This window comes from Onychomys torridus, chromosome 4 (genome assembly GCF_903995425.1).
Source record: "Onychomys torridus chromosome 4, mOncTor1.1, whole genome shotgun sequence".
In the NCBI taxonomy this organism is placed as follows: Eukaryota; Metazoa; Chordata; class Mammalia; order Rodentia; family Cricetidae; genus Onychomys; species Onychomys torridus.
This window is the reverse complement of record NC_050446.1, coordinates 13,933,635-14,002,882: the sequence shown is the minus strand read 5'-3', so window position 1 is coordinate 14,002,882 and position 69,248 is coordinate 13,933,635. Positions and strand designations below refer to the sequence as shown.

Sequence of the window (69,248 nt, the reverse complement as noted above, 5' to 3'; positions counted from 1 at the left end):
TGGATAGAATGATCATGATTAGCACTTATTTAAGGGTTTGGAATATATTGTTCTAGACTTCACTGGCTTTTAAGGCTTCTAATGAGAAGTTTGATGTTATTTTGATGGGTTTCCTTTTGTAAATTGTCATTTTTTTTCTTTCAGCTTTTAATGTTTTTTCTTTGCTCTGTGGACTTAGTATTTTAGCCATAATGTGTTGTGGTAAATTTCTTCTCTGACCACATCTATTTGAGATCCCAAATACCTCTTGTGGTGGTTTGAAAGAAAATGGCCCCAAAAGGAGCAACACTATTAGAGACATGCCTTGTTGGAGGAAGTGTGTCCCTGTGGAGGTGGCCTTTGAGGTCTCCTATGCTCAGGCTATGCTCAGTGTCACAGTTCACTTCCTGTTGCCTGTGGATCTGGATGTAGGACTTTCAGATCCTGCTCCAGCACCATGTCCTCCTGCATGCTGTCATGTCCTACCATGATGATAATGGACTAAATCTCTGAAACTGTAAGCCAGCCCCAATTAAATGTTTTCCTTTATAAAAGTTGTGGTCCTGGTGCCTCTTTACAGCAACTGAAACTTTAACTATGATATCTCCTATGCCAGAATATCCATTTATTTCCCTAACTTGGAAGACTTTTGTGCTATGATTTTTGTTACACTGGTTGATGTTTGTATCTCAGTCCCTTCTTTTTACTCTGGATTCTCAGTCTCTTGATTGTGTCAGAGTTCTTCAGAGAGGTTGGCATGTATAGGAGGAGCACAGCCAGTTAACTTGATAAAACTGCAGCTGTCCTGTCCTGGGTAGTGTGCATAGGCATGTGTGCTAGCTACTTCTCTGGGAGCCAACTTGGAGTCTGCCACTGCACCTGGTGATTGGTGACGCATGACTATCAGAATGCTGGGGCCAATAAGAAAGAGACAACACAGCTAAGAGAGACTCCAGATGCCAATGGGAAATTGGGAGGGGGTATATAGGTTGGCCCCATGTCCACTAGAAACAAGTCCGCTGCTTGCTTCTCACCTGACTCCTGGTATCTGTGTTGTTGACTCTGCACTTTCTCTCCCCCTCTCTCAAGGATGTCCAGATAGAGTGATCCATAACAGCCATACTTATTTATTTTTCCTTTATTTATATCTGGATGGGTATTTCCTCAACCTTATTTTCAAGTTCTGAAGTTATTTCTTCATTCATTTGCTTATTTGTACAGTGTTGAAAGCTACTGACCATTTTTGCAAGTAGAGTTTTGAATTCTCACTTTGGCATTTCAACTATTTTAGTCTCTCTGGACTCTGGGGAACTATCTTCATGTGTGTGTGTGTGTGTGTGTGTGTGTGTGTGTGTGTGTGTGTGAGAGAGAGAGAGAGAGAGAGAGAGAGAGATCTGCTTATTAGTTGAAATGGATAACTCTTCAAGTTTTGTTTGGGGGTCTTCTTGGTGAGCACTCTTCTCTTGAGATTTCAACTGCAAGTATTCCCCAAAGAGGAAAAAGGAACCTTGTCACGATAGCAGCAATAGGAAACTTTCTAGAAATGCACTCAAACCAATTGAAGTCCATTACTATTCCACCGCCAACCACGGAAAAGAGAGTGGGGAAAATGTCACAGAGTAAGCTATGAAGTTAAAATTTATTTAAGGTAAAAAGAGAACCTGCGATTGAATGAAGAAGGGCTGGGGCAGAGCTAGGAGGGTTAGAATACTTGCCCCAGAAGCCTAAGAATATGAGTTCGAATCCCCAGAACACACTTATAAAAAGCCAGGTTAGTAGCACAGAGGTCTATAATCTCAGTGTTCCTATGGGGAGATGGAAGGTGGAGACAGATTCCCAGAAGCTTGTGCGCCAGCTAACCTATTAGCCATATCAGAAACACTACAGAGAAACCCCATGTCACACAGGTTGGAGGCAAGGACACATATGCCACTCAAGGTTGTCCTCAAAACCCCAGACACTGTACATGTGCACACAACCACACACACAATTTATACAAAAGCAAATGGATGATAGATAGATAAATAGATAATTATAAGTAGATAGATAAAAGAAGGAAGGAGAAAATGCTATGAAGTAGGAGAGGAAAACCAGAAGAAATTAAAAATATCTTTTTATACCATAAAGTAAAATGCATAAATAAAATAAAATAAATGTATGAATTAAAAGGAAACCTTGTAAAAAATACACACAGAGAAAGGATAAAAAAAAGGAAAATCAGAAAGGACAAAACCATTTTAATGACAAAAATCGGTGTTCCTTCCTGGATCCCTCACGCTGGAATCTTGCGGGCGGAGGAGCAGTCTGTTGGTGTTGAGAAGTTCATCTTTCACACTGTTCCGTGCTGTGTCTGGACCTATCCCAGGGCAGTTATCTTACAGAGCTACCTTCACACGAGGAGTTTTTGTTGTGTGCCTGAAGCCACTATAGGTGGTGGCCAGGCAAGTTCTCCCTTGCACCAGATACTCCTGTTTGGACATCTGAAGTGGCTGATGTCAAAGCCACATCGTCTTCTGTGTACACTGGAGAGTCAGGGAGGGCAAAAGGGCGCTGAGAGCCATGCTGGAGACCAGGCAGCACTGGACCTCTGCAGAAGGCCGAGGACGCTGTTACTATGCTTTAGAAGCATACTTGATCCCACCCATGGAAAACCATGGAGAAGACAGCTGGCTCCAGAGTGTGAGCCACCTGCTAACTCAGATTCAGGGCTGCAGGCCTTCAAAACTGTCCTAAATTGACAGGGTATGCTCTTTGTCACAGAAGATGGGGTGGGTGCCTGACAACCATGCCCTTCACAGCCTGAGCCTCTGCCCCCTGAACTTACCCACACGTCCACGAGCATTCACCCTCTTCAGAACAACCTCACGCACTGTCCCCCTACCCAGGATCTGAGTCAGGGCACCCTGACCCCTGACTCTATGATGAATTCATGAACTGCAGACTTACCCAATGGCTGGATGGCTGGTCTTCACCTTGCCCGTCTGGCCTCCTCTGCCCGCAAGGAGGCCTGGGCTGGAGCTACAGACCGTTTCCTCACTTTTCAATGCCTAGCCCTGTTCTCTCTGCTTTCCAGCAATCAATCACTTCTCTTGTGATTGCTGGGCCCTTCCTCCATTCCTCACAGCATCACTCAGAGACAGCCTCTGATCTGCCATCTTGAACCCTGAGATACAGAAAACACCGACAGAGATGGGCAGAAAATACTCACTTGAGAGTGATACTGGCTAAGAAACGTAGGCATAATGAACATAAAGAACACTCCGGCTTTACAGCCTCCAGATCAGACCACATGAGCAACGATGAGTGAGTGATGGAGTTTCAGTCTGTTGTCTTCACTTGGCTCCACCGTGTGGTCAGGCTCAGAGGGACTGCCCCTCTCCACAGTGGAAGCTCATTTCTGCAGCATGATTTTGGGTAAGTGATTTCATGCAGGAGGATCTAAGGCTTCATCCAAGGGACTGGAGCCTCTACAGATAGGGTGCCCATCTCCGCAGGTGGGGCCCTGTCTCACCCTCTCACCTAGGAGCTCAGGAAGGCCCTATCTGTGAGGTGCAGCAGGAACTTCTTTTTTCTTGGAGACCCATAAACCAAACACAGGCCACAAACTGAGTGTCATACAATATTCCTCATCAACCACATCTAGGTAACTCACTGCTGACTCAGGACAGGAAGCTTCTGGACAGTTCTCTCAGGAAGGAGGAGAAAACAAAGGAAGAGGAGAGGGAGGCATACAGAAACCTGGTGTCATATTATGTTGTCTGAGAAAACTTGTGTGTATGTGGGGGGGGGGGTGCAACACATGCCAGTTAGGAATCTCACGACAGATCAAAGTACAGATCACACCAAAGGCCAATTTGGTGAACCAAAGAGTTTTGTGGGATTACTTACAGGAGTGTGGTGAGGGGTTACTTACAGGAGTGTGGTGAGGGGTTACTTACAGGAGCAGAAATGACTCAAAGAGAGCTGAATCACGAAGACCCACTCCAGCGTGGGTGACTGCTCATAAAAGCCGGGAACCTGCACAGCCTTCGGGCAGCTCGACAGAACGTGTCCTTTCCTAGTGACTTGGTCTAAACCTCTTCCAAGTGTTGTAGGGTTTGAGACCATAGGGGAAGACAAACAAAATCTAAATTTACAAGATAAACAATTTTATTTTATTGGTAGCAGCTTTGGGATAAGCAGCCTCCTTTGCCAATCTGGGAGCTGCTGCAACAGGGGAAGACGGGCTGGAGTTTTTAAAGGCACAAACCACAATTGTCTCGACTCTGGGGATTTTCTGCTGCATGAGGCATTATCATGTTTTTGTTTGTTTTGTGAGCAGGCAGCTGTTAGGTGAGATTTACAGAAGTGGAATGAGTGTCTGGTTAATATTTTAGGATTACAGCAATGCAATAAAGGGACATTAGACAGGTGGCCCTGAGGTCCTCTTTAGATTGTCGTTAAGCCTCAACTGCTGATGGGGGTTGACCTTGGGGTCGTGGTCTAGACATCCTGCAGTTAACAATCCTTAGGCTAAGCATAAGGTCCTGCCAATTCCCAGGTATTCTTTTTTACACAGGTACTCAGTTTGAAATGGAGCTAGTTTTTAACCATTACATAGGCACCTCTGCTGGTTTCTGCTTCTTCCAGGACCTAGTCTGGTCTCAAAGTCTTCTTGGCCTGTTGGCTTGTCTGAAGACTCTCAGCTTTTATTGCTTACTCTGGCAGACAAGGGCCTAGAAAATCTGGTCAGTTTCAGGGACTTCCTGAAGTGATTTGAGTTGTTGAGCTACTTTGACTTGTTACTCAAGAAGAGATAGCGAGAGAGACCTGGTGCCACCTCTCTGGGCTGCTCTGATCGCCCTTGAAGCTCGGCAGCTGCTCTGTCATCATAGTAAGGCATTCCACACATCTGTCTGCAGCTTCCTCTATCGCCCACACCCTGGCCACTCTGTGCTGTGAATATGGTGTGGGGTGACCAGAGCTCCCAGAAGCCCCCTTCTTCAGGTGAGGGAGCGGCCAGCACCCCCTGAAAGGAATCTCAGGTTTCAACCCACAGCTGCTAGGTGACTGAGCTCCAGGAGCTTGTGTCTTGGCTCATCCTGTAGAATTTACCAGATATGTTCTATGAAGTTGTTCATAATATCAGCCTTTCCTGCCTCTAGACAGAACCTGTGGTAATACCAAGGTCATTTCTCTCCTGGGGCAACACGTTCTCTCTTCTTTGCTCTTACCCTCCCTCCCCCTCCCTTTCTCTCTTTCTCTTTCCCTTCCTTCCACACTCCCTCTCCCTCTCCTTAGCCCCTCTCCCAGTCTTTCTCATCAAAGGACAAATTCTGTGTGCAACATCTCTGCCCGGGAGAGCTCCCGGAAACTGCGTTCTCTTGAGAAGTTCCAAGATGGCTGGATAGAACACCCGACACCAAGAACTGAAGGACAGTGGGACAAGTCTTGGCTGTCAAAGCTCAGACAGGCGATGAAATTCAGACAGGCGAGGGCCTCACAGTGGCCTGGATGTTTGTGCCCACCTACCCTCCATGTGTTGAGAGCTACCTCAAGGAGATGGGGTTAGGAGGCGGCCTTTCAGAGGGGCAGGCCTCACAGGTAGAATTGGTGGTTTTAAACCAGCAGAGGGGACCAGGGTTCTTCCCTTCCACCATGTAAGCACACAGTGGTTCACAGCCATCTGAGAACCAGGAAATGGGCCCTCAGCAAAAGTCAAACCTGCCAGCTCCTTGACCTTGGCTCCCAGGCTCTGAAACTGTGAAATCAGTGTCTCATAGCCAAGTCCACCTCTGAGGAAGCTCTCGAAGAGGGCCCGGCTGACTGCCCTTAGCCAGAGGTCACAGGGCACAAGACCAGGAATGAAACAGACTGGAACTAATTACTAATGGGCAATGTAGAAAAAGTCCACAAAAGGCTCAATGGCACCTACTGTGGTTCTCCAACGTGGTCAAAACCTAAGCCAGAGACTTGCAGATGGATGGAGGCTGAGAAGTGACATCATGGGCCCTGGTGGAGAAGAGTCTGGATAACAAAAATAAATAATATTTAAAAAATATTTATGTACATATATGTATTACATATATATGTACAGAGAGAGAGAGAGAGAGAGAGAGAGAGAGAGAGAGAGAGAGAGAGAGGCAGAAAGAAAGAGATACTATTACAAAGAAAGAAAGGACCCCCTTTAAACATTCATAAAAGCAGAGACAGGACAGCTGGGAATTACGTAGAAACAGGAAGATAAACACATCAAAAGGAAGAAAGCCAAACACAGCTCCAGGGTGAGAGCTTGGGAGGCAGCTATGGAGAGGGGGCAGCTGGTATTGAGAAGTCCAAAGGTCCAACGGACAAGAAGCTGGGCCCAGGCAGTGAAGTGCATGGGGACAGGGACTCCCACCCTGGCTGCCTGGAGCTGACCCGATCAACTGAGAGGACTCTGGAGTTTGTCAGCACTGAGCCTGGGGCCAGCAGGTGTATCAGCGCCTAGCCTTGAGTGTCCCTCTGTGGACTCTGAGAGCCCTGACATCCAGTGGCCACAGTCTGCCTCCAGCCGCAGCCTCCAGTTTAGTGGGCTTTGAATGTACGAGGACAGGTCCACCCATACAGATCGCAGCACTGTGCTCACTTGCCCCATTCCCAACACACCTGGAGACACTGCCCTCCCCTCGGTTAGACCTTTAACTACTCCTGGGTGAAGGAACTGGGGAAGTTCAGGCTGGTAAGGTGAGAGGGCCTGCCCAGCTCACAGGCTGCAAAGCCCAGTGTGGCCAGCAGAGGCCCTTGGTAGGTTGAAGAGAAGACAGCATGGTGGACATTTGTCCCATGCAGGGTCAGCACCAGCCTAAATGATAGGAGACACAAGAGTCCACAGGCTCAGCTGGCCCCATACACCTGCAGCGTATGGATCCCAAATATTCTCACTCTTTTTTTTTTTTTTTTTTTTTTTCCGAGACAGGGTTTCTCTGTGTAGTTTTGGTGCCTGTCCTGGAACTCGCTCTGTAGACTAGGCTGGCCTTGAACTCACAGAGATCCACCTGCCTCTGCCTCTTGCATGCTGGGATTAAAGGTGTGCGCCGGTTTTCATGATTAGCCTTTTCTTCTTTTGTTCCCCCACCCGACCATCCTACTCTCCATGCCCCCGCCCCCAGTATAGTTTGAGCAGTCTTTTGACAGCACTGTGTTGGTTTTAATTTCATTTGTTAAACTGAGGTGTGTGAGGCTGTTTGCACACACGCACACAGTCTGCATGGAGGACATTCTCTCCATTCCCCGCTGGTTTGCACCCATTTGTGCCTTTGACTCTTTTGTTTCTGCTTTCTTTTTGTCTGTATCTAGACAGTTTCGTGCATCTGTAAAATCTAGGGCCCAGCAACGAAATGTGCTGTTTGTCCTTTGTGTCCTCATGTCCGGTTTCATGGATTTCCTTTTGCAGATGACATGTTTGTTCTCTACAGCTGATAAAAATTCCAGTGTTTACCTAAACCGTGTTTCCCTCGTTCACTGTGCTGTTGATGGACACCTTGGTAGCCAACCTTAGCTGTTGCGACATTCCCTGCAGCAAACTTAAACTTTGTTTGAATCACCCTGTGATATTATGGGGGCGGGGTAAATACTCAAGAGCAGATTATCAGGGCCATATGGGAGCATTTTTTGTTGGTTGTTTTCAGCTGTTTGAGGAGCCCCCAGCTGCTGCACTAGTGTCTGTAGCCACCAGCGGAGTCTAAGGACTCCCTTTGAACGTACGCCCAGCTGTTCACTGTTACCGTCTCCTTGGTGACTGCCCGCCTGGCCGGGGGAGAAGGACGCTAATATCATTTTCTTTTGCCTGTTTGCTTGCACTTTCCTGACGGCTGGTGACGCTGAACATTTTCCGTGTGTTTACAGGCCATTTGAACCCCATCTTTTGAGAACTTCTGGTCGTTTTATTAGAACCATTGTTAACTGATTTGTTTGATTCTTTGTTATTTAATATTTTGAGGATTTGGGGTTTTTTGTTTTGTTTTGTTTTTGTTTTTGTTTTTTTTATAGCCCAGACATGGTTCTCAACCTGTGGCTTGCAACCCCCCTCGGAGTCACATATTAGCTATTTACATTATGATTCATAACAGTAGCAAAAATTACTGTTATGAAGTAGCAACAAAATAATTGTGTGGTTGGGGTCAGCACAGCATGAGGAGCTGTGTTAAAGGGTCGCAGCCTTAGGAAGGCTGAGAACTGGCCGAGATATTAGCCCTCTTTTAGATGTATAGCTAGCAAAGAATCTCTCCTGTTGTGCAGGCTGTCTCAGTGAGCTGTGTTTTCTTTGCTTTAAGAACCTTTTAGTAGCCCCAAGTCCCATTTGTCAAGTTTTTGGCCCTGTTTCTTGAGAGACAAGACTCCCGTTCAGAAAGCGTTCGCCTATGCACCTATATAGAAATGCTTCTCCTGCTTTTCCCTGAGATTTCTGGTTTAGAATTTCAGATCTTACATTAAGGTCTTTATTTATTTAGTGCTGCCTTTTTTGTTTGTTTGTTTGTTTTGTTTCTTGTTTTTCGAGACAGGGTTTCTCTGTGTAGCTTTGGAGGCTGTCCTACATCTCACTCTGTAGACCAGGCTGGCCTCGAACTCACAGAGATCCGCCTGCCTCTGCCTCCTGAGAGCTGGGATTTAAGGCGTGCACCACCACTGCCTGGCTTAGTTGACTTTTGCAGGGAGTGAGACATAGGGATTGAACCTTATCCTTCTACACATGAATATCCAGTTTCACCAGGACCATTCATTGAAGAGGCCATCTTCTCCAATGTGTATATTTTTAAGCTTTGTCAAAACTCAGGTGGCTGTAACTGCATAGATTTATATCTGGTTATTCACTTCTGTTTAATTAATTTATGTATTAATACATAGATATAAAAACCATTCTGTTTTTACTGCTATGACAATAAACCTGAAATCAGATATGATGATACTGCAAGCATTGTTTTTTTCCCAAATTATTTTGGCTATCTGGGGTCTTTTGGGGTTCCATATCAAAATTCTATTTTTTTTCTATTCCTGCAAAGAATGTAATTGGAATTTTATGGGGATTGGATTGAATTTGTACATTGCTTTTGGTGGTATAGTCATTTTTACAATATTAGTTTTTCAATGAACATAGAGCGGTGCTTCTATCTTCTAGTATTTGTTTGAGTCAAGGTTCCCCTATGCAGATTAGGCTGGCCTCAAACTCATTAGAAACCTATCAGCTTGTACATTCTGAGTGTTGGGACTAAAGGCATGGAACACCATACCCACCTTTAGTATGTTTAAATTCTTCTTTAATGTTTAAAATTTTAAATTTTCAGGTCTTTTATTTTCTTGCTTAGGTTTATTTCAAGCTAATTTTTTTTTTAGATTTAAAAATTTATGTTGATGAGTGTTTTGCTTGCATGCATGTATGTGCACCATCTGTCTGTCTGGTTCCCCTGAGGTCAGAAGAAGGCATCAGAGCCCCTGGAACTGGAGTTATAGATGGTTGTAAGCCAGTATGTGGGTGCTGGGAACTGAGCCTGCAAGAGCAACAAGTGCTTTTAACTGCCAAGCCATCTATTTGGCTCCCTACAAGGTAATCTCTGAGGAAATTGTGAATGGGATGATTTTGAAATATATTGCAAAAAGATAGACCCACATGACCTACAAAACTAAATTAAGAGGAAACACACTACATTAATAAATCTATAATGGGCAACAACATTGAGGTAGTACTAGTCTCCCAACAAAGAAGAGCCCAGAACAGGATGGATTCACTGCTAAAAATTCTACCAATAGTTAAAAAGAATTGGCATCAGTGCTCCTCAAACTAGACCGGAAATGAGAAGGAATGCTCCCAACTTCATTCTACAAAGCCAATATCATTTTGATAAAATAATATAAAAAGAAAACTGTAAATAAATTTCTCTGTTGACCATAGATGTGAAAATCCTCAATAACATACTTGCAAACTGAACTCAACAACATTGGATTTTATTCTAGGAATGCAAGTGTATACACAAATTAGTAATTGCAATCCAACACCAAACTTTAGGACAGATATCATATGATCATTTCAATAGATGGTGAGAAGATGTTTAACATCTTTTCACGATAAAAGCCTTGAAGAAACTAGGAACAGAAGGAACATACTTCTCCATAATAAAGACTACATGTGAAACACCTGTAGCCAACATTGCACTAATCAAGGAAGAACTGAAATACTCTTATTCAATATAGGATTTGAAGCCTTAGCCATAGCAATAAGACAGGAAAAGAAATAAAAAGTATAAAAACAAGAAAGGAGGAAGTTCAACTATCCTTATATGCATATTACATTATTTTGTATTAAATTCACCAGAACATTCAGATCTGATTAAAAAACTTTTAGCAAAGTAATAGAATATAAAATCAACATGAAAAATTATTAGCTTTTCTACATTGAATAGCAATAAAAACACAAAGTGAAACCATGAAAATGTCCCAATCATATCAGTCAAAAAAAGAAGCAGGAGAAGAGGAAAAGGAAGAGAAAGAAGAAGAGGAAGGAGGAGGAGGAGGAGGAGGAGGAGGAGGAGAAGAAGAAGAAGAAGAAGAAGAAGAAGAGAAATATCCTGAGAAATAAAACTAACAAAAGAGATGTAAAAATTAAATTTCTACAGAAACTATAAAGCATGGAAGAAATTGAAGAACAGAGTAGCAGAAAGAACACCTATGTTCATGGATTGGGGGATTTAATAATGTGAAAGTGGCCATGTTACCAAAAGCAAGCTTCAGCTTCAATACAAGCTTCTGTCAAAAGTCTAATGTCATAGAAACAAAAAAATAATTCCAAAATTCATATGGGAGCACAAAAGGCCCTGTGTGGCCAAGTAATCCTGAGCAGAAAGAACAATGCTGGAGGTGTTGTTAACTCTTGGTTTTAAACTATATTACAGGGCTGCAGTAACAAAAACAGCATGTTACTGGCACAGAAACAGACACACCAATCAGTGTGATAAAATACAGGACACCGACTCAAACACACTCAGCTGCGGCTGCCTCACTTTTGACAAAAGTGCTCAAAACACACAGTGGAGAAAAGACAGACAGTCTGTTCATCAACTGTGCCAGGGAACTGATCCACACATAGAAGAATGAGACTAGACCCTGGTTATTACCCTGTGCAAGTAGCAATCTGAATGGGCCAAAAACCTTATGTATGAGCTGAAACTGCAGAAGGAAAAAAATGGAAAACAAATACTTCAAGATACAGGACATAGGCAGAGGAAAGGACTTTCTGGATAAGACTGAAATTGCACATGAAATAATCCCAAGACAAATGGAACTGTGTGAAATTAAAATTCTTCTTTCTGCACAGCCAAGGGAATAACCATCAGTCAAGAGATGGCTCACTGAAGGGGAGGAAATCTTGGCCAGCAACACATACAAGAGAATGATATACAGAGTACATAAAGTACTTAAAACATTTAACACCAAACAACTCATCCAACGAATAATGAGCAGATGAATCAAACAATGAGCTTCCAACATGACAGAATAAATCATCAACAATATATGAAACAGTATTTTACCTTCTTTGCCATCAGGGAGATACAAATAAAAACAACAGTGAGGTTCCATCTCACTCAATTCATCATGGCAACCATCAAGAAAGCAAGGATGCAGGGAAAATAAATCCTCATACATTGTTGATGGGAATAGAATCTAGGGAAGCCACTATGAAGCATTTTGGAGGCTCCTCAGAAAACTAAAAATAGAACCAGTGAATGACCCAGCTACAGCACTCCCAAGTGCATACCCCAAAGGTTCTAAGTCATTTACTACAAGGATGCCTGCACATCTGTGCTGATTGCTGTGTTGTTCACCACAATCGAGATGCAGAATCAGCCTAGACGCCCACAGACAGACAGATGAACAGAGAGAAAACACCGTGTATGAACAATGGAGTTGTGTTAAGTCATAAAGCAAAAGGCAGATTGCACGGAGAGAAGCAGGAAGAATGAGGCGTGAGCTAATGGGCACCAGGCTTTGTTTTGGAGAGAGGGCAATGATTTAGGCTAGACAAAGACAAGCTGGGCATGGTGCTATATGCCTTTTATCCCAGCACAGCAGAGGCAGGGGCAGGGGCAGAGAGGCAGAGGCAGAGAGGCAGAGGCAGGGGCAGGGGCAGGGGCAGAGGCAGAGGCAGGGGCAGGGGCAGAGAGGCAGAGGCAGGGGTAGAGAGGCAGAGGCAGGGGCAGAGGCAGAGGCAGGGGTAGGGGCAGAGAGGCAGAGGCAGGGGCAGAGAGGCAGGGGCAGGGGCAGAGGCAGAGGCAGGGGCAGGGGCAGAGAGGCAGAGGCAGGGGTAGAGAGGCAGAGGCAGGGGCAGGGGCAGAGAGGCAGAGACAGGGGCAGGGGCAGAGAGCCAGGGGCAGGGGCAGGGGCAGATGGATCTCTTGAGTTCCAGGCCAGAGGTCAACCTCAGGTGTCCTTCCTCAGGATGCTGGTCCACCGTGTTACTTTTGAGACAAGGTTTCTTCTCTGACTTCATACTCAGCAGTTAGGCTAGCTGGCTAGTGAGTCCCTCCGCAGTGTGGGGATTACGAGCATACCTCCATGCCTTGAGTTTTTACATGGTACACACACACATACACATAAAATTTTACTCAGACACACATATATACACACAAAACAAAAAAATTAATTAAAAATAATATTTTATGTTCACTGTTAATTTTTTCAGGTCTTTAAGATGATCACAGATAATTTAAATTACTATTTGGGGTAGATTTTTTAAATTATGATTTCTTTTTTTTGAGATTATACTATAATTACATCATTTTCCCCCTTCACTCCAAACAACTGCCATATAGCAATGCTTGCTCTTTTTCAAATTCATAGCCTCTTTTTTCATTAAGTGTTTATATATATATATATATATATATATATATATATATATATATATATATATATATATACAATATAGATCCATAGGTACAACCTGTTCAGTCTAAATCTGTTGATTGTGTGAATGTTTTCAGGGCTGACCATTGGTATTGAATAACCAGTTGATGACCATAGCATGTCTATTGTTGGCCTTCTTCAATATAAGTTTAGGCAGCCGTGTTGATGATACTTTACAGGGTAGCTTTTGATATTCCTGGGAGACACAATCTCACAACAAGCACCCTGAGTGGCTCTTATAATCCTTTGGGCTGGAATCTCTTTTTTGTTGTTGTTGTTTTGTTTTGGTTTGGTTTTTTTGTTTTGTTTTGTTTTTTTGAGCTGAGGATCGAACCCAGGGCCTTGCGCTTGCTAGGCAAGCACTCTACCACTGAGCTAAATCCCCAACCCTGGGCTGGAATCTTTAATAACTATGTTGAGACATAATTTGAGAACCACCAAAATAGTACATCTAGCTAAAACTAAATAGCAACTCTCCTTTGAGAATTGAGTATGTTTTATTCTTTCCCTGTGTTTATAACATGTCATCTAATAATAAACTGTGACACCCCTTTGAGAAGCCCATGCCCCCAAATCTAGAGTGCCAGTATTTTCTTCTTGAACACCTTCTTTCTCTTTCAACCAATCACCAACTCTGCTTCATACTGGCTCAACCTGTAATTCTCTGCATTGAAGCCAAGAACCTGTGTTTGGCCTGAGTCAAGGCCTCCAGAAAGAGGGACCTCCCACACATACCCCAGGCTGCCTTGGGTGGCAGCTCAGAGCTGGGCTGTGCACCCATCTCTACCATGACACTCTACGTGATTCTAGCCACCTGTAAGTCTTTGCCATCTATAGTTTTGGTCTCTCACATCACCCCAAAGCATTTACAGCCAAGCTGGTGAGAACACCTCTAACGAGCACTTACTTTTAAGAAAGCTAGTTTGCCATTACATGTTTGCTTTTGTGGTTACATTCAGCACGTTTCCTGTAAAGCTTTAGTGTTCCCTGTTGACATTCTGCAGATGTACAATTTCAAACAGGCTGGCACACTGTGCTTGGCTGCTGAACACCATCCACAGGACAGACAGAACTGAAGCACACACTCCAGGCAAACCAGCTGGCTGGGTGGTTCATTCAATTGTCAGCCTGATGGAAATCACCAGGGAGAACAGCTTCTGAGCACGCCTGTGGGGATTGGCTTGATTATGTTAGTTGAGGTGTGTTTAACTGTCCACTGTGGGTGGATCCATTTTCTGGGTTGGGATTCTGGGCTGTCTAGAAAGAAAATATATGCTGAGCACACTCATCAACACACACTTTTATCAACCTATGCTGCTTTAATTTTTATTACATTTTATTATTTACTTATTTTCTGTGCATTAATGTATGTGTGTGTGTGTGTGTGTGTGTGTGTGTGTGTGTGTGTGTGTGTTCAGATAACACAGCCAAAGTGTAGAGGTCAGAGGACAGCTTTCAGGAATCAAGCCTCTCCTTCTGTCATGTGAGTCATGAGGACTGAACTCAGGGTCAGCCTTGGGGACAAGATGGTTTACCCTCTGAGCCATGTGCCTGGCCCAGTCTGTGCTGCTTGACTGTGGATTGGAAGTGACCAGCTCCCTCTAGCTGCTGCCACCATGGCTTCCTCTTCATGAGGGACAGTGAAATGAAACCATGAGCCACACACCCCACTCCTTAGGTTGCTTTTGCCAGAGTATTTTATCAGAGCAACAGAAAACTAACGAAGTAGTCTAAAGACCCCGTCCTTCAGAGCCTCCAGCTGCTTAAATTCAGCGAAGAAAACGCGCTATTGGTACCAGCAGGGCGGTCTGTGAATGAGAAACACACTTGCCATGCACAGCCTGACCGCTTGACTCAATCCCCAGAAGGCTCGTGTAACTGGAAAGAGAGTTGCTGCCATAAAGTTGTACCACGACCTCCACACCTAGGCCGTGGCTTGTGCAGACCTGCATAAACACAGCGGTGTAAGAATAACACTTGAAGGTCCTCTGGCTCTATCTTGCTATCTGCCCAGCCCCTAACATGTGATCAGACCACCTGAAAAGCTCCGTCCAGGTCACAAGGGACCAACAAACCACAGCAAACCACAAGATGGTTTGTCGGTCAGAATGTCTTTAAAGACCATGGGTTCAGAGTTCAAGAAGGGGGAAGTTGTCCCTGCCAAAATGGAGTCCCTGGTGCTTCTCTTCCAGCAGTAATTAAGCCCAAGAAGTTTCAGAAGAGGCTCCAGTGTGGGGGCAGCTGGCAGAAAAGCAGGACGCCTCTTCACTTTGTGTCCAGCTAGGACTCTGCCCATTCCCCCTGGGCAAGACCCTGAGCTTCCACACCAAGTCCACAGTGTCATCCCTGAGTCCCCAGCACTGACACATGGGGGGAGGGGCAGGGGTGGGGGAAGAGAGAGGGAATACTGTAATGTGGTGTCAGATTGCAATCTCTGCGTGTTTGGGCTTGAATTAGAAGTCTTCCTGATGTACTGATTACAAAGGAAAACAATATCAAGTATTTGAATTTGGGGTGGTCCTGGGGCCCACAATTAAAAGCCAAGCATAGTCCCTGTCTTAAGCAAGAAGGCAGCCTGGTATGTATGTGGGATCCAGCCAGGCCCTGCCCTCCAAAGTGTCTGGATGCCTCAGGCCCCACCCACACCAGCAGGGTTGCTCCACCTCAGGAACACCCAGTAGCTCCCAGCAAGAACTAGATCCAGATAGGAGAGGAATTCAAAGAGAACCGTGATCAGGTGGGGGTTAGACGCCTGAGTACCAACAACCCCTCAGCAAAAGGTGACATGTGGGAGCTACACTAGGCTGTAATGATCACCTGGGGTAGGGAGCATCTTAACCCACCCTGTGGCAACCATGTCCCTATTGGACAGAGAAAGCGGGGGGGGGGGGGGGGGGGGTGCTGGAGTGGGGAACAGGGCTGCTGGAGGCTGTGGCTGCTTCTGTCCTTCCTGAGGAAGATGATGGAGGAGCTAGCCACCCTTGTCCACCCTGTCACTGAGCTCGGCTTCTCAAGTAGTCCACCAAGTCCTGCTGGAGGAGGAGCCCTCAGTGACAGTCACACTGCCCAGAGCCCTGATGGCTCCTCACAGCCTTGTCCCCAGGGGCTTCACAGACACTCCTGCCGGGGTCCAGCCTCCCAGCGAGTGGCTCACCGGGTGAGGACATCTACGAACTCACGTGGCTCTCAGGAAAGTCAGATGCCATGCTCCTTGGGCATTGGTCCGCCAATGTCGCTGAACTTTCCCCACGTCTCTGCTGCCAGCAGAGCCCTTAGAGCCCACACAAGCCTTCACAGAGAAGCTGAGCCAGAGTACTGCTGGAGGGCTTTATTTGGAGTTAGTGCGGGAGGGGAGGCCAAGGCACGGGGTGGGGAGGCAGTGGGGAGTTGGCTTCAGTGGAGGGATGGTGCAGGATGTCCCAGCCAGGTGCTGTTGTCAAGGCTTGCTCCGCAGGTGCAGACCTGGGTAGCTGCTGTGGTGGAGAGAGGAAGACAGACAAGGGCTCCCACCCCTGCCGCCATTTTTGGGGAGCAGCAGTCAAGGGAGTCATGGGCAGGGATAGCACTGGGCAGACATGGGTCAGAGATCTTCTTTCCCAGCGTCTCTGTGAGGTCCCTGCTAGCAGCTGGGGCCCTCTAAAGTGATCCCTGTACCACTCCCATGAGTAGCCAGTCTCAGCCTCCTTGGAGAGAATGGAAAGGGTGGGACCAGGCAGAGATCAGGGACTAGGAGAGATCACGACACAAAGGAAGGAGTTACTGTCCTGGAAACTACACCCAGGGCCACCTCCCAAGTGACCACACTTGTCTGTGTGAATGGGATAAGGACCCTCTAGTTCCCGAGCCCTGCATTCTAGGCTTTTCTACAGTTCAATGCGGTACACGTGGGGGTCGGGAGAGAATGGATGACTTACCCTAGTCATTTCCAGGCACACACTGATCTGTAGAAACCAAAAGAACCCCAGGAGTGAGAAGGGCCCAGTAAGAGGACCCCCATCACACCTGCAGCTCAGACCCTCCCACAGCCAAGACCTGAAGCAGGGCCCTGGCAAGCCTGTGACACAGGGGACATGGAAACATCACACGAAGGACAATAGGAATGGGCACAGAGAGGACGCAGAAGGCACAGACAAGCATGTGTGGGGCATTGACAGCAGTGATGTAGGGGACACAGGCAGAGGCACGGCCAGTCCTGCCTCCTACCACTCATCTCTGGTACAAAGATGTTTTCCTCTCTGAGTCCCTTGCGCTGTGTGAATTTCTTAAATTCTTCCATGGCCTCTGGGTTTTCCTTAGGGTCTCTCCCTGTGGGGAGGTGTGGCAGGATTGAGGGGTGGTGCTCAGCTCTGCAGAGAGCCAGCAGCTCCGGCCAACATCTGGGCTGTCAGCTGGAGCAGCCAGGATAAGAGGGAATAGGACAGTGGACAAGTTGCTCTGGGTTGGGGACTCCCAGATGCTGAGTGATTCTGGGGGCCCTCGGTGAACCTGAAGAGGCTTTCAGGGTCGTTCCCCATACCTGTAAGAGCCCTGGATCTCAGATGCATGAGTCTGTCCCCTGACCTTGGAGGATACTACATACACATCATGGCCTCTTTCAGGTTAATCGCCTTCATATTGACCGGTACCTACCAAGATCCCTAGAGATGGCATTTGCCAGCTCCAGGGGTAGGAACCTCTCCTGAGTGCTCAGGCTTCCAATGGTCACATAAGCCAGGTCCTCTCCCAGCTGACCCCCTTTCCACTTTGGATTCCATACACTGTTTTGTCAGCACCCTGGGCCCAGCACGGAGGCTTCCCAGTCCCCAGTGCCAGGCATGGCTGCTGCCCTTCTCAAGGCTGCTGGAAGCAGAGACCAGGGACAAGACATGAGATCTCTGAGGTTCCTCACCCACGAGTTTTCCTATGCTGAAATATTTCCCATGGTGCCGTCCTTCACAGTAGAAGATGTAGTGGTCCTTTACAGGAAGCTCCTCTATATACACAGTCTTCCTGCCGTTGCCTTCAGGTGAACAGAGAAGTTACTCTTAGCATCTCCTTCCTAGATTAACTATCAGAGACTGTGTGAAAGAATACTTTGGAACATTTTTGGGGCACCCTGGAGACTCAACTAGTCCAGCACTGGCCTTGCTGTGGTTCCCCATATCAAGGCAGGATCTATTTGTTAGATACCTGCTGAGCCCAGTTGAGAAGTCCAAAGAGCATAAGGGCTGAACTTGATCCCAAGCCTAAACATTCCCCACCAATGGCTGTCCCCTCCTCCACTTCACATTCCTTTGCATGGTTCCCCATGGGTCACAAGCTGAGCTGTTGTGGGGCAAGAACCAGTTAGTACCTGGGGTGGACCAACCCAGGGCCTCTACTCTCTGGTACATGGAAAGTGAATGGAAGGCCTGTCCCAGAAGCTGGATGCCCAGGAACTATTCTCTGCAGGAGACCCTGGGCCACAAGGGACTCACAGGCGGTGTATTTGCCGGGCTCCTCAGTTTTGTTCATCAAGATTTTAAAGTCATGGCAGTGACCCTTTCTCCTGTAAAACAAAAAAACAAAACAACAACAACAACAACAACAAAAAACCACAGGAGGGTTGGAGAGATGGCTCAGAGGTTAAGAGCACCATCTGCTCTTCCAGAGGTCCTGAGTTCAATTCCCAGCAACCACATGGTGGCTCACAATCATCTGTAATGAGATCTGGTGCCCTCTTCTGGTCTGCAGTCATACATGCTGTATACATAATAAATAAATAAATCTTTAAAACAAACAAACAAACAAAAACCACAGGAAGCTGCTTTCAGCAGCACAGCTGGGCACAGCTGTGCTGGTTAGTTATTGTCAACTTGACCCATGTAGAGTCACCTGGGAAGAGAGACTCTCAATTGAATTGACTGACTCCATCAGATTGGCTTTTGGGCATGTCTATGTGGCATTCTCTTGATTAACTTTTGATACAGGAAGCCCTAGCCCACTGTGGGCAGTGCCACTTTTGGGCAGGTGTTCCAGGGTAAAGAAGGCAGGCTAAGCAAGTCATGGGAAGCGAGGAAGAAGCTTACCTCCAGGATTTATGCATTTGTTGTCAATAATTGACTGTGACGGGGACATACAAGCCAAATAAAGTCCCCAAAGTTGCCTTAGGCCACGATGTTTGGTGTTTGTCACAGCCATAAGAGTAAACTCAGATTCCTGGTGCATCTACCATGGTCAGATGATACCTTCCAAATCCCATGTCAAACCTCCATAACTCTTGGGCATTGCCAATGACCCTGGCCCCTCAAAGGCACAGGCCTTCTGTCACCCATACCAAAATAATGGATAGGGAAGAATAGAAAGCCCACTTAAGAGACCTGTGGTGAGAGACACTCACCAGAATGTGATCTTGGTCTCCAAGTTCCCTTCTTCCAGAGCTATTACCTTCATGGGGAAGGCCTTCATAGGCATCTTATCCTCCGGCAGGCTGTCATTGTGCATAATGGCCTTTGTGTACCAGATTCCTGAGACCTGTACCACATAGGGTCTTGAGCCCACCCCAACCCTGTCCCAATTCTCCCCCAAGGTCCAGCCCACTGGCTTGCTCCCTGAAGAGACATTCCAAAACATAGGCTACAGCCCCTTAGGTAGGCTGACCATGTAGTTCCCCAATCTGAGCCCAGTAGAGAGTGCACAGCACACAGGTTCACTGACCCAGCATAGGCAAAGGGTGTCTGCCCCTTAAAGAGCCAAACCATGGCTGTCTCAAACCCAGCAAAAGGCATACCTCTAGCAGTGCCTCCTAGCCTATGAGGCATTCTGGTGCTTGGTGTCAATTCAACAAGGACTTCTGGCCTAACTGTGCTCCTTGCTCTAGTCCTGTGCCCCTTGAAGAGTCTTGTCTGCTGGGAAAACAGCAGATTTTCTGACCTGACTGCTTCAGACAGGGATGTGTGGCAAAGGAGAGGGTAGAACTCAGCCTTCAAGGCCATTTCCTGAACCATGATTCATATCCACCAGCATCAATCAGAGGCCATGCCTTTCTCTTACCACCACCCACTATCCTTCACTAGCTCACATCTTGGTCATCCAAGGGGACTTCCTGTGCTTTCAGAACAGCCACCAGCCCCAGAAGCAAGAAGGTCAGGAGCAAACTCTTCATCTTCAGTCTCTGGGCTCTCACACAAGGCAGGTCACCTGGGGAATGTCTGCTCCAGATCCTCACAGGGTGCCCTTTATATCCCCCATGGTCAGGGATGTGTGCCCACTTGGCACTGACCACGTCCCTCCTGTCCTTCTATCATGGCCAAATCCACATCCATCATGGAAGTGGAAGGTTGTTGTTGTTGGGATCTGATGAATATCAACTCAGTGTCATCTACAGATGAAGAAAGACACAATGCTCTGCAATGTCTGCACCACCAAGAGCTGTGCTCACAAAGGACCCTGGGGAGATGAGTGACTCAGGGGCAGGGAGGTTGCACTTTGAGCAGGGAGGGAGGGCCAGGCTTCCCTTCACACCCCTGCCCTCCATCTGTCCATGGCTGCCCTGAGCTGTGCCCCCTGAGACCTGGCTTCTGACCTCCTGCTGCTGAGGACAGGGCTGAGCTTCAACCCCAGAGAATGTCTACTCGTTCCCAGATGGCCTGGCCCCTGCCTGGGAGGGAGCCCACTTCACTGTCCTGTCCCTGCTTGGATACCCCACCTGGACCTTCCTGTAAGTGGGGACACAAACTCCTGACTCCACTCAGTTTAAACATCATCAGGGTAGACCCCCCTGCCACACTAGGCGATACCCTGATCCTGACCCACTTCATTCTGTACTGAGGCCAGCTGTGCGCTCTACAGGACACTTCTTACTCCAGATGTCTTGGTCCTTTTTCACTAACTGACCAGTGCCCATCTACTCAACCACCAGTTAGGGTTCAGTTTTCATAGTTCACAATTTTCAGTTGGCTGCATGAAGGATTCCAGCCACACATGAGTATTTGTCCCCTGAAGGAATCAGTGAAATAGGGGGTTTACCTCTGTGAGCTCAAAGGGATTCATCTCCAACAAGGGGGCTTGATCTTCTGCTGCTCTTGTCACCTGAGGACCTGCTGAGAGGACATTTTTAGAGGCAGGACTGCCCTGGTACAACTGAGGCCCATGTGTGTTCATTTCCTGCCATCTTGTGCCCTGAGGTGGGATGAAGAACCAGGGTCCATCACAGCCTGTCCTGAACCCACCCTGGTGCTCTTGTTGGACTTTGTTCCTCTGGAGTCCACGGCTTCCCTTCTCATTAGCTCTGATACCAACTTTCTCTCAACATGGCCAGATCTCATTCCCTTTGGGTCAATGATTCTAGAGGCACCATGATTCCATGTGCCAGCCTGTGTTCTGAGTTCATGATGGCTGCCCTGGCTGCCCTGTCTTTGGGCCTTAGCCCAGCTTCCTTCCCAGTAGGAACTCTACCTTCCACTCCCCACTCTGCAGTTCCTGAACTTGGCCACCTGCCCTGAGACCCAGAAGGTCAGCTCTGGAGAAGGGTTTCAGTTCCTGTGGGGCTGTCCACACTCTATGGCTCTCAGATGGGTGCTGGTCCTACAATGGCATCTTTGTGCCTGTCTGGACCAAAGGTGGACAGGCTCATGTTTCCACAAACAATCTTAATGAGCACTCTCTGATAGGCCCTGGGTTGTGCTGAGGAGCTGGCATGACCCAGGTCTTGTCCTCACTATAGAAGGTGTTGAGCAGAAGGCCTGACATTTTGGGTGTGAGAGGGTGGGGCTGGTGCTCTTTAGGATCAGAGATTAGGAAGCAGGCTAGCTTTTCCATATCATGGGAGAGGCGTCTCTGTACCTGTCAGCTTGTCCTTCATTAGCATGCATGAGTCATACCTGGAAGCACCTTACCACGTAGGCACTCGTGTCTCAATCCTTGAACAAAAGAATGATATGAAGGTGTGATTGACAGAGCCAGGGACACTCAGTCTGCTGGAGGTCAATGGAGCTCTCTAGGCATCTTCCATTATCCACGTCTCCTGCCTGTCTTAGCAGCTGAATTGTCTCAAGGTCTCCAATTATGCCCCTTGGTATGGCGAAATCAAGACCACAGCAGATGCTGCCATTGCAGCTGTGGAATGCATGCAGGCTGCAGCTGAAAGTGCTGATGGCCGGCCGTTACTGTTCCTGATACTGTGGCTGTCACCTCTCAACATGCTGAGACTAGCAGCTTCCCAGTCTAGTGTCTGCATTATTCTTTTGTGTTTCTCCAACCCACAGCCTTGAAGAGCAGGTGTGAGGTGGATAACTACACTGTCATGGATGGGTCTGAAGTGTCCCCCACAGGTTCGTGTGTTGAAGGCTTATTCCCAGCTGGTGGCCCTATTTTGGGAGACTCTGCAGACCAAGGCTGGGGCTGATGGAAATCGGTCACTGAGAGCACCTCCTTCAAGGAAGAGCGTGATGTGTCTGGGGTCATTCATGTCAGGGGCACATGCTGAAGTGCTGACTGGTGGCCCATATAATGTGTGATCCGTTGACACGTGTCTGTGGGATATTTGGACAAAGGGAGCTTGTAGCAGTGATTGAGAATGTCACGCAAGACCAACGAGGGAGCATCAGGGTGGCCTAAGTCCACTGGCAAGTGTTTGTGTCACAGGCAGGCAAGGGTTGTTTTTTGGCCAAGGAGAGGCTGGGTGAAGACGGAGGGAGCTGGAGTGGGGCAGCCATGGGCTGTGGAGTCCAGGGAGGACTGGTCAGTGAGGAGCCTGCCGGAGCCGGAGCCTCAAGGGAGCATGCTCCTTCCTATCCTTCACATGCCAGTGACTGGACTCCACGGCTTCCATCCCTCAGAGCCTTCCACTATCTGCATCTGCTTCCCAGGCAGACAGAAGCCTCAGTCCCCAAGGCCAGCTTTGTCATGATGATTCCCATGTTGTCTCGGCTTCAAAGCAGCTACACACACTCCCCTAACCAACTGGCCCAGGGAAGCTCCTAGATTGGATATCTGTCTTCGGACTCAGAGCTAACCCAGGAGCTAGCAAGCAGCACAGGCCCCGGTAATATGTTTGTACCTTTCTGACCTAGGGCTTGGTCTCACATTGTTCTCAGTAACCCCAAGGGATATAACAGAAGGTGGTAGGTCAACAGAAAAACAAACTGTGCATTGAAAAGGGGTTTTAAATACAAGAACAACACTGGGGAAGCAAACAGGGTGTATTTATATTTTGAAAACTGAGAGACACATGTGTTAACTGTCTAGCAGTATCAGGGGGAGGAAGGTGTGGATACAGAAGGGTGCATCAGATGAAGATGGGTACCTGCCATAATAGGTATTTCCTGGCACCTGTGTGGGTGGGTGTGTTGGAAAGGGACACACAGGGGGCAATTTAGTTTCTGACAAAGGTACAAAAGCAATCTCCAGGGACAGACACCCTTCCAACCCACACCACTGGATCAGCTGCCAACCACAGGCAGGTCAGCAGACCTTGACAAGAGCCTGGGCGTTCCTCACAAAGTCAGCTCTGATGGGATTGCGGGCCACAATTTCCTGCTGATCCCAAAGCAGTGAGGTGAGAACAAAGGAAGGATTGTCATGACCTGGGTGACAAGGCACTTCTGAGATCTGCCAGCAGGGAATAACCCTGTGGAGGAAATTAGTGGGTTGACTTCCTCACAGAGAGAACAACTATGTAGGACATGGTCAGCTGAACACAAAAACAAGCTCTGCATTGAAAAAGCATTTCAAATTACAGGAACAACACTAGAGTCAACCCTCAGCCCTTCACACCAGGAAAGCAAACCACCCATTGGACATGAACAAAGTACTTGAACAGACATGGCCCAGGAAGATGCATGGGTGGCAGCCAAGCTCACAAGCACATAGGAATAATCCCAGCCACCAGGGAATGTCAGATGCCATATCCCCAAGATAACAGCAACTCATGGGCGCTGCTGGGGACACAGTAGGGTGAGCATGTATTTGGAAAAGAGTTTGCAAGTTCTTATGTTGACATACAAACTCAGCATATGGTCTAGCAATTTCTTTCAGATGTACATGCAGAAATGCAAACATGGGATCATATTAAAGCTTACAGGTAAGTTTACTTTAGAATGGTCCAGAACTAGAAAGGACAGGGCAAACTATGGTGTGTCCACACAGAGAAGTACTAGCTACCACTGAAAAGGACCAATCTGCTGACAGAGACAGCATGTGGACTGCTCTCAAAGGCATCACGCTGAACGAACTTCATCAGTCCAGAGAGGTCACATGCGGTAGAGTTTTATCTGTAATACTCCAGAGAGACAGACAGAGACGTTGAGGACAGGTCTTTGGGTCCAGATGCTATGAGATAGGGATGAGGTGACCGTGAAGGGGAAGCAGGAGGGAGATGTGGGAATGGAATGTGACCTTGTGGTGGGAGTGAGGTTATCCCCAGAAGGCAAGGTTAGTTTGACATTGAAGACTCAATCTACACAATTCACCATGAACAGAACCACTCCATCCGTTGGCTGGGTAGAGATGATACTAATCTTTTTGAGGTCAGCCCCGAGGATTTTCAGTACAGCCCAGGGAACTTTGTGAGGTGCAGCTGTCTGAGCTGATGTAGAGTCTTGTGGCTGTAAAAACTGTGGTAGAAAAGAAGGCGAACTCAAAAACCACATTTTCAAGTTCCATCTCATGCTACCATTAAAACATCACATGCAAGATGTTAGAAATATACAGCTGATAATAAAAGAAGAATTGAATATTTACAGAATTGAGCAATATTGACACCCTCTAGCCAAGCTGACCAAAGATAAGGAAATAACAAATGGGACATCAGTAATTAAAAAGGAAGGTATTGTTCTGGTACTAGCATGACATTACATGTTACAGAATAAGAGACTATTTTGGTTAACCTTATGAAACTAATCTGACAACCTATATGAGATGCACAGATTCCTTAGAAGAAGCAGTGTTGATGCAGAGAGGAGAGCACTGTCTCCATGGCCCTGTATATGTGAGAGTATAGCCAGGCATCATGGCTCCTGCCTATAATGCCAGCCCTGGGGAGGCTGAGGCAGAACCATCACCATGAGTTCAAGACCAGCCTAAGCTATATGGTGAGACCCTGACTCAACAAAACAAATCACCTATATTGAAAATCTTCATACTAATCAAGTTCTCCAGTAAGTTTAACCAAAGAAGAGATTATACTAAGATTTTCATAGTTCAAAAGTAAATGTTTAAATGGAAAAGACTTGTTTTGCTTTTTAATGGGGCCACAATAATCCCCATGCAAAGCCTGACAAGGATATTAGTGATATTAAAAAAACTGCCAGACAATTTTCACTGCAAGTGTAGACATAAAATATTCCATAAAATCTGAGCAAAATTGAAGCCACAGTATGTGGAATGCAGAAAACATTGTAGGGAACTGGGGAGCTGACTCAGTGGTTAAGAGCCTGTGCTGCTCCTCCTGAGAACCTGAGTTCAATTCCTACCTCCCATGTTTGGTGGCTTACAATCACGGGTAACTCCAGCCCACTCTCTTCTGGACTCTGAGGACCCACACACATGCACATATCTCCACACAGATACATGATAAAGATAAAATCTTTCTTTACAAAAGAGAACATTGTAGGCAGATGTGTGTCACACCTGCAATGCTAGGTTAGCATGATATAAAAATATCCAACTACCCATCTCACCCATAGTGGACGAAACAGTAACCGTGGGACCTCTCCACGAAAGTTGGGCTTTTTAGCCGCGATTGCTATTCATACTCAGTGCCAATTTATTTTATATTTTAAAAATGCAATTGCAGATCATGATACAACTCATGTCTGTAATAGGCTGTAGAGGAAGATGGCGCTGTGTGTCAGCAGGAGGCCGAGATGACGTCTCTGTGTGACTTCTTGGGCCTCTGCATTGCAGATGGTCTCTCCACAGCAGCAGTAAACCTGCCCCATGGGCAAACTATAGCTGCCATTTATGAGATTCAGTGCAGGAAACCAGCAGCCTAGAGGGGCATGGAAGGGCTAAGATCATGGGATCCTGAGAACCCCAGCAGCAGACCACTGCATCCTTCTAGGACACAGGGACTCTGAGACGATCTCTGGGCCACAGGCTTTTGGGCTGTGTTGGTGTGAGTCATATCCTTTGGCTTATTTAGCTTTGTAGTCCCAGTCTCCCTGCCTCATTCCTGAGTATCCAAGAATCCCCCATGAGGTCAGGTGCTGTCCAGGTTGCCCCTGGGTCACCCGCTGGGGCTTCTTTTGCTTTGTATGGATAGAAATTGTGGATGGCAAGAAACTTCCGGAGCTGGTCCTTGGGTAACTTTTGCATTTCTCAGCTGCAGATTGCAGTGAGTGGCAGCAGCAGACAGCTGGGACCAGGAGCGAGTGGCACTATGCAGAGCTATGACTCTGATGCTGGCCTTGGCTACCGGGACCCTTAGTGACGTATGACAGCTCTGTGTAGTCCCAGAAGGACAGGATTCCCCATCTATTAACAGTGGGGAGTGTCACAGTTCCAGCCCGGGTGCCTGAGACCCTTAGCCTTTAAAGCCTGCCTGTTCTCAGAACTCGTACCCAGCGCCTCCAGTGTGTCTTCTCTGGGTCTTACAGCTTTCTGCCCTTCAACCTAAGCCCTCTACTGCCTCATCTCTTTCCTTCTGCAGTCCATGGTGGCTCTGTCCTGGCCATCTACCAGAACCTTCTTGCTGCTTCTTGTTTATAGGACCACTGTCACAGCGGCTACCTGGGGTGGCAGCAGCCCTGCTGCTTTTGCTTTGGCCCCTGTTGTCACCACCAATGTCATGAGGGTGGCTGTTGTCTCCAGCTCCTCCCCTGCCTCTCCACTGCTGCTCAGCGGCTGTGGCTCTTCAGCCATTGACTGCAGCTGTCAAAGTTCTGGCCCCTCCCTTTTCCACCACATCGTCTGTCTACTAGTGGTGGGTAGTGAAGGTAGGCAGGAACGCTCAACCCACGTAGCCTTCTGTGTCTGTGCATGTGTGTTTGTGAGTGTGTGTGTGTGTGTGTGTGTGTGTGTATCTTTATGTGTGTGTGTGGGGGGCGCTGCAGAGGACAGCTTTAGGTATCATGCCCTCCATCTTTTGACAGAGACAAAGCCTCTCACAGGCCTGGAACTTCGCTAAGCAGACTAGGTTAGCTGATCAGTGACCTCTCCCCAACCCCTTCTCATTTTTACTATTGTTGGGACTACGGGTATTACAGGTGCTTGTCACCTGTCACTGTGCCTTGCTTTTACATGGGTTCTGAGAACTCATCACAGGGCTTCATATCTATGAGGCAAGCACTTTACCAAATGAGACATATCCTCATTTCTCTTCTTGCCTTTCTCATTTTTTATTACATTGTATTTGGTATGTAGGATGTGTGCATATGCATGGCATACCTGTGAGGTCAGAGGACTTTTAGCAGTTAGTTCTTACCTCCCACAGATCAAACTCTGGTTGCCAGTTTTGATGACAAATGCCTTTATCCACTGAGTCATCCTGTTAACTCCCTCAAGAAGTCTTTTTTTATTTGTTTGTTTTTTTCGAGACAGGGTTTCTCCGTGTAGTTTTGGTGCCTGTCCTGGAACTCGCTCTGTAGCCCAGGCTGGCCTCGAACTCACAGAGATCCTCTTGACTCTGCCTCTCGAATGCTGGGATTAAAGGCGTGTGCCACCATGGCCCAGCTCGAGAAGTCTTTTATTGGACTTAATGTTGAGACATAAGAGAGCAAGCCCAGCAGGACAGCACAGTAAGAGAGCTCAACAACCAGCCAATATATCTAGAGAAGGGGTGTTGTGCCCATCACAGCAAACATTCATGCACATGGAAGGTTGTATTTGTCCTAGACAGGGCACTGTCCCTCTGTGCCAGTCACAACTCTCCCCATCGTTGGCCACCAGGAAAGCTGCTCTTCCTCTGACTGGGGTGGACGTGGTTGAAGGAAAGTCTGGCATCCACTGTTTTCAAACAGGTGCACCTGGGGCCTCACCTTCAGGAGCCAGCATTGGGCTCTAGCAACAAGCAGCTGCGGCCGCTGAGCAGCTTCCTCAAGACACCTGTGGCTGGCGTAACGGGAGTCGGACTGGCTGCTTGATTGACCATCTTTTGTTCAAGGCAGCCAGGATTCCAGGGAGAGTCTAACAGCTGTCAGTTAGGGAGTCAAATCACCACCCCTGACATTTTCAAAGGAAAATGGACACCAGAAAGAATGCTTATATTAGTAATCTACCATTAATAGTGAGTCACACAATATTTAATAGTTTTGACACCTGTCAAGCATCCCCTAATCTGTCTCAGTATCTCAGATGCCATACCTGATACAGATCTGAGTCTGGAGTTGGCCAGGGAGCTGTGTTGATCCATGCAAAAGACAGATCTGTGGTGGTCTATAGCAGGGGACACTTGGGTCCACCCCAGTCAATGTGGGGCCCACAGAACTGGTAAGGCTCTGATGTCCCCACCTACAGTGTTTTTTTTTCTTCTTGGGCCAGGAGTAGCCCATGAAGGCCACTGTCCAAGACAGATATGGAGACCCACAAGGAATCTGTGCCATCAGGCCCACAGCACTCTGAATCTCCTTTCTGCTCTGGAAGCTGCAATGCTGGTTCCTTTTTCAGCCTTAAATGGTGGAGTTAGTGGGGGGTCAAACTGTCTATACCTTTCTAGTGTTCCTGCCTTCACTGTGTATGCAAGGGAGAGCATTGAGACATTGCCTAGCTGTCTGTGACCTGCTGGGTCTTAACTCAAGACTCCATTACACTGACGCCACTGAGCAAGAATACAACTGCACCTTGGTTCTCTCAGGTGTCCTTGAGTATTTTGGCTCATGAGTATTAGGCAGCCATGGAGGGCTTTCAGGGATCCAGAACACCTGTACTTTCAAGTTCTGGCATGGATGCCTATCTGTCACCAGGAGAAGGTCAATACAGAAGGGATGCCAGAGACATCTACTCAGAGGCTGGGAGGCACCTCGTGACAGGTGCTGGCCCTGCGCCTTCCTACACGGAAGGCAGGGGCTGCTCAGCTGAGATTCCTACAGGATAATGACTAGGTAAAGTTACCACCTTGTATTCTGTCTCCCAAGGTCAATGAGAACACGTGGAGAGCAAGCCTTGGGCTTAGGGGCACAGGGACCATTGGGATGGCACCGCATCCCCTCCTGGTTGCTGGGTCAGGCTAAGGTTCTGGGACAGACAGCCAAGCTGGGAGCCTCCACGGTCCAAGTTAAATGAACATGGCTGCTCTTTCGGGGAGTAGGAGAGAGAGCTTCAGGACAGAGGCCACACAGTGAACGCCACCTAAACCAGCTTGGTGATTGCAGCTCTTATCCATTTGTGCTGAAGACACAGACGTAAACAATAAGAACAGTCTGGGGCATGGGGACTGTAGGACTGAAAGGGTCAGACCAGGTGGGAGCAGCCAGAGGGTGGGAGCAGCCAGAGGGAGCCCCTCTGGGCATTGTGGTGACTCTGGCCTGGTCCCCTCTCTCAGAGCTTCTACCAGTTCTAATTATCTGCAGGGACAAGTAGAAACCACCAGGAACTGTCAAGAGAGGACCAGGTGCTTCATGAGACAGTGTGGTTTAGTGCCATGAGACTGGGAGCTCTTTTGGACGATGGGGCCTTGCTGCAGTGATTAAGAATCTCGAATGAGATCATCAAGAATTAGGGTCCTTGTCACAGGCAGTCAGAGGGGCATTTGGGGCCGAGAAGAGACTAGGTGAGGAAGCCACAGGTAGAGAGGATGGGGAACTGTCCATCATCCAGGAGTCTACCCAGAGCCGAGGGCAGTGTGGCTCTGGCCCGGTCTTCACCCCAGCCTCCATGGCTGAGGGGAACAGAAGTGAGGTTCTGAGGACCTGGTTGGAGGTGGTTGGTTACAGCAGCCAGGCAGCTCCTGCTGGTGCTCTGAGGAAGAGAAGGCCAGGAAGGGGAGGGGAGCATGGAGAGTGTATCTAGGACACCTCAGGAAGCAGGCTGTCAAAAAACTGGGCCCTACAGGACACTCAGGGGCAAAGTTTCCAACAGGACAGCAGGTTCAGGGCTCACAGGGCTGAGTTGGTGCACATAGGGTGGAGTGGGTTTGAAATCCTGCTCTTTGCCCATTGTGACCTCCCCAATAACTGCTGGGTGGCCCCTGAAGTTATCCAGATTCAGACAGCAGGTCACAGGCGATTATGAGGAAGACTGGGGGAAATGTGTGACTCCTCTAATTCTGTCCATACGAACCTCAGACTGTGGAGGCTTGCCACGTGGTGGCCTTTCCTCTGAGTTCCCAATTCTCCCTCAGCTTCTTCAAACAGTGGCTGACACTTACGTCCTGTGGCCTGTTGATGTCTTGAAGTCTTAACAAGCTGTTATACAAAACACTGACATTTCCCTTGCCAGCTGGCTGTGGACCTAACTCAGAAGGACCAGGTCCTTTGTGCCAGGTTCCCCAAGGACCCTGCATAGGGATGTATAAAGGGCAGTCGAGTGAGGGGCCAGTTCAGCCTGTCCATCTCTAGTGATCTGTTGGTTGGCTGTGAATGCAGGCCCTGGAGATGAAGACTCTGTTCCTGGCCATCAGCTTCTGCCTGGCTGCTGCCCTGCAGGCCCAGGACTTATCGCCTCTTACTCTGAATAGCGGGCATGTGAGTCAGGGCTGGGGCACAGGATGTAGTCTCAGCCTTTACTGGTGCAGAATGACTAGGGTTCTGGATTCAGGGAGGATCCCAGTCTGACCCTTGTCACAGGTTGTAACCAAACAGAATAGACCAATTTGGAGTTAAGGGATCCCCAACACATAATCAGGTCTCCAGACCTCAGGGGTAGAGATGGAGAAAATGTGCTAGAAGAAGGCCCTGGTACCCTAGGAGTAGGAGGTCTCCATCATGTGAGCTTTCTACGTTTTGGTGGTGGGATGGGATAGTCAGGGATAAGTGGTAGCTGGAGGCCACATGTTCCTCAGGAGGGTGGACAGGCATCAGGCAAAGAGGGTATTTGTCTTTTAGTTTTCTGGGAAGTGGTTCATGAAGGCCTTGGTGATGAAAGAAGGGATCCTGATAAAGAAGGTTTCCCCCATATTTGTTTTGGTGCTGGACAACGGTGACATGGAGTTTTCTATCACACATATGTGAGTGTCTGTGGCTCCCATGGTTGGTTGGTTTCTTCCCTAACCCATCACTTCTCAACGGGTAGTTTAAAAAAATCCCTGACTTGGAAAGAAGAGCTCCAGGGGCCGGATGAGGAGGAGTGTGGACCCCAGTCAGTATGAGGGTCGTTTTTCTGTTTGTTTGGTTGGTTTGGTTTGGTTTTTGTTTGTTTTATTTTGAGACAGGCTTTCTCTGTGTAGCCCTGGCTGTCCTGGAACTCACTTTGTAGATTGAGCTGGCCTCGAACTCACTGAGATCTGCCTGGCTCTGCCTCCTAAGTGCTGGGATTAAGGGCGTGCGCCACCACCCAGATGAGGGTCAGTTTTCAGAGAGCCACCGTAATATACTTTTTGATTCCAGACTCTTTGGCCAGTGTATGGAAGTGACCACCATCTTGGAGAAAACAGATGTGCCCGGCCATTACAGTGCCTGTGAGTGCCATGAGCCCAGGGATGGGTGGCTGTCAGCCCATGGAACAGATGGATTCCTGGCAAGTCCCACCCCTAGGAACCACAGATGAGTCCTAGGAACCCTAGTCCTTCCCACTCAGGCCAGGATAGTCGCTTAGATGAGTGGAGGCTGGGGCAGCAGGCAGAAGAGGAAACCAGGTGATTGTTTGCAGGGTGGAGCTAACCTTGCTCTTTCTGGGGCCCCCACAGTTGAGGGAAAGAGTCACGTGCAGGTGCAGCTGTCTTCTGTGAAGGACCATTGGATACTCTACTGTGAAGGGGAGGCGGAGGGCGTGAGCTTCACAATGACCCAGCTCATAGGTAAGTTTCCACCTACCCAAGCCTGACACACCCATGCCTAGCCCCACTGTTCCTCTTCAGGGCAGTAGATTCCCTGGGAGCAGGCCCCACATTTGAAAGGAGTAGCATTCCCTCTCATGGGCAGGCGACAGCCTCGCCCAATGCTGCCAGCTGGCCGGACCCACCTTGCTGAGCTTCCGCTGTAGTGACTGATAGGTCCAGCAGGAATCATCCAGGACAGAGGTGGATATGCCTCTTGACCATAGAAGCTGTGGATGCTGTTTTGTGGAGCCTCAGGGTGTCAGGCTTGGTTTATGTGAGGACAGTGGTGTCCTGACCACTTCTCAGCTCTGTACCTCTAGGACATGGGGACCTTTTAGGTCAAATTGCTACCGGCCCCCATAGGAAGGCTTTCAGTTTCCAAGCTCACTTGTGGCTCAGATGACCCCCAAACTCAGTGTCAACACTCTACACCTCCTCTTCTCCTCCCCTTGGCTATTCCATGACAAAGACTGTAATGCCAGGTAGTTCTCCTGTCTGTAACACTGGCTTCTGGAAAACCTGTGGACACCTCCCTTTGCTCACCCATCCCTCTTCTACAGGTAGGGACTTCAAGGAAAACCTAGAGGCCTTGGAAGAATTTAAGGAGTTCACACAGAAAAAGGGACTTACACCAGAGAACCTGGTCATACCCGAGCAGATGGGTGAGCATGCATACAACTCATGTTCCCCTCTCTGTCCCGTGTCACCTGTAACTCTGTCACTTTGATGCGCCCTGTCCCCAACATGGACACGTCAGGCCCTGCTGCTAGTCTTGGTCACGGGAGGACATGAGCCATAGATATGATGGGCTTTTGTCCAAGCCTCATTCTCATCTCTGGGTTTTCTGCTTTCTACAGAAAAATGTGAACCGGAGAGTTAGTAGGGTAAGTGACCTTTAAAGCCAACTAGAGCCTTGGGATTCAACAGGGCCCCAAGATCCACCCAGAAGCCCTCAATTGCAGTGAGGAACGACCCGATCTCTGTGTTCCAGCACCCTGTGTTTCTTTAGCTTCATTCCTGGGTCATCCAAGCCTTCCTTTTTGTCCTCATCCCATCAGGGACATGTACTGGTGGTGTGACTGTGGTAGACAGGGGAAGCTGCCCAGCTGCCACCATCCAGCAAGTGGCCTGTCCTTCTGAGCCTCTTTCAAGTCTTTTGGAGACTTCCTACCTGCCGATTGTACACACCCCCTCCCGTGTCCACGAGCCTGCTCTCGGTGACATGAGGCCACTTTGATAGTGGAGCAGAAAGTCCTAGGCCCTGCCTAAGGAAGGCCAGGGACAGGTAGAGTCACGATGTCCATGTCCTTTATGGCCCCCACTTGTCAGTCACACACTCGCTGGGTGACCACAGCATTGACAGAGCTCCTCAGAGGGAAGTCAGAAGAAAGGAATTCCTTGTTCAGCCCTGCATCTCGGAGAGCCTGTGATATTGCCCCAAAGCACCCGTCATTCCTCCCCCACTATAACCCTTCACTGACTCTACCCTCCTTGCCTCATAGACGCTGTCTCCATTCTAGAGCATTGTGAACCAAGGCTCCAAAGCCGCCCAAGGCAGAACCGCCAGAATCTCTGTCCTGCGGGACATGGAAAGAGTGTCCTGCTGGGCCATCTGATTTCTCTTCTCTCTTCCCTGTTCTTCCCTCCTCCTCCTCCCCTGCTCCTCAATAAAGAGCTTCAGCAGTCCCTGGTGACTCTGCCAGTGTATGTGGCCCCTTGGATGGACTTATGTGTTCTCCCTTGGTGGTCTGTTGAAAGGGGGATGGTGAGAAGCGTGTAGGAGAGAAGGGAGCACCCAGCCTTGTTTGGTGTAGACATGGAAGCTGGAGTCTGTGACAGGGGCCCTCTGGGATCCTTCTGTATGGGTGTCACCCCAAAGCCCAGGTTCTGGGCAGTGTGTGATGAGTAAGAGGTCCATGACAATGACAGGGTGGGGCTCCAGGCCAAAGGTGAGGGCCAAAAGAGTCTGCATGCGTGTGTATGGGTGGGGACCGCCTGGGGACTGAGGTAGGAATGAGACCAGGGCACAGGCCTGGGGCCAGGTTCCCAGGCCCAGCAGGCCAGGTAGTAGGACATTGAGAACTTGTTTCAATAGGTAGGGACAGTGTTGCATCCTCTCTCTGCAGGCTGGACAAATAGAAGCTGCATCCTGATGTCATGAGTGCTATTTCTCAGATCATTCTGAAATTGCTCTGAGCACCATGAGGGGCCCACTAAGGCTCTCCTTCCCCCTCCTTGTATGAGGGTATGTGAACCCAGCCATTTTTCTGTTACCTATTCACCCTCCTGCTCAAACCTCCCCAGTCCCAGGTACACTGTCCCTGATGGGGATGGCAGCCAACCAAGGCCTCCACACGACACAGCAGGTCTCTAATACAAACTGCAAGGGTTCTCACAGTCGTGTGGTCTCCCTGAGGAAGACATGCTCAGTGTCCCCCATTGGCAGAGAGTCCCCACTGCAGTGTTGGACAATCAACCAGCTTTATGGCAACTTTCAGAAAACTGGCATTACAGATGGGCGGTGTACACAGACACATATGCACATACAGATGCACACACACACACACACACACACACACACACAGAGAGAGAGAGAGAGAGAGAGAGAGAGAGAGAGAGAGAGAGAGAGAGAGACATATAAACACGGGAACACAGACATATGCATACAGACTCAGGTGAGGATACTGATGCATAGATGTGAACATCCAGGTACACAGACACATAAATACACACTCACATGACCTCACTTGTGGATAGATACAGGATGCTGCCTGGTAATTAAGGAAAGAGTCTAGAAGGGGCCTGAAAGCCGTGCCTGTCTGGGAGGATGGGCTGGTCCAGGAACTCGGTTTCTTGTGGGAACAAGGCCTCGGCCTGAAGTGGGCAGGCGCACAGCAGCTCTTGGCTCCAGATCCTGGGGCAGCACCTCCCACACTGATAGCATTCTACAGGTTATCTCTGTCTAATCATGAGGTCCAAACAAAACAGTGTGGTCAGGTCTCCAGTGCAGATGGCTAGAGGCTGTGAGTGAGGAGGCTGCCCCAAGGCCTCCCTCATGAGTTAAATAGACTCAAAGGCCCAGAGGGCTGAGCAGTCATGAAGACCACGTGTGGGTTCCAGTGCTGAGCCTGCGTCTCTATGCAGCACATTCTAAGGAAGGTCAGCAGGACAAAGAGCAACAAATGACCAGGCCACCCAAGAAGAGGTGAGAATCGGACAACAGAGCTGTGCTGGGGTCAGACCCTGGTCTGAACTCAGGGCTCCCGATCAGAGCTGGGGGCAGAGGACAGCTGGCTCCTCTCTTGTGTTTTACAGACTTTTGCCTGGTAGAGAAGGAGGTCCGTGTGGTGCCTGGGCAGTCACTCCCCACGGGACAGTATGGCACCTTCCTGCCCAGTGTGAGAGAGTCTTAGTAAGAGTTCCATCAACATTGACTGGGTCCCCCAAACCCACATTCATGGTAACATATGACAAGTTACATAATCTTTCTAAAACCCTTAGAGATAACAGCCATTGTTTGGAAGGAACTTTGCTATTTTGAGCTCCTCTATGAACAGTAATGGGAAAAACACCAGACTCTTGATATCATTATGGAAAATGCTAGTGTGACCACAGAGTTACAATAATCTGCATCCTACATAGCTTAGTCATTTAGTGGGTGGATGGGTGGATGGGTGAAGGTGGATGGGGGGTTGGTGAATGAGAGAGTGGAGGGTAGCTAGTAGTGAATGAATGGATGGGAGGGTGAGTGGATTAAGATAAGTGGATGGATAGTTAGGGGGATGGATAAATGGATGGATAGGCAAATGGGCAGATGGGTGGACCAGTGACCAGTACTGATCAGACAAACGTGGACACTTAGACACATTACGCTTCAGGCCCATCACTGGGAACTCTGCGCTCTCTGGGAGTTTTCCTCCCTCTTTTCCTGACTCAGGCTCAATGAATGTCCGGTGATGATCAGGTTTCAGAACTTGCCTGGATTTCTCTCTCAGTGGACTCATTAGCCCTCTCCTTAGTGTGATATGGCCACGTCCACCCTTGCTGGGGTGGGGGGCGGGGTTCACGGACATTTCTCACCAGTGCGGACCTCCTGGGCTGATCATAGGAGAAAGCGGCAAGGCTACGGGCATTTTTCTGCCTTTCAGAATCTTTCTGTTTCCCTCGCAGCCCCTTTCTCACACATCATTCATAATCTTTTCCCATAATTCATCCACGACCTCCAGTCTGGTCTTAGCTACGATCATCTTGGGTATTGGCCAGCTCTGTCACACTTTTATTCAGCCTTGTCCTCTTCCTTTTCTTTCCTTTCCCCTCCTTTCTCTCCTGTGTTTCCTTCTTCCTTTCCCCTCTCTGGAGTGCTAATTACAATCACTTTCTCCAGAGGTTTTGGGGAAAGTAGTGTATAATCACTAGCCCAAAACCACCCCTTGCTTCAGTATGAACACTTCCCTCCGCTCCAGCTTTGTGACAAGCTATAGAGGACAGCCATGGTTCCAAATACACACTCTGGGCGCCCTTGCCCATGTCCTGCCCCCTGGTTCCCCGACTGGAATTTCCAGAGGTAGGCACAACCCCTTGAGGCAGGTTCTGTGTCTCGAAGCTTCATGGACATGATCACTTAGGAGACCCAACCAACAGAGGGTGGTGACTGTGAGGGGAAGAGATGTGTCACCACTGTGCCCTGAAGCTGAGGTGCAGGCCCTGGGAAGACACTGGAGCCTCACTACTTCCTCCTTATAAACCCAGCCGTGTAGCTGAAGGGGAGGGCCAGTGTTCTCAAGGGAGCCAGACGTGGGATCAGCCAACAGGTACCAGAATCTGGGCCACTTGTTCTAAACTGGGTGTCCCCCACGGTCTCCTCCAGCTGACTCAGCTGCAGCCACCTACAATGGGCTCTAAAGTGGCAAGAAACAAAGTGGGGACCAGCATGTGTGGCCACCAATACCCTGGTGAGAGATCCTGGCGCCAGAAAGCTTGTTAGCAAAAGACTCCCAGATAATGTCTTTGTAGGCTACCTGTTGATACCTTGAAAGGGGACAGGCTGCTGCAAGGTATTATGGTCTGAGCAGCAGCTAGAGTCTAACATTACAGCCTCTAAGTTAGTTCCTCATGTCCCCAGGTGGCCATTTGGCAGATAGAGGCTGAGTCCTCTTATATGAAAAGCTGGTTCAGGCTTCCCAGTAGTCCTTAGCCTGTCTTGCACTTCTCTGTGTGACTCACAGCCAGGAGAACTGTGGAGAAAGACTCAACAGCAAAACTTGGTCCAGATCCTGAAGGCCACAGGCAGGAACACATACACCTTTCCAAGGTCTAAAACATTGTTCAAGGGCACCTAGAAAGTGGATGTTCAGATGGAAGCTCCACCTCAGTGCCCCCTCCTCCCTCCAAACCCTGTCTCATCTCAGAAAACCCACAGAATGGTGGCTCCTCCTCCAAGATGCTCAAGATCACACCTGCAGGGTATTTAAACTGCCCCCTGACCCACTCCCCAGAAAAGCCATGTGGTTTTTTTGGTCTCTTTTCCCTGTCTCCTCTCTGGGGGCCAAAAAATCATCCAGGAGCATTTTACTCATTAAACCTGGACTTTTCTTAATTCAGTTTGATTTGGATTACTGCATTGGCGGAGAGGCTTAATATCTGGATATGGAAACTTTTCAGTAATCCCTATGAGCCCCAGGAACTAAGCCAGATGCCTCCCAGTTTGTCTTGGTCATCACTAAGCCTGGAGTCCCTGGCTGGGCCCACTAAGCCTCTCAGTAAAGCACAGTGAATGTCATTTAAAAAAAAATGCCAGTTCATAGTTCAGAGACGAAGAACCAGCCACAATAGGTTTCTTCAAAGCTCTGAGACTGCCTGTCCACCATACCTGCCTTATAGGACAAGTGTCCAATCCTAGAACCCTCAGACACAGGAAGTTTCTGAGCTACAAGAATGGGAATTCCATCTGAGCCTCAGGGCCCACCCCTGGCCATAGGAGGGGTCACTCTGTTCCTGGAAGGCAGAGGTTTCTGGTGGTGCTCTGTGGGCTAGGCTCAAGGTAAGGACATTCCCATGAGCTGGTCTTCCAGTCTTCCTGATGGTGGGATTTGAATGTGACATCATGCTCAGACACATGAGTGGAAGGCACATAATAACCTCTGACTGGGAGATGAACCTGGACATCCTCTGGTAGCCACAGGAGAGAAATGGCTCAGGGTGTGGTCTGAGCAGGCCCAGAGCTTCTCACTGCCTTGGACAAAAGGACCTGACCCAGCCTGCCTCTGTGATCTTACAGAGTGACATGCACCTTCTCCAAGTTTCACTGCATGCCTTGGGGACCCACCTGGCAGTGCTTGTGGGGCCTGGATGCCTGCCTGTCCTGGCCCATTCCCTAGCGTTCTTCTGACCCCTTTACCTCATCTCACCTCACTGAGAAGTAGGAGGGGAATATAGCCCCAGATCCTGTCAAATGAGGCGGTGTGGGAACCCCCAGATGAGATGTACCATGAACCTCACCAGCTGCCATCTCACGGGTGCCTGACCTCTGTCCAGGACCAGATGGTGCTGACACCAAGTCTGGGATGGACACTGCCCATTGTGGGACTTCTTCATGCAGAGCTTCTGTGTCCTGCATTCAACAATTGGATGAACATGGTCCCTCCCACAGCACTCCTGCCCGGAAGCTCCTCATTGGTGTCTAAGGTTTGAAGAGTGACCTCTGTCTCACCTGGGTCCTTCATAATGTTACAGCTTCACCCTACCCCATGCCCCTTTTGCTGGCTCCTATCTCAGTGGGCTCATCCCAGAGATCTCTACTATATCTATAGAGCCAACACTAGCCCCACTTTGGTGGATCCTAGAGAGGACATATTCTGAGAACAAGCCCATTATGTCCAAAGGTGATCCTGGGAATTTCCACAACATTCCAAGAGTTGTAAATTCCTGATAGAGGCAATTTCAGGCATATGAACATGCTTACCAAGCAGAAAAGTGTTGATATGTGTACATGTGTGTGCCTTCTCTCACGTGCAAGCACACTTACAGGTGTACATGTACACTTGCTTGTGATATATGCAACCATGAACTCATGCGCATGCATGTGCACACACATACACCAGCGCATGCATGTGCACACACATACACCAGCGCATGCATGTGCACACACATACACCACCTGATCTCAGCAGCAGCAGCTGAATGACAGAAAAGCCTGAGTCGGGACAACAATCTAGTGGAGCCCCTGGGTTTCACCATGGAGCACAGGGAGCCTTCCACTGAGACCCCTGGAGTGCCCCTGGCCTACCTTGGCCTGTCTGTCAGCAAACGAGGGGAAAAGCCTGCCACCTGGAGCTAGGAACTCAGATCTCCTTGCCAACCCCCAAGTGAATGGCCTTGAGCCCTAAGGCCACGTGTGATCAGTTATGGCTCTGACCTTCAGAGCCATAATCCTTTTAGTCTCGCCGGCTGAATAGCCTGATTTCTTGTCCAATCCTGGAGCTGGGGTTGAGAAAGCAGGGAAGCCTCTGCCACAAGGGGCTTCCATGGGCACATGGGAAGGGCACAGGGGGTACCCTGAGGGGTATCCTCCCCATGGCTCAGCACTGTTTGTGTCTCTGAACCCCTGGCTTCTGTACCCCATGGCACCTCCTAGAATCTGGAACACATTGCGGAGAGGGAAGGCTGTACTTGTCATCGGTCATCATGAAGACTGACCCTTTTCTGAGCACATGGCACAGCCAGACTCGGCTGCTCCACCACCATGTCACAGAGTGACCTGACCCAACTTCCTCAGGGGTCAACATTTACATATGATCCCAAGGCAATAATAAGCCACTCAGGTTAGAGGTTAAAAAGCAGGCAATAAGACCTTGTGGGCAAAAATGCAGGAATCATCCCCCATGGTGGCTCAGTTCTAGGGCGCAGGCCTTAAGAGTCCAGTGAAGCCATGGCCTCTCTTTAGAAGAACACATATACCCTGCCCAGCTTTCACCTGCTGAGACTTGAGGGCTTGGCCCTTGGCTGTCTCTCTAGGCCAATGAGGTGCTACGTCTAAGGCGTCGCAGGCCTACCTACAAAGGTATCTCAGTCCAGAAGCCAAGCCACATAGTGTCCCAGTCCTGGCCTGCACCCTGACCTTTCAATGGAAGCATCTTGCAGCCCCAGGGCAGACAGAGTCCTCCTCTGAACTCCATGCTCTCCTAAACTTGTCAGTTCCTGTGGGTGGGGCTGGCATGGAAGGAGTTCCTGTCTCCAAACAGTATATATGCAGCCAGCTGGGGCCTCTGTGCACCCACATCCCAAGCAGTCATCCCAAGAGGACACAGCAGAGGAATGAAGCTTCTACTGTTGCTGTCCTTGGGGCTGGACTTGGCCTGGACCCTGCAGGACCAAAGCCAGGTTCCCGTGCAGCCGGGCTTCAGCCCTGAGCAGGTGATGCTCTGGGGTCTCTGAATAGGGCAGGGAGCCACCCCATATTTCCAAGTATTTCCCAGGTCTCTATCAACTTGTGGTGTCTTGACAGCAACTCACAGCAATGGGCACCAAAGGAAGGCATTCTACTTGAGGCCAGGAGCTCAGGGACACTCTGCCAGGTCCCCTAGAATTTGAGCCACTTGAAAGCTGTACTGCAGCTGGCCAGGCCCCAGGAGGAGCCTGAACCTAGGGACAAAATAGTAGAGACAGGCCCTCTACTATGTGTCTTATTGCTCAGAGACCCTGAGGCCCTCATATGATAGAGGCCATTTCTCTTCAGGGATCTGGAGAATAGAAAGCCAGCACATTCTATCAGCAGTGTTCTTGGCCAATGGATATACTGTGCTGGCCTGTCTACTTGGGGGTGGTGGTGGAGGAGAGTCTGTAGTCCCCAGGGCTTCTTCTCGGCACACAATAGGAGATGAGATGAGGTCCATGCTCTATACCACCCACTGCAGGACATGCCTGGCTCCTCCCTACTGTGACCCACTGTCCAGGTAGATGGCTCCTCAGGACTCTGTGGCCAGCATAGAACCTTACTCTGCAGGTGATAGGACCCTGGAAGACCCTCAAGCTGGCTTCCAATGACCGGTCCGTCATTGAGGAAGAAGGTGCTTATGAATGCTTCATGACTGGTATTGCTCTCCTGGACAACGGCAACCTGAACGTCAGCTACTTCCACAGGTAGTCTGCCATGCTCAGACTTCTGATCAGATTCTGCAGGGCCACGTTCTCTCCACCACCTCCCAGATCCCCAGCTCTTCAGGGCTCAGACCCTGAGAGGACCCCGATGATACTGATCCTCTGGGCTGCTCCCTGGAGGTTGCCCAGATCCAGAGCTCCCTCTGGGTGAACCCGGTGACTTTAGAGGATCCAGCCCCTCGAACATGGCTCAGGAAGGTAATTTTCCTCTTAGAAAAGATGGGAAGTACGTAAAGGAATTCTACGTGGCAGAGAAGACTGACACCCCTGGACGCTACACCTTTGACTGTGAGTGGAAGTAGCTGCGGCTCCCTCCTTGGGTCGCATGGTAGCTCAGGTGGGGTGTGATGAGCTGCTGGAGAGCAAATGTGACTGGTTAGGAGGCATGGGGATAGACAGACCCAGCTTCTATGTCTTCAGAAACTCAAAAATCCAAGAAGAGTGCCCCAAACTGTGTTCTCTTGGGTCCCCAGGGCTCCCTCTTGAAAGCCCTCCCTAGGGACCCAGCACAGAGCATGGGAGGGAGAAGGGACTCGGGAGCCCTCACCCAGCTGTGGCTCTGGAGTGTTGTGCCAGGGTCTCCCCTTCGAACAGATGTTGCTCAGGTTAAAGGAACACAGGCAGGGTTGGGGTCACCCCAGGAGTCCAGATGACAGGAGAAGACGGGGGGGGGGGGTCTTGAGCCCTTCCCCTTCATTGGACATGCCTTCCCCAGAACGAGACCCAGGGAGTCAGGCGGAGACGGGGAGACAGCTGGGGAAGCAGAGCCAGAGAAAGATTAACAGAGAGGCAGAGGCAGGAGAATGGCTGCCTGTGGGCTGAACATGTGGAGATGAAGTCAGGCTGTGCCAGCCGGGGAGGTGCAGGATACCAGGAGACACAAGGGTTCCAGCAGGCTTCATGACCATTTGGTTTCTCGTCATAGACCACGGCAAAAACTACCTGACTTTTGTGGCTGTTAATGAGAAATATACCATCATAGACTTGGAAAACCAGAGGAACCGAAAGCCCCTCATCGTGATGGAGCTCCATGGTGGGTGCCGTTCCCACTTACAGACTCAAGACCACAGGGAGTTACAGGACCCCTAGCTGGAGGGGCGGGTGGGGAGGGTGGGGAGACAAGGGGTCGGAGCTCTCCCTACCCCAAGTACCCTTCCTATGGGTCTCTTTGCTCAATGGTGCTTTCAACCCTGCTGGCTGCAGGCAGGACTGAGGATGCAGGCCAGCTCGGGATGGTGCACTACAGGAGGCTAACGGCCAGAAGAGGCATTTTACCAAGCAACATTGTGGATGTTTCCTTGAAACGTGAGCCTCCCTTCTCTGTGGACCCCAGACACAGTGGTATAGTGACTGTGACTCCTTTGGAAATCTGTGCTGTAGGACGCATGAAGGGGATGGCCAATGAGATGTCTGTCTGGGGCTCAGCCAAGCTGGGGCTGATCTAAAAAGGAGGCATTGGAGGGAGGGGGGGGGACTCACATGACGAACTCTGACCTCTGCTTCCTCTTTGGTCTACAACATGATGTCGCTCCTGAGGTCTGTAGGTGATTAGACTCCCTTCTGTCTTCATCACCCATATTCTGGTAGCTAGACTTTTCCAGGGAACATCATGCAAAGTATAGCAGCCAGGGTTTGTGAAGGCTGCTGCACCCAGGGCCCAGCCTGAATTAGAACACCAGGTGGGCTCAGGAAGACTCAGGCTCTCTCCAGGGTTCTGGGGTGCATGTACATGTATCCTGGCACACATCTTGTGTGTGTGCGTGCATGTGTACCTCTGCACACACTATATTCCTCTCCACTTCTATGCCAGTTAAGCTCACTCTGTGCTTTGCTTGAAACCCCTGCTCTGCACATACCCTTGCATGGCTTTGCTGAGCAAAGCAGCACTCCCCTTCCCAGGGGCCTTCTGGATCCAGGCTCTTCCCTCAGTTCCATCTCCTAGCTTCTCAGAATGCCTCTTCACACCCCCAAGAGGGCAGAGTGAGCCCCATTAACCCATGGGGCTCACCATAGCAGTACAAAGTGTGGAGAGACTCCATAGGTCCCTTAAAACTATCGCCCTAGGAATCACACCCCAAGGTGGGGCCAAGGGCTCAGGGCTTGGTGAACTTGGAGGAATATGGCCCCGATGGAGAGCTTGGTCAATCAATCATGTTGCTCTCTTGGGTGTGCAAGGCCCAGGAGATAGGGACAGCAGGGTGATGGGAGGGAGGAGGCTGGGCCCTGGGAGGAGGGGACAGAGAGAAACTTCAGGACACTGATCTGGAGCCTTGTGTTTCCCTAGGTTATGGCAGTTCCTGAGATCAGCCACAGGGCAGCTGCATTCCCCAGGTCCAGGTCTGTGCAACCCAAGAGTCAGCCTTCCTCTCTTGGTACTTCTCCTGTCTGTCAACTCCGACCCACCCTACCCCGTGTAATAAATGAACTCAGCATCTGCTCCTGGCCTCTGGTTCCTTCTCGTCTGTACCCAAAGGCCACAGGGACCTACCTTAGAGAGGAGTGGTATCCACCTAGTTTCTGACAGAGTGAGGCAGGATGGTGTCCCCAGGTAGAAATCTCATGCCCAGGGCAGCAGCTGGGCTCTGGGGGCCTCAGGGAGTTCTGGAGCAGGTAAACCTGAATGACCCAAGGAGAGGGAGGAGTTGACATTGCCACCTTCCTAGAGTCCTTGCCCAACCTCCTTTCCTAGAACCTGGACCAGCTCTTACTATAGGAACAGCCAAGGCCAGGTCAGCCATGGGCAGGGACTTTTGTCCTCTAGGATATGAAGAACACATCATGAGGTCTCTCAAGTCCTGAGTCTTTGTATCTGTGTCTAGGAGTGGAGGATAGGACCTCACCTAAGAGAACTATGCATAGACACAAAGATCATGCAGGGCAGGCGAGGTCTTCCCTGGCTGGGCTTCTGACCTTCCCCAACAACTGATTGTTTCCTGCCTTAGAAGTCATTGACTGTAAGTCAACTTAATCATGAAGTTAAGAAGCAGGCAAGTGCCTGGCTGATGTTAGCTAACTCAACGCCAGTGAGAAGCTGGACCTCTGGTTACCCAGTGACAAGCTATTCCTGCACCAAACCCAAAAATGGAGCTGGTCCCTGGGCTCAGTTCTCTAGAGTATCCCCAAGCCAAAGCCAGGTCCCTGAAGAACAAAAGAGGTCAAGGCCCGGGACAAGGCCAGAGAAGGAGACAGTGCAGAGGAAGGGGTCACATTTGGCATGAGCTAACCTGCAGTCTGACTCTAAAGCAAAGGAAGGCACTAGAAAAGTGGCCACCCCACGCTGTCCTGGATTCATGGGGCAGAGTGGCCATGAGATGGGAAGAGAGCATTGGTGAGAGACATTCATAATAAACAGGTACAGCCCACACTGGCGGGGCACTCACACTCCTCAAGTGCTGTCCAGGGAGACTATCTGAATGTACCTGTGCTCCCATTACACCTAGGGAAGTGTGAGGTGTGAGGTGAGCAAGGATGTAGGAGAGAGAGTCCTTCCACTCCCGCTCTTGTGGATGGACACACCAGGAAGATGGCGGACCTAGGGACAAGGGGCTACACCCTGAGGGAGTGACAGACACGCCTGGTCTTCTGGAGCCTAACCATCAGGCTCTCCCTGGACTCCTAGGACAGACTTGCAATGTGGTTAAGCCGCCCCAACAAGCTCACCGTGTTTTTGCCTCACTGACTTGAGCAGTACCGAGCTTTGGTTCAGTCCTAGGAGACAGCAAGGCAGGTCAGCAACTGCTTAGGAGAAGTGGGCTACTTAAGATGTTCTCAGAGATGGGGAGCTACTGGGACCTGCTGCTCTTGGTCCCAGGTGCCATGACACTGGCGAGGGGGTGGCTGCTGTTCTTGGCTTTCAACCTTAACCTGGCCCAGAAGAATCTGGAAGAGGTGCCAGTGCAGACAGACTTTGATTCACGTAAGGTAAGCGTCATGGCCAGGCCCAGACTCAGTGGTGGGATTAGGACTGGGTACAGCGTCACACTGCAAGTGTGCTTAGGTAGCCCAACTCTCTAGGATCATTCATTAATTCGGGTAATTGAAGCTGATGGTCCAAGGGCAGACCCGGAGGCTGTAGAGCCTTGGCTGTACAAACAGAGCCAGAGCCGAGATGACAGGTCCCCACTAGAGTGACATGGATCACAAAATGTGTCCTGGTCTCCTGCCTCTGCCTGTCCATCTCTGGGTCTTGGTGCCTAGAATCAGATGTGGGGACAGTGGGTAGTACAGGATGGGAGGGTTAGCGGGAGGGGTTCCAAGCCATGATGGCTCAGGAGAACAGAGCTCAGACAAGAGATAGGATGAATGAAGGGGGGCACTGCGGAAGAGAGGGGGGTCATTGGGAAGGGGACAGAGAGGGAAGGAAAGCTGGAAGAGGATGGAAGCAAATATTTCCAACTAGGAAGTCACAGCTTTACTCTTACCCCTAGAAGGTCACTGATATTGGGGCGTGGGGTTGGCCAGTGTACATCCTGAGCATGTGTGCCATCTACTGACTAGGCTTAGGGCTTTATCATTTGTACACTGAGACCAGAATCTCAATACTAGCCTTCTCTCTGGTCCCCATGCCCACACTCCCACAGGTGGAAGGACACTGGCTTACCATCCAGCTGGCCACTAGCCACAGGGACCTGATCTTGCCCACTGACCCCCTGAGACTTTCTCTCCATTCCATTGAGACCAGAGACAGTGGGGATGTGGACTTTGTGCTGTTTGAGAAGTAAGTGCCTGTGGTAATGTAACTCTTATCTCTTGCCCAGAGCCGTGAGGGGGTCAGCATGGGTGGCCAGAGGGACTGTGGTACTGTGCCAGGCTGTAGCTTGCAAAGTGTGTGCTCCAAGGCGTAAGAGAAAGAGCTGGCAGAAAGGACACATAGGCAGCTGCCCGGCCTGATTGACATGTCCTCCAAGATGCAGACCATGTGGTCCAGACTGTGGCCATGGAGGGAATCCCAAGTCTGGTTCTAGAATGTGCAATCCTTGTTATTTAAAAGTGGTGAAGTTTCCTGAGCTTGGTGGCACAGATCTTTCAGCCCAGCATTTGTGAAGTAGAAGCTGGATGACCAGGAGTTTAAGGTCATCCTTAGCTACAGAATGAGTCCAAGACCAGGTTGGACCCCAGGAGACATGAGCTTTGTCTGTATAGAATAAGAGCAGTCAGAGACAAACAAGTCAGGGTTGTGATCCCAAGACCCAACTCTCAGAGGGCAGTTTGGCCTCAACCTCTTCTGGAAGCCTGGTTTCATCCATGATGAATAGGATCCACTCACATTGAGTTGTACCCCTTTCCACTACTTCCAGGGGCCAGCTCCTGTGGCTACCACCCTGTCTCTCTACCTGTCTAGCCCTAATAAAGGTTGCTCCCAAACCCTGGGAACTGGGAATTGAGGAGGATTTCAGGGCTCTCCACCAGGGTCACCTCCAATGTTTCTCTGTGCCCTGGGCCAGCCACATTCTCGGGCTGAAGTGACTAGAAATGCCCCTTCTTTCTAGAGGAGAGGGAATATGCACAGGACTGAATGTTACCGTCCACCCAACGGAGCTCCCGGGCCAGTACCAAGGAACCTGTGAGTACTTCATGGGTGCTATGCTGCTGAGGGAGGTCCAGATGGGGAGTCCAGATACCCTTCACAGAGACCAGCACCTGGAGGAGCTACCAGTTTGGGGCAGGCTACCCACCCTCAGTAGTGTCACGTTCTCTGTGGGGAGGTGGAGTTCTGGGGACAAAGGGCAGAGGCATTATGTGTCGCACCTGGTTCTCCACAGTTGAGGAGGGCAGCATGCACGTCCGTTTCGTCAGCACCGACTACAACCACCTCATTCTTTATGTGCGCTTGGAGGACAACGAAGTCATCAACCTGTGGGCACTTCTGGGTAGGTGATGGCTCTCCCCAGTGCTAGCTGCTGTGTCTAGGAACTCTGGCTAGGTGTTGGTCACTCCTAGTCTGACCAGAGATTTTCTGTCTGAAAGAGGAGTTTCATGATGGCTATTGTGAGGGTGTAGCAGCTCAAAGCTGCAGCCAGGCATTCCACCACACAGGTACCATACGCCCTCCTTCAGTTACCCATTCACTCTCTTATTCTGCCCACTCGAGTGTCTGCTACAGTCTGGTGCTGTCCTGGGCTTAGTAGCAACTGGGTCCTTTCTGGTTTCTCGAAAGGGAAGTATCAGGGAGAAGGGTCTGAGGGGTTTACGAGGCGGTGTCAAGCAGCTGTTGCATCTAGAAGACTGGAGGTAGATGGGTGGGCCACAACCGGGGAGGGTCCTGGGTGACACTGAAGGTAGCCAAGAGCCTTGAGCTCCGAGAAGGATCAGGGTAGTGGGGGTGAGGGGAAGGGCAGGGTGACACAAATGTGAGCACAAAGGGGAGGTTGGGGCTCTCTGGGGTCTTCAGGTGGAGGACACAAGCCTCGCTTGTTTATTAGAAGGGCATTAGACTGCTGGAATCAGACCTGTCCCTGCCCCCACCCCTTTCCTGTGTTGGGGATGGGCCTCACAGTTTCTGCATCCTGGGCATGTGCTCCACCAACTGGGTCACGTTGGCTGCCCCAGACATGCTTTTAGAAGAGACAGCGAAGGGACTGTTGTGATCACTGGGAGAGGGAGATGCTGGGTCTGGAGGTAACCCAGGAAGTGGCACTGTGATCCGACCAACCTCAACCTACACCCTGTGACTCAGGAGACCAGTGTCAGGCAGCTGCTGGTCAGGGTCTCTGTACCCGGTGGGGCTCTGCTCCCTCCTTGTTTATCCAGGAGAACTGGGAGCTCAGAGAGCTTCATCCTCACTGCCAGCCATCTAATTTCAGCGAGAAGAATGCTTGAGGACCCTACGTGGCTGGCGAAATACCTGGTGTTTGTAGAGAAATTCCACCTTCAAAAGGCCCCCATCTTCAACATAGCTGGTAAGAGCTGTCCTCCAGCTGCTTCTCAGCTCTTTAAGGAGTGCCTCCCTTTCTTATCCACTCCATTATGCAATAACAACACAAGAACAGCCTTCATGATGTTGCTCTTCTGGCCAGACCTGTGCTAGATGCTTCCCCTGCCAGGCTTCAGGTGGTACCTTGAGACACAGTGATGAGGGTGCTTACTGACTCTATGCCATGGATGCGCTCAGGGATAGTCCAGAGTAATGGAAAGAGGCACGGTTAGGAAGGGGGCCTGGGTGTGGCCTAGAGCTCAGAGTCTCCTGACCCCAGCACTCAGCCTTTTTGCCCCATCACTCAGGGTGTCATTTAATTAATCAACAAACACACAACCATGTCTGTAGAACAAGACAGATTCAGGTCATACCTGAGAAGACATCAGCAGAGGATGAACAAGGCTGTGCTGGAGCCATTCCGTCAGGAACAGAGGCTGCGGGGGAAACCCAAGGCTCCCTGGAAGGGAGAACATGCTGAGGATGTGGGGTGGGGGGAGGGATGACCTTCTACCAGAGCACACAGGCTATGGTAGGATGTGGCCATCATGGGGGCTGAAGGACAGGAGGTAGGGCAGTCTCGGGGACTCAACATTTTCCTCTTGTGATTGGTTTCTTGACTGATTCGAAGGCAATCAAGTGAAGACCTTAATCCCACCCTTTCTCTCCCTCTCCACAGACCAGTGTCCTCCACAAAAGGGCCTAGATGAAGCCACTGCTTGAGGCTTCCTCCAGCCTGGCCCCTTCACCATCTGCTGATTCAGCCTCCCTTCCCCCTTCTCACCATGGCTAGCAGCTCTGGAAGGCCCTGTGCAGCCCCTAGGAGCCTGGAGCCTGGAGCCCAGAGCTGAGCCCTGCCTCCCTGGTCCTCCCCCATCCTCTTCCTCTCTGTGGTAACCAAGTTCCGTCAAACAACACAAAGGGACCCCCAAAGCTCCCTGGAGGCTTTAAAGCTATGAACTTGAAAGGAGGTGGGCAAATCTAGGTGTTCTTACAGAAAATGTCCCATTCTTGGGCACAGAAAATTTACTTAGGGGATGAAGAGTGGCCCAGAGACAGGGGGCTTGCCCAGCATGCTCAAAATCTGGCTTCTATCCATCTTTGGTTGCAGGCAAAAAAAGTAACTTGAATACATAGAGATGTGACATTCCTGTGTAACCTTCATGTTTTGGGAAACGTGCCCCTCACTCTGTAATAAATAAAAGAGACTGGTGGAAGTGAGCAGTTATTTTAATATACTGTTCTGTAAGAGGGGACTCCAGCATAGAGATGAGGTCAAAACAGCATAGCTGGTGTCTTAGTCACTGCTCTGTTGCTGTGAAAAGACACCATGACCAAGTCAACTACTATAAAAGAGAGCATTTGAGGTTTGATTACAGTTTCAGAGGCTTAGTCCATTATCATCACGATGGGAATCAGTCAGGCACGGCACTGGTATAGTAGCTGAGAGCTACATCCTAATCCACAAGGAGAGAGAAGCTGGGCCTGGTGTAGGCTCTTGAAATCTCAGAGCCCACCCTGTGGCTTACCAACAAGGCCACACCTCCCAATCCTCCCAATCCTTTCAAGCAGTTCCACTTTCTAGTGACTAAGCATTTATGTATACAAGCCCTGGGGACCATTCTTACCCAAACCACCCCAGCTGACATGCTGATGTGGCAGGAGACAGTGGTTTGTTTTGGTTTTATTTCTGGGTTTTTTGTGTTTGAAGTGTGTGTGTGTGTGTGTGTGTGTGTGTGTGTGTGTGTGAAAGAGAGGGAGGGAGGGAGGGAGGGAGGGAGAGAGAGAGAGAGAGAGAGAGAGAGAGAGAGAGAGAGAGAGAGAGAGAGAGAGAGAGCAGTACCATAGAAACCCAGAAGAGAGTTTCAGATCCCCTAGAGCTGGAGCTATAGAACAGATGGTTGTGATCCCCCAATATGGGTCCTGAGAATCGAGCTCAGGTCCTCTGCAAGAGCAGCCAGTGATCTTAAGCAGTGAGCCATCTTTCCAGCCTGAGGAAATACTTTAAAGTCTCTCATCACAAGAAACCCTGCTCTCTTTACCCATAGGCTGGCGCTCTTGTCACACTCTTCTGGAATACCCCCACTCCTTCCCAAATTCCCCATCCTATTGGCTCAGGACACAAAATCTTATCTAACGAATACTGCAGGGCTTGAGGCTGCCCCCTTTTCTCATTGTGAACTCAGTCATGTAGCAGGCTGCCTGCAACTTTCCAGCTCTCTGAGACAAGCTCCAGCTACTAGCTAGAAAGGAGAGGGGCCCAGAGCTTCCTTTTATTTGTAACTCTCATGAGCTCTAGGCATACTGAAACTGGGCCGTAATGGCTTAATTCTCACAATATGATAAAGATTTAATAAGCCCCAAGTTGCTCTACACACAAAGGAATTCAGTGTCTGGTTGCAAGCTCTCCTCCCTGAGGGAGACTGAAGAAGATCTACCCGCTCCTCACAGGGTACCAGTGGCAAACCTAAGTTCAGTCTGGAGGACTGGTGAGTTTATTTAGCTTACTTACAGAAGCCTGGGTGATCCCAAAGCAGCTGCACTGGAAAGTCTTTACCCAGTAGGGATGATGCTTCCCATAGCTTCATAAATGGAGGTCCTCTCAATTAACTACCCCTCCCATACACTCTAGCAACTCTCAAGACCCTGAGGACATACAATCAGGACAGAATTTGGATACAAATTCCCTTCTATGGGGAAATGTCAATAGTCAACAAGCCCAACTGTGATGGACCTTGCCAGTAGCAGCTGATCTGATGAAGATGGCAGCTGTTTTGCTCAGAGAACCTTATTCTACAACAGTTCCATGAAGGAATTCTTCTTAAATGGCAAAATGAATCTGAAGTTTCCAGGAAGGCATAAAAATTTTGAAAAGTCTTAAAAAGAAAAGTAGTGCATAGAGATTCATCCTTTCACCATAATGTAGAGAGAGGAGGCTGAGAATAATGTGGTATCAGCTCAGAACAGAAGAGAGACCAACAGAACCAGATGGGATTCCAAGCCATAAGCACACAGGAATGATGGGATATTAAGCCATGAGCATAATTGGACATCAACATGTAGAAGATTACAAATAGATCAGTATCTGTCACCATGCACAAAATTCAAGTCCAAGTGAATCAAAGACCTCAATATAAAACCAGTTACACTGAACCTGATAGAAGAGAAAGTAGGAAATAATCTTGAATGCATTGACACAAGAGACCACTTCCTAAATATAACACCAGCAGCACAGACACTGAAAACAATAAATAATAAATGGGACCTCCTGAAACTGAGAAGCTTCTGTAAGGTAAAGGATACAGCAAATAAGACAAAACAACAGCCTACAGAACGGAGAAAGATTTTCACCAACGTCACATCTGACAGAGGGATGATCTATAAATATATAAAGAATTAAAAAATAGACATCAAAATAATGAACAACCCAATTAAAAATGGGCTACAGAGCTAAACAGAGAATTCTCAAAGGAAGAATTTCAAATGGCCAAAAGACATTTAAGGAATTGTTCAGCATCCTTAGTCATCAAGGAGATGCAAATCAAAATGACTCTGAGATACCATCTTATACCTATCAGAATGGCTAAGATCAAAAACACTGATGCCAGCCTATGCTGGAGAGGATGTGGAGCAAAGGGAACACTCTTTCACTGTTGATGGGCGTGCAAACTGGTACAGCCACTTTGGAAATCAGTATCGTAGTTTCTCAGAAAATTGGGAATCAATCTACCTGGAGACCCAGCTATACCATTCTTGGGCATATACCCAAGGAATGCTCAATCATACCACAAGGACACATGCTCAACTATGTTCATAGCAGCACTATTTGTATAGCCAGAACCTGGAAACAACCTAGATGCCCGTCAACTGAAGAATGGATTAAGAAAATGTGGTTCATATACACAATGGAGTACTACTCAGCAGAGAAAAACAATGACAGCATGAAATTTGTAGGAAAATATCATCCTGAGTGTGGTAACCCAGACCCAGAAGAACAAACATGGTATTTATCCACTCATAAGCGGATACTGGAAGTAAAGCAAAGGATAACCAGACAACAACCCACAATTCCAGAGAAGCTAGCTAACAAGGATCACCCTGGGAAAGGGAAATAGATGAGATCTCCATGAGTAAACTGGGGATGAGAGGTGGGCAGTGGAGGGTAGGGGATGGGGGATGAGAATATAAGGGAATGGGATGGTTAAACTGGAACAGGGATGGAGTGGGAAAGCAAGGAAAGAGATACCATGATAGAGGGAGACATCATGGGGATAGAGAGAAACCCAGTGCTAGTGAAGCTGCCAGGAATCCCCAAGGATGACCCAGCTTGGACTACTAGAAATAGTGGAGAGGGTGCCTGAACTGAACTGGCTTACCCCACTGATCAGTTCGGTAAATACCCTAACTGTCATCACAGAGCTTTTCCCCAGTGACTGATGGAAGCAGATGCAGAGATCCACAACCAAACACCAGGCCAAGATCCAGGAGTCCAGTCAAAGAGAGAGAAGAGGGATTCTATGAGCAAGTGCATCAGGATCATGATGGGGAAACCTGCAGAGACAACCAAGCCAAACTAGTAGGAACTCATGAAAGTTGGATCAATGGCTGTGGAGCCTGCATGAGACTGACTAGGCCCTCTGCATGGTGAGACAGCTGTGTAGCCTGATCTGCTTGGGAGTCCCCCTGGCGGTGGGGTTAGAATCCATCCCTGGTGCATGAGGGGGCTTTTTGGAGTCTACTACATATGATGGGACACCTCGTGCAGCCTTGAACAGGGGGAAGGGCTTGGACTTGTCTCTACTGCATGGGCCTCCCCTTGCCTTCTTGTTGGGGGAAGTAGGGGGTGGGTTGAGAGGGGGAGGCTGGGGAGGTGGGAGGAGGGAAGAGGGAGATCTTTGATTGGTGTATAAAATGGATGAACATTTTCTTTAAAAAAAAATAAAACAAAAGCAAAAACAAACAGAAAAAGGATTTGACATTCAAAAAAAGGAAAACATTTTTGCAATGGAAAAAAACTCAAGCCAGCAACTCACAGAGTAATTTTAGAAGTCAAACATTTCAAGGTTCAGTTCTCAAAAAATATACCATTTTGATACTTCATGTTGAAAAATGTAAAAAAATATAGAAAGTATTTTCTGAAATTCTGTTTCTTTAAGAGCAGAAAATTTTGTATGTACTCCAACCCTCCTGCAGTTCATAACATGTGATGGTCTGGAATCTGAGCTGAGGTAGTTCACAGTTACTGGTGTGGTATGGTATAAGGGCACACACAGTGCAAAGAGAACATGTGTGTTCAGAACCAAGGCTGTGGTGGAGTCACATGACACAACAACCATATCCTGATGTGTTTGGATGTGATTTCCTGGTCATTGCATCTCCAGAAGTCTTTTACTGTTGCTAACTCAGGCATTTAGCCTTTTAAGGAGCTGAAGTGTCGACCACAGGAATTTGCTGTCCATCCTAGAGGCTGAAGTCTAGGTTTACCACGCCACCCATCCTGGAAGCAGTGGCTTCCTGCCTTCTCAGGATCTGGCTAGCCCTGATTTCCTTGCATTGCCTAAGCACTCTGGAGCACGCACGATCAGTGCTGCAGACACTGTTCACCCCAATGACTGGCTGGAGGCTGCCAAGGGCACCACTGTCATTCCCTGTCATCCTGGCATAGTGCCCTTACAGAGGAGCTCAGTGAACATAAAGTAAGCCAGGCATAGGGTGTACACCTGTAGTCCCAGCTCGCAGGAAGCAGAGGCAGAAGGAGGGCAAGTTTAGGGCCAGATTTGGCAAGTAATGAGAACATACTTGTTTGCAAAAAAGACAAAATAAGGGGTGGAGAGATGGCTCAGCAGTTAAGAACAATTGCTGTTCTTCCAGAGGAACTGAGTTCAATTCCCAGCACCCACATCAGGAGGCTCACAAGTGTCTGGAACTCTAGCTCCAGGGGATCCACCACCTCTTACCTCTGCTGGCCCCCTCACTCATGTGCACATTACTTCTCCACATATTTAAATCAAAAATAAAGTAAAATATTTTAAATCCCACCCCTCCTCCAAAAAAAAAGCAAAACAGAGCACAGATTTTAAAATGTCTTACTTGGCAAAGTGCTTGCCACACATGTAAGAGGATTTGAATTTGATCCCCAAAACCCATGTAAAACAGCTGGGCATGGTGGTGCACACTTCTAATCCAAGCACTGAGGAAGGAGAGGTAGGTGGATTCCTGAGGCTCACTGGCCAGCCAACCTAACCCACTTGGCAAGTTCTAGGTGACGTCAGAGACCCTGTCTCAAAACACAAAGTGTGTGGATCCTGAAGAATGACACCAGAGGTTGTTCTCTGGTCCTTATATACATGCATGCATACCTGCATATACACACAAACGTGCATGCATACCTGCATATACACACAAATGTGCATGCACATACATGCACACACAAATTAGCTTAAACCCCCTCTCTGTAACTGCATGTATTGGACATGCTTCCAGTTCATGTAGGTCCCACCACATTCTGGGCAGACTGGGACTGTGGGAGGAGGAGCTTGTCACAGCATCTCAACAACACACTATATATGTGACAACTGAGTGGATGGACATTTATTTTTTTTCTTCTATAGATGAATATTAAAGAATTTTTTATTTTGTGAAAAGATTTTTATTTGTAAACTAAAGCCTTCCCCCATTTAAATAAAATATGTTCAATAATTTCACATTGCCTACAACACCACTAACACTAGTTTGTGTATGGACATGAAATATCACCTTTTTATGCATCCTAGTTTCAGCCAAATTGGTTGATTCAAAATTGCAAGAAAGAATAATTGATTTGGATAGAGTATACATTATCAGGTCTCTGAAGTGTGAGTTTTTTAAAAGACATCCTATGTCTATAAGGAACTACTACTGTGGTTTATTCTTTAGCCCATAAACACTGGTACATCATAAGCTGTCTGTGGGATACTGAGCAATCTTCATGTTCCATACTTGTCGAGGGATGTTGAAGGTGGGGTCCCAACTGTACTCTGGGGATAGAAGCTTGGTGGGTTTGTTGAGAAAAAAATATTTGTTGAGGTATTTTTCATAGGTGCTGTTAAGTCCATTTTCTGCATCCCAAACAACACCTTTCAAGTATTCCTGAGTGAAGTCCAAAACCTGAAAGGGCACTCCACCTATAATGGTGCCAGCATAATAGAAGTCCCCTAGTCCAAAGGGAATGTAGGCTACTGACATAGGTCTCCTCTCATAGGGAAGATCCTTTGTCTTCCAGAAATACCACCAACCATGGAGCTGGGCTACAGACGTGCTCAGGGTCTCCACCCCAAACTCATTCTGGAAGACCAGGTTGGCACTCATGATGAAGAGGAAGTCCACCTCATATTTTATGTGCTCCTGGATGTGCTCAGCCAAGATTTTCATGCGCATGAGGTCAAAGTTGCTCCACCACCTCTCCTCACCTATCACGTGTATTTGAAAGGATTGCAGAGGGTTGTAGTCTGTTTCAGGTAACTGCAGGTGCCTATCCACCATGACGTAGAAGATCACCCTATAGCCAGGCATGAAGAACTTTCTAGCTGATTGCAAGAACGGGTCCAGGTACTGGTCAGTGAGACTGGGAACACACAGAACAAGAAACTTAAGTTTCTAAACGGAATGGGTGCCCTTGAATGTGCTGACAAGAGAGGTGTCCTTGATACTAAAAAACTCCAATAGATCAGGGTAGAGATGTTGGGTCTAAAGATCCACCAACCTGGTTAATAAGTCCATAGGCCTGACAATGGCCATGAAATTTTAGAACTACTGAGTCAGAGCTGAGTGGGGCATTGGTTAAGAACTCTCAAGTGGCCTTATGGATTCAGCCTTGGTCTAGGGACTAATCATAGCAAATTCTATTTCGTATGCTCAGCAGTAGTTAGTGATCACAAAAGAGGTCATGAAGCTCTTTGGGGGCAAAACATCTATGGATGCTGAACCACATTTTCCAAGATAAAATGGGCATCTACCTTCACAGCATCTACCTGCCAACAGCAAACACAGCCAAGCCCACGGTGGTGTTCTGCTTTCTGTAATATTTCTCCAGAGCCTCTCTGTCAAAGGTGCCTTCCCATATGACTGGGGCCAGCCAGTCTGTGGTGGTGATGACATCCATACGTCTCCTATGGGACACACAAAAGCAGAAATAAAATATGACAGCATGGTTCAACAGTCGAAAACCAACACAAGCCACCATGTGGAAAGCCAAAGAACAGCCACATGTTGGGTATCATTGCATGCCTGCAATGATGGGTACCCAATGGCAGATGCTAACCCTGCAATGGTACTGACTAGATGCCAATCAGATGTGACAAACTCTAGTTTGCTCACATGACCCTGGCAATGCCCCTCCTCAGGTGAGTGCTAGCTTTCTTCTTATTCTTCATGTTGACACACAACTAGCAAGTGGCTGAGCTGGAGTAGCCACAATGCCCCCAGCCGGTCTAGCCTCAGCCCTTGTGTTCTCCTCCTAAGCCTGGGACTATTTATCTTGAGAGCTGGTTACAGCTTAATCAATTTTAGAAAATAGACAGCTCAGGGTCAGAACCCTGTCATACTCTTGGTTTTGCCTGAAGCCAGTACTGTAGGCGGGATCCTGGCTTCCATCCCTGACCTCCGTTTTCTCGCTCTGTGTACCCTGTGGTGTTCTAAACTCATGGTTTAAGTTGTCTGTGTCATCCAACAAGAGTGAGGTAGATTAGACTTGCACTCAATACCGAGGAAATAGAAGGATTAGGACATGCCAAGAAGGTAAGGCATTTAAAAATTAATGTAAGTCACAGTTTCAGAAGCTAAAGAAAAATCACACACCCAAATCATTCAACACAGGAGAAACATTATAGAGCCTGTCACCTATTCACGATATTATAAAGAAACTTTCAGAAAAAGATGGAATGGTTGCCTCATCTTGATTTTTTTTAAATCTACATGGCCTGTGGGTGTGGTGGTGTATACCTTTAATTTGGGGAGACAGAGAAAGGTGGATCTCTATGAGTCTGAGAGTAGCTTGGTCTACATAGTGCTTTCAGGCTAGCCAAGACTGCATAGTGAGATCCTGTCTAAAAAAACATCTATAAAAGTCCTACAGCTAACATGTTTAATAGTTGAAGGCTGGCTTCTTCCTCCTGAAGATCAAGAACATGACAAGGATGACCCCCATACTGCTCTTCAACACAGGGGCAGAAGCTGTGGCTGCTGCAGCAAAGGCAAGAAAAGGAAATCAAGGCATCACATTGGAAATGAGAAAAATAATACTCATCATAATACAATCATCCATACTTAATCATCTACCTGGAAAATCCTAAGAAGAAGAACACCTAGAATTGATATGTGAATTAGAGAGAGAATTCACCAGATTAGTTCCTAAACATTAACCCTGTGTCTATGCATTAACAACGAGTATGTAGAAATACAGAAGATGCTTGCTGAGATCCAAGTTCAGTTCCCAGCATCCACATCAGGCTGCTCACAACCTACTGTAACTCCAGCTCCAGGGGATCCAACACCCTCTTTTGGCCTCTATAAGCACCTGCATTCACTTCCCCAGTGTGTGTGTGTAATTCTATAGCTGACAAGTGGTTCCACAATGCCACAGTTGGGCCACAAATTTCTCCATGTCCTAATGATTCTTACTGTCTAGCTTTTATAATCTACCCAGCCTGTGCTCTTCCCATATTGTTGGTGTGAAGTGGTACCTTGTTGTGGTTTCGATTTGCATTCCCCTGATGATTAATGTTGATAAAGCATATTCTGTGTCTCTCTTAGGCATAAATATATCCTCCTTGAAGAAATGGTGTCCAGATCTTTGGCCCATTTTTACTGCTTTTTGTTGCTTAATAGTAAGAGCTGCTTATTAATTCAGAATACTAGGTTTTTATCAGATGTGTAACTTGAAAATATTTTTCTATAGTGCAGATTGTCTCTTCACTTTTGTTTTTTGTGTTTCCTGACAGGGTTTCTCTTTGTAACCCAGGCTTCTTTTCTTCACATGGTTTACAACATTTTTAGTTCCAATTAAGTCCAAATTATCTGTATTTCCTTCTATCTGTACCAGGCTAAGAAAATTCCTCCCCTCCTAGAGCACTGGGTGTTTATGCTGTTAAAAAGTGTTGGACTTTATCAAATGCTTTTTTCTACATAATAAGATGGTCATGTGGGATTTTTTTTTTCAAATTATACCGATACACTGTTTTTGCATGGGCTGATCTTGTCCACTGAGTGTCTGAGATCACTGTTTCTCCTGTCTGCTGGCATCTGCTGCTGAGGACCTCTGTGGATTTGTTATTTCACTTAGCGTACTTTCAGCTCTGGCTGTTTTGTGTAATGATGACTGTATCCTAACAGCTGTTCTCTGTTTGGTAGGCTTTGTTTTCACATTTTCCTTTTGCTTTTGTGCACACTAGAACTGATTAAAACTTGTCAGTGGAAAGGCAGTCTCCTCCTGGGATGTCTACTGATTCTTCTCCTTCCCCTATGAGGAACAACAGGATTCTTTTTTTGCATGCTTTAATTGAAAAAAAAAAATTTAGATGGTAACTCAAAAGATCAGGCTTTCCTTCCCATCCGGGTGTTTTTTCTTTTGTTTGTTAGCTTAATAGGTCACAACTGATGGGGTGATTTCCCATAAATGCTTGGTCTCAGTAAATTACCCATTCTACCATGAGGCCCTATGCACAAGCTGAGGCATGCCGCTGTCACACAGCCAGGCTGCAGGCAGTGAACTCTACTTTACCTCACACATCCTGCTTGCACAGAGCCTGTGCCAACCAGAGGTGGGGGCTCAGAATTTGCTCAATGTCTTTTCTGAACTCACAGCCTTCCACACAGTTCGTTTTCAGTCCTGAGTGTTGGATATTTGCCAAGCTTTCCAAAGCCCCCATGGATAGTTACAGGCCAGCTTTTCTTCTCAAACCCTTTGCTCATCTATTATTTGCTTCACTGTCCCGCCTTTGGTAGTGGCTAAACCAATGCCTGTCCTTGTAGTGGGAGCTGCCAGACAGGTGAGATAGTGGGTTCTCTGAGCTTGAGGCTGTGAGGGTGTCCTCCTTCTTGCCCTCCCACACCATATGAAGATTGTTGTTCTCTAAGGCCATCGTGGAGCAGGAGCTTGGCTCGGGGACCAGGGCACTAAGTAAATACCCCAAACATCATTGTCCTCCCACAGGCCCAGGAAAGCAGAGTCTGTTCTTCCTTTTTCCTCATTAGTCTATGTGGAGGACAGAGCCTTACACCTTCGTCTCTGCTGATGTTACTCAAGAGATAGTTTTCATGCCCATGCAACTGGCAAGTGCAAAAGAACAGAGAGATCTTTGGGAATTTATACAGGACACTGCCCTGGGAGACTATCTCTACAAACTGTATCCCTCTAAGTCATATATCAAAGTCCTAACTTTTGCATATGATGGATGGTATTTGGAGGTGAGGCCTTATGAGTCATTGGGGTTTGAGTCCTTGTGAAGAGAGATAAGAGAGTAGCTTGCTCTGCTTCCTGTCTTGGCCACACCAGGGCAGTGTGGAAGCCATCTGCAAGCCAGGAAGAGGCTTCTCTGGATCCTGATCCTGCTGTTGCCCGGCCATGAACTAAGCTTTCAGTGCAAAGGGAAGTCCCTCTGCCTAAACCACCCAGTTATGGCAGCCAGAGAGGTGTCCATCACCTGCCCTACCTCCTTGGTTCCAGGCGAGGAGGCTCAGAGCACTGGGCTCAATGGCGAACCACTCAGGGCCGTGGGCAGAATGGCGAAAGGTTAACTGGTTGTTTCAACCCTGGACGGTCACACAGACAACAAAATCTACTACAGCGATGATAAAATTTGGGAAATCTTAACAGTGCTTTGGGCGAGGAGTCCAGAATACCACAAGCATGAAGTTACAAACCACTACAATGGGCTTGTTCTGAATATGTCCCATAATCTGGATATAAGATTAAATATACATAAAAGGAGAAAAGAAAGTCTAATCAACCAGGATCACATGATTGGTCTTTGGGACTCAGGATGGTGATTATGTTAGAGGTGATGGCAGGTCAAGGGAACAGGAAGGGCAAAAAGTCAGACACAGTGACAGGAAATTGTAGTTTTTGTTTGTTTGCTTGTTTTTCAAGACAGGGTTTCTCTGTGTAGCTGTGCCTGGAACTCACTTGGTAGACCAGGCTGGCCACAAACTCACAGAGATCTGCCTGGCTCTGCCTCCCGAGCACTGGGATTAAAGGCGTGTGCCACCACCGCCCGGTGAAATTGTAGTTTTTATTTCATTTTGTTGTTGTTGTCGTCTTGTTTGTTTGGGAGACAGAGTTTCTCTGTGTATTCCTGGATATCCTGAAACTCACTCTGTAGCCCAGGCTGGCCTCAAACTCACAGAGATCCGCCTGCCTCTGCCTCCCAAGTGCTGGGATTAAAAATGTGCGCCACAACCACCATGCTCATTTTTTTTTCTAAAGCAAATTAGCGGGTAGGAACTAGTTTTATGGGTAAAATCTTGGGTTTATGGGTTTAATCTTGTAAACATGAGGAGCAGAGTTCAACATGCAGTACCCATGCAAAGCTCAGTTGTGCATGCTTGTAGTCCCAGAGCAAGAAAGGTAGAGCCAGGAGGAGCCCTGGAGCTGGAAAGCCAGGTAGTCCAGCCAAGTCAGCCAAATCAACAGGCTCTGGGTTCCTTCCGTGAGAGACCTGAGAACAACACTCAAGGTTGCCCTCCAGCCTCTAGACAGATGAGCACACATGTACACCAGCACACACATGAACATGTGTACACACACTAACAGATGATATGAGTGGAGTTGTGGGGGACAATCCTAAGAGCTGCCATGACTGTGGAGGAGGGCTAACCTAACTCTGTGCATCTGAGGTGCACTCAAAGTGCTCATAGGTCAAAGGAACTCACGAAAAATGAACAATAGCTAAAAAGAGTTCACATCACAACTACGGAGACACAGACTGGGTTGAGAGAGTTTAACAAGCTGTTTCACCAAGAATAAAGTGTCGGTAATATTTTGTGCCCTGTTAATAAGAAAATAGAGTTGTACGATTAGTAAAGAGAAACAGCAGTGTTACACCAACTTTTAAACATCATAGTGTCCGATTCAAAGACTCCATTTTAGAAATTTGTCCTGTGGATAAACACATACCTGTGTACAAACTCCATTCAGGGTCCTTCACCTTGCTTATCAAACACCAACCGAGAACCAGCACCCATGGGGAAGTTGATTACCAAGCTGCTGTAGCACAAAGCACATCACACACACACACACACACACACACACACACACACACACACACTCCCAAGAAGATGGTTATTGATAAAGTGCTTGCCAACCACCGAGCGTGGCCAGAGTTCAATCCCTGCCATCCACATGAAAAAGGGGAAATCAACAGCTATGGGACCAGCCGGGTGGTGCAAAGAGTGGAGATGTTTGCTGCAAAACCCGGTGACCTGAGTTTGATCCCCAAGAGCTACATGGTGAAAGGAGAGAGCTGACCACTGCAAGTTGTCCTCCGATCCCGACATGTATGCCAGAGCACACACACACACACACACACACACACACACACACACACACATGCACTCATACACACACACACACACACACACATGCACTCATACACGCACACACACACAAATATAAAACAAAACAACAACAGGTGTGGTGTCACTTGTTTATAAACCCTAACCCCTGGGAAGCAGCAACAGATGGATCCCTCAAACTTACTGGCCAGCCAATCTAGCCAATCAGTGAACTCAAGGTTCAGTGAGACGCCCATCTCAAAATCCAAGGTGGAGGGTGATCAAGGAAGACACTTGGTGTGAACACTGGCCTCAACATGCACAAAGAAGCAAAGAAAAAGAAAGATACACACAGGTAGAGAAACAGTCACTTCATCATGGGAGGTGCCCACACCAATGCTGAACCTGAGTTCATGGCTAACCTTGCTGGTTCCCTGAGGGCAGAGGGTGTTAGGAAGGTCAGTAGTTGCCTTTTTCTTTTGCTTCCAGATGAACCTTAGGGAAACCTGGATAAGCCTCAGACCTGACTGTTTTAGCCACCATCAGCTTTTGTTTGCTGAGTTTAAGCCACCAGTGACGGATACAGTTGCAGACATGTAGTCAAGGTGATATGGGTTGATCATGCATGTTAAGACACCAGCAGCCTCACGACCTTACCACCTCTCCACCTCCATCAGGCACCAGCACCCATGAACCCCAGGCAGAAGAGGAAGATTTGAGACTGGCTGTCCATCTCTACACACCAATGCCTAGTGAACACACCTTTGCTCTTTGAAACAGTCCTCTCAGCCATGGCTGTCCCACAGGGGCAGAAGCAAGAACCTGCCTCAAATCTCCTTCGCTGAAGAATCAGGAAGGTTAACTGTGAACCCAGGCCAAGGTACCAAATTCCTTCACAGTATCGGGACTTCTTGTTTCTGGGAGCTTTCCTAGGCTTGTGTTAGAATGGTGGAAACATACTACTACTTCCAGATGCCCTGGCAGAGCTATGGTTGTGTTGAAACTGTCGCCTCAAAGCAACACGTGTCTTTGTTCTTACCTGGGGTTAAACCAATCTGAGAGCAGAAGTTCCTCTTCCTGGTGGTTCCTGGTACAAAGAGCAGCAGGTTATTGTGGCATCTGTTTGCTCAGCCAGCCCTTACCCACTGAGCTCACACAAAGCAGTCTCAGCTCTGTGGCTCTTCCCATGTCCTCATTGCCTAGCCTCAGCTTTCAGTGGCTTTGGGACAGGGCAGTGGTAGAGCTCTAGGGTCACAGGGCTGAGGAAGCAGCTGGGAGAGCAGGTGTCTCCTGGTCTGGAAGGGGACAAGCTGGTCTAGGGAACAGATGAAGGGAATTGGAGGAGAGGTCACAAACAGCAGAATGAAGAGAAAGGTACCTTGGTGGAAGGAGAAAAAGGTCACTAGAGAGTATAAACTCAAAAAGAGTTATTTAAATGGTATAAAGAGGTCAGGAGGAGTTGATGTATTCACCTTTGATTCCCTCCACCTCTTTTTCTATGAGACAAGGTCTTACCATGTAGCCCTGGCTGACTTGGAACTCACTGTGTAGACCAGGATGACCTTCAGTTCACAGAGATCCACCTGCTTCTGTCTCTGGAGTGCTGGGATTAAAGGTCTATCCACTACATCCAGCTACCATGATCCTTTTACATGCAGATGTTTCTAGCTATGGGGGTGATGTAAGTGTTACAGCTCTGGAGAGAAAGGCATCCTGGCCCTGCTTCTGCTTCTGGAGTGCTAGGATTAAAGGTGTATCCACTATGCCCAGCCACCTTGATCCTTTTAAGTGCAGATGCTTCTAGCTTACTATGGGATGACACCCAGACAATCACACTGCAAGTGGAGATCTTGGCTGTTGGAAAAGCACCTTAACCCCATGACAGTAGCTTAACTCAGCCCACCTTTGATGACCTCAGAACAGTCAGAGGCCTACAACTGAGCCAAGTCACCCACACTCAGCCTGCCATGTTAGAAAGTGAGGAAGGATTCAGGAGTTTCCTGCATCTGGACCAACAGTGGAAAAAAGAATGGCCATCCAGGAGCTCTTTCCCACCACAGGTGAAGAGTCAGGGCCATCACTGTCTTAGTTTGTGTTTTGTTGCTCTGGAGAGACACCATGACCATGGCAACTCTTATAAAGGAAAACATTTAACTGGGGCTGGCTTACAGTTTCAGAGGTTTAGTCCATTATCATCATGGCAGGAAACATGGCGGCATGCAGGTAGACCTGGTGCTGGAGCAGTAACTGAGAGTTCTACATCTGGATCCACAGGCAGCAGGAAGTGACTAAACAACTAGCCAGGCTTGAGCATCTGAGACTTCAAATCCTGACCCACTAGTGATACACTTCCTCCAACAAAGCCACACCTACTCCAACAAGGCCACACCTACTCCAACAAGGCCACACCTACTCCAACAAGGCCACACCTACTCCAACAAGGCCACACCTCCTCCAACAAGGCCACACCTACTCCAACAAGGCCACACCTCTCCAAAAATGCCTCTCCCCATGGGCCTATGGGCACCATTTTTATTCTAACCACCACACTCTCATTAATTATTTAGTTTAACCACCTGCCTGGCAGCTTCCCATGTACCACCGGGGGTGTTCTGTAACAGAACTGACCTCCAGAGCTCGTCATTTTCTGATGTGATCTGACACGGCCTTGCACAGATACCCTATCACCAAATAGACTGCCTCCCAGGACAGACTGTCAAAATTCCATAGCACAAGAAGGCCCTTATCAGACAACACATGACAAGTGAGGAACTTTCTAAAAACCATCAAGTTGGGGGTGCTGGAGAATGGCTCAATGGTTAGAAACACTTGGTGTTCTAGACCTGAGCTCAGTTCCCAGAATCCATGTCAGGTGGCTCACAATGGTCTGTGACTCCAGGACATCCAAGACCAGAGCCACAGGCACCTGCACATGCCCACATACAGTCATGTACACATACACTAAGCTAAAAATAATTTTTTAAATGTTTTTTTAAGGGCTGGAGAGACGGCTCAGAGGTTAAGAGCACTGGCTGTTCTTCCAGAGGTCCTGAATTCAGTTCCCAGCAACCACATGTGGATTACAACCATCTATAATGAGATCTGGTGTCCTCTTCTGGTTTGCAGGCAGAACACAATATACATAATAAATAAATACTTTTTTAAATGTTTTTTTTTAAAAAGCCACCATGTTTCAGTGTGTTGACCCCGTTCATTTCTAGATCTAGGACAGACATCGTGGCTACTAGAGTGGCCTGACCTAAAGAACCTGCTCCCCACAGAGACACTCCAACAGTGAAGTCATGTCCTGGTCCTGAGGAGGTCCCACTGGTGCTAAGCCAATGAGCCAGTGATGATCCTTGAGCTTCTGAACTGTCAGTTTCTTCTTAGCAGGGGTGTAGCAACCCAAAACTACACAGCCAGTTTCTTTAGATCCAGCCAGGATCACATTTTCAGTCCATCACACACCCAGCAAAACTATACTCAACATCTGCTGGTGCTGGAGTCTCCAGGTCTCTCTGACCTGGAGACTCCAGGGGCTTGGAACCACGTGGGCTAGACTAAAACCTCCCCGAAATGGATAAGCCTCTCCTCCTTAACCCCCAAGTCCTCTCCCTCTGGGAGGCATTGCCCCTGTTTGAAAAAAGACAGCTGGGAGGTTTTTCCTCATACGATCCTATCCCAAGAGTCCAGCAGTAAATACTATGCCTCATGTTCTGTCTCTATAGAAACCTTGTAGCACACACACTCATACACGTGTGCATGTGCATACACTGGTACACACATGCACACATAAGTGTATGCTCACACACATATACTCACATGTATTCACATACACACTACAATACCTATGACCTACATACACATAGGGAGACCTGGCCACCTCTAGAGACTTGTTTATTTTTCCATCCCCAGCCTCTGTCATCATTAGAATCTCTGGCCCTGACACTTTTGTCCTCCAGTTTATAGAACAAATGTTCACACAGTGGAGAGCGACATCTTGAGAGGGCACCTTCTCTGAGGAGAAGGTTTGCCAGAAGAAATACAGGGAACCATAGAATGTGAGTTTGGAAAAAAAAAAACAAAAAACAGTGGATGGGGGCTGGAGAGATGGCCTAGCAGTTAACAGAGCTGGCTGCTCTTCCTGAGGACCTGGGCTCAATTCTCAGCACCCACACGGTCTGTAACTCGGGTTCCAGGGGACCTGAGACCCTCTTCTTGCCTCTGCTGGGACCAGGCACACATGTGATAAACAAATATACATGCAAACAAAACACATAAAATAAAAATAAATAAAAGATAAGCAATGACTATGTTGAATGTCTGTTTCAGTTATTTTATGGGATGTACTTCTATGAACATGATGTGCAGTCTATCAGGTGTGACTGGGTAGCTTCTGTTTCTGTCTGCTAAATACATCAGGTCTGCCAGTACCCACACAATCAAGGATTTACACTCCAAGTACAGCAACCTGAGCAAAAATAAAACAGGCAAAGAAATCAAATGCCCATTTTATTATGAAAGATGTATAGATGGAGGCCTTAGTTTTTTAAGGTATTCTTTCATGATAGGACTGTCTTCCTTTCTTTCTTTTTTGAAACAGGGTTTTGCTGGGTAGTGATGGCACACACCTTTAACCTCAGCACTCGAGAGGCAGAAGCAAACAGAGACCAGCCTGGTCTACAGAGCTACTTCTAAGACAATGCTACACACTGAAACCTTTCTCAAACACACACACACACACACACACACACACACACACACACACACACAGAGAGAGAGAGAGAGAGAGAGAGAGAGAGAGAGAGAGAGAGAGGGAGGGAGGGAGGGAGAGGGAGGGAGAGAGAGAGAGAGAGAGAGAGAGAGAGAGAGAGAGAGAGAGAGAGAGAGATTGATTCACAGATTGATTCACTATGTATCCCTGACTAGCCTGGAACTTTCTGGCTAGCCTCTAACTCAAAGAGATCCACCTGCCTTTGCCTTGCAAGTTCTGGGACTAAAGGCATTTGCCTTTATTCTTGGCTTTGCTTTTCTAGTGGCACTCAGAAACATTGTTATTTATAAATAGTTCCAGGAAGAGGCATATAGGCGATAGGAGTTAAAGGTTTCTAGGAAAAAGGTGTTGGCAGGTTAACAGATATTACTCTAGCAGGATGGTTTTAGTTTTGTCTATATAAGATGCTAATTTGCCACCTTTAATCCCAGCACTCAGGAGGCAGAGTGGATCTCTGTGAGTTTGAGGTTAGCCTGGTCTAGAAAGTGAGCTCCAGGACAATCAGAGCTGTTACACTGAGAAATCCTGTCTCAAAAACAAACAAACAAACAAAAAAGTAGCCAAATTTGGAACTCTGAGGTAGTTTATAATTGTTGTAATTAAATGTAATTGTAGTTCAGTTTTGGCCCAGTGACTAAGCTCTTGCCTGGCACACACTCTAGGCCCCATTCTATCCCCAGCACCACAGTAATAACAGCACTCTCCTCTGCCTGACTCCGTTTTCATGACATTGTCATGTAACATGAAATTCTGTAGTGTATGAAATACCCCTGTGGGCAAGCATTTCCAGCATCTGAAATGGAGCCTGGGACAAGAAACTCAGCAAATGTCCCCCTGGCATCTGAAAATCAAAGAATTAAAATATACACAGCATCCACTAGGGAGGAGGTAACTTCTGGTTCACTCGTGTGTTAATGGCATCTTTGGATGAGATTCAGCGTTTAAACCACCATGGCCTTCCTGCAGGTTGTGGTTCATCAAGATTTACCTGAAGTAGACCTTAGCCATCAGCAGCAGGAAGAGGCAGGAAATCAACATTAGCATTCTCTTTTTGGCACTCATTTCTTCCTGGGGAAGGGAAGGAAACAGAGGTTCTAAGTGTCGGTTAAACAGACCCACTGCATCCCAACACCCCCAACAGTGGGTTAGTGTCTGCACACATTTGGACACTAACTCAACAGCTCCCTCTAGAATATTCAGTGAGAGGGATTAAGGTCATCTCCATTCTACCTGAAGTGTCTTTGAAGTGATCCTCAAAGATCTGGAATGTGCTGACTCTCCTGTGTTTCCTGGAGAAGCAAGTCTGTGTGTGTGTGTGTGTGTGTGTGTGTGTGTGTGTGTGTGTGTGTGTGTGGTGTTGTGTGTGTATCTCTGTGTATGTCTGTGTGTGTGCGTGTATGTCTGTGTGGTGTTGTGTGTGTGTCTGTGTGTGTATGTATGTGTGTGCATGTGTGAGTGTGTGTACGTGTGTATATGTGTGTGTGTGTGTGTGTGTGTGTGTGTGTGTGGTGTTGTGCACAGAGGCTGTTGTTGGGGATCTTCAGTTGCTCTCCACCTTACTTTTTGAGGCAGGGTCTCTCTGAGCCCAAGCTTTTCTTTTCACCTAAGCCAGAAAGCTCTGGAATCCACCTGCTTCAGCCCCCTTAGTGCTAGGATTCCAGCCATGTACCACATCCAGCTTTTACATGGGTACCAGGAATCGAGCTAAGGTTCCTATGCTTGCTCAATAACCACTTGACTCCCCAGCCTAGAAGTCCGTCTTGTTCCCATGAAATAACTGCCGTGAATCCCTATCGTGTGTTCATGGCAACAGGGTGGGATCATGACGATGAGGTAGGTCATCCTAAACCCATAAATTCTACCCTCAAAGTTGACTTTGTCATTTCTTTCCTAGTAGGCACGGTGAGACCAACCAAGTGGGGCTGTTCACACAGACTGTAAAGAGGGTCAGTGGCTGCATCAATGGCAGGAAGCTCCAGAGCTGAAATCTGAGCTCCAGTTGGCATGGAGCCTAGGTTGGAGGTTTCACATGGATCTGTTTGAACACTGTGTCTGACATGCCATATGGCAGCGTGCCAGCCTGTGGTGGAGGGCTCTGATGACCTGCTCCTGAGGCAGAGGTTGGGGAAGGTGGGGCTGGCCCTGAGTTGAACTGGGTTTTAAGTGCCCAGAACACACCAGCTTTGGAAGACAAGCACAGCATGAAAACGCAGAAGGTTAAGGGGCTCCTTCGTAATCCTACATTGCTTATTTACTGATGTGATGACAGTCTGGGTGTTGTAGTCCAGATGTAGAAACTCATGAAATACATGGATAAAATAATTTCACCTTTTTCTTTTGTCCCTTGTCACATGGCTACTAGAAAATAGGACATCACAAGTGGCTCACATCCTGACTCTACTGGGCAACTCTTCATGAAATGTTACCCTGCTCAGAAATAACCTTGCAGTTGGAAAATTGACATCTTTACACTCACTGCTATTGGGAATACATGGACAAATGAGCTGGGGTCCATCCAGCTAGCTGCTCTATCCCCTGCTGGTTCCCAGTGATATCTTGAAGCACCGGCAACAAATTCAGAGGCCAAGGTCAAAGGATGCTGTCTACACACAATATTTTGTCTTGTTTTCAGAAACAGAATCTCATTCTGTTGCCCAGATTGGCTTTGAACTCACAACCACCTTTCTGCCTCAGCCCCCCCCAAAGGCTGAGATTGCAGGTGTACACCTTCAAGCCTGGCTCCCACACGCAACTGTCCAAAGTCCCAACACTGCTCCGTCAAAGGCCCCTTACCTTGGATCAGGGTGGTGGTAGGTAGGAGACAGCCAAAATGTCCCCTGAGGACCAGTGTTTCCCAGGGAGTATATCTCTAGGACTTTGCCATGTGAAGTGCCTGGTTGCATCCGCTGCTTTTGTGGTGTGTGCATCTTCTGTTAATGGTGATTTCACCAGCATCACAATGGCACCTGGCCGGCTCTCTTCATGACCAGATGACATGACTTGGTCCCACTGGAAACATGAAAGGATTTCTTAGAACATTCTGCTGCTTTTGCTTCTTCTAGTTGTGGCATTTCTTCTGAGGACAGATACTTCCTGGCAGAGAGGTTTCGGGTGGC

At 48.3% G+C, this 69,248-nt stretch overlaps 5 protein-coding genes across 5 annotated transcripts; 3 read left to right on the top strand and 2 right to left on the bottom strand.

Moving 5' to 3' along the window:
• Positions 1-14,660: 14,660 nt before the first annotated feature.
• Positions 14,661-20,014, bottom strand: LOC118581422 (odorant-binding protein 2a-like). Its single transcript, XM_036183526.1, has 7 exons — positions 19,931-20,014; positions 19,250-19,383; positions 18,348-18,418; positions 17,780-17,890; positions 17,095-17,196; positions 16,806-16,945; positions 14,661-14,837 (listed from the first exon to the last, which is right to left on the bottom strand). Exons 1-7 carry the CDS (start codon positions 20,012-20,014, stop codon positions 14,661-14,663), a joined length of 819 nt encoding a protein of 272 aa, XP_036039419.1.
• A 10,366-nt stretch (positions 20,015-30,380) lies between these two features.
• Positions 30,381-32,642, top strand: LOC118581421 (vomeronasal secretory protein 1-like). The gene is made up of 6 exons (XM_036183525.1): positions 30,381-30,470; positions 30,831-30,952; positions 31,332-31,402; positions 31,631-31,741; positions 32,323-32,424; positions 32,620-32,642. Exons 1-6 carry the CDS (start codon positions 30,381-30,383, stop codon positions 32,640-32,642), a joined length of 519 nt encoding a protein of 172 aa, XP_036039418.1.
• Positions 32,643-40,057: 7,415 nt separating this feature from the next.
• LOC118581420 (salivary lipocalin-like) lies at positions 40,058-42,363 on the top strand. Its single transcript, XM_036183524.1, has 5 exons — positions 40,058-40,174; positions 40,764-40,900; positions 41,133-41,206; positions 41,844-41,951; positions 42,122-42,363. Exons 1-5 carry the CDS (start codon positions 40,076-40,078, stop codon positions 42,361-42,363), a joined length of 660 nt encoding a protein of 219 aa, XP_036039417.1. The 5' UTR covers positions 40,058-40,075.
• A 2,371-nt stretch (positions 42,364-44,734) lies between these two features.
• On the top strand, positions 44,735-47,945 carry LOC118581419 (lipocalin-like). Its single transcript, XM_036183523.1, has 5 exons — positions 44,735-44,839; positions 45,499-45,635; positions 46,408-46,481; positions 46,681-46,788; positions 47,722-47,945. Exons 1-5 carry the CDS (start codon positions 44,735-44,737, stop codon positions 47,943-47,945), a joined length of 648 nt encoding a protein of 215 aa, XP_036039416.1.
• A 6,728-nt stretch (positions 47,946-54,673) lies between these two features.
• On the bottom strand, positions 54,674-67,194 carry Glt6d1 (glycosyltransferase 6 domain containing 1). The gene is made up of 4 exons (XM_036183378.1): positions 67,121-67,194; positions 62,398-62,445; positions 55,841-55,978; positions 54,674-55,434 (listed from the first exon to the last, which is right to left on the bottom strand). Exons 1-4 carry the CDS (start codon positions 67,192-67,194, stop codon positions 54,765-54,767), a joined length of 930 nt encoding a protein of 309 aa, XP_036039271.1. The 3' UTR covers positions 54,674-54,764.
• Between the last annotated feature and the right edge of the window lie 2,054 nt (positions 67,195-69,248).

What these genes read in the sequence shown, in the direction of transcription:
- LOC118581419 (XM_036183523.1), top strand. Translation starts at nt 44,735, where the DNA reads ATGACACTGGCGAGGGGGTGGCTGCTGTTCTTGGCTTTCAACCTTAAC. An exon ending in CAGACTTTGATTCACGTAAG is followed by an intron (nt 44,840 to 45,498) that starts GTAAGCGTCATG and finishes ACACTCCCACAG; the next exon opens with GTGGAAGGACACTGGCTTAC. An exon ending in GACTTTGTGCTGTTTGAGAA is followed by an intron (nt 45,636 to 46,407) that starts GTAAGTGCCTGT and finishes CCTTCTTTCTAG; the next exon opens with AGGAGAGGGAATATGCACAG.
- LOC118581421 (XM_036183525.1), top strand. Translation starts at nt 30,381, where the DNA reads ATGAAGACTCTGTTCCTGGCCATCAGCTTCTGCCTGGCTGCTGCCCTG. An exon ending in TTACTCTGAATAGCGGGCAT is followed by an intron (nt 30,471 to 30,830) that starts GTGAGTCAGGGC and finishes TTTGTCTTTTAG; the next exon opens with TTTTCTGGGAAGTGGTTCAT. An exon ending in CACAATGACCCAGCTCATAG is followed by an intron (nt 31,742 to 32,322) that starts GTAAGTTTCCAC and finishes CCTCTTCTACAG; the next exon opens with GTAGGGACTTCAAGGAAAAC.
- LOC118581422 (XM_036183526.1), bottom strand. Translation starts at nt 20,014, where the DNA reads ATGAAGAGTTTGCTCCTGACCTTCTTGCTTCTGGGGCTGGTGGCTGTT. An exon ending in GCCCGGCAAATACACCGCCT is followed by an intron (nt 17,891 to 18,347) that starts GTGAGTCCCTTG and finishes GTTCACCTGAAG; the next exon opens with GCAACGGCAGGAAGACTGTG. An exon ending in CAGCATAGGAAAACTCGTGG is followed by an intron (nt 17,197 to 17,779) that starts GTGAGGAACCTC and finishes ACCTCCCCACAG; the next exon opens with GGAGAGACCCTAAGGAAAAC.
- Glt6d1 (XM_036183378.1), bottom strand. Translation starts at nt 67,194, where the DNA reads ATGAGTGCCAAAAAGAGAATGCTAATGTTGATTTCCTGCCTCTTCCTG. An exon ending in ATGGCTAAGGTCTACTTCAG is followed by an intron (nt 62,446 to 67,120) that starts GTAAATCTTGAT and finishes TCTTTGTACCAG; the next exon opens with GAACCACCAGGAAGAGGAAC. An exon ending in GCTGTGTTTGCTGTTGGCAG is followed by an intron (nt 55,435 to 55,840) that starts GTAGATGCTGTG and finishes GTGTGTTCCCAG; the next exon opens with TCTCACTGACCAGTACCTGG.
- LOC118581420 (XM_036183524.1), top strand. Translation starts at nt 40,076, where the DNA reads ATGAAGCTTCTACTGTTGCTGTCCTTGGGGCTGGACTTGGCCTGGACC. An exon ending in CGGGCTTCAGCCCTGAGCAG is followed by an intron (nt 40,175 to 40,763) that starts GTGATGCTCTGG and finishes CTTACTCTGCAG; the next exon opens with GTGATAGGACCCTGGAAGAC. An exon ending in CATCGTGATGGAGCTCCATG is followed by an intron (nt 41,952 to 42,121) that starts GTGGGTGCCGTT and finishes TGCTGGCTGCAG; the next exon opens with GCAGGACTGAGGATGCAGGC.